At 38.2% G+C, this 69,219-nt stretch overlaps 14 protein-coding genes across 17 annotated transcripts; 9 read left to right on the forward strand and 5 right to left on the reverse strand.

The window, feature by feature from the left end:
- Positions 1–10,595: 10,595 nt before the first annotated feature.
- On the reverse strand, positions 10,596–12,045 carry LOC133993395 (gamma-crystallin B-like). Its single transcript, XM_062432323.1, has 3 exons — positions 12,025–12,045; positions 11,436–11,678; positions 10,596–10,868 (listed from the first exon to the last, which is right to left on the reverse strand). Exons 1-3 carry the CDS (start codon positions 12,040–12,042, stop codon positions 10,596–10,598), a joined length of 534 nt encoding a protein of 177 aa, XP_062288307.1. The 5' UTR covers positions 12,043–12,045.
- A 1,099-nt stretch (positions 12,046–13,144) lies between these two features.
- LOC133993346 (gamma-crystallin 2-like) lies at positions 13,145–13,994 on the reverse strand. The gene is made up of 3 exons (XM_062432261.1): positions 13,967–13,994; positions 13,512–13,786; positions 13,145–13,417 (listed from the first exon to the last, which is right to left on the reverse strand). Exons 1-3 carry the CDS (start codon positions 13,992–13,994, stop codon positions 13,145–13,147), a joined length of 576 nt encoding a protein of 191 aa, XP_062288245.1.
- Positions 13,995–16,400: 2,406 nt separating this feature from the next.
- On the reverse strand, positions 16,401–17,652 carry LOC133993391 (gamma-crystallin M2-like). Of its 2 annotated transcripts, none has more exons than XM_062432319.1 (3): positions 17,644–17,652; positions 17,208–17,450; positions 16,401–16,664 (listed from the first exon to the last, which is right to left on the reverse strand). In XM_062432319.1, exons 1-3 carry the CDS (start codon positions 17,650–17,652, stop codon positions 16,401–16,403), a joined length of 516 nt encoding a protein of 171 aa, XP_062288303.1. The 2 variants fall into 2 exon arrangements, with proteins under 2 accessions (XP_062288303.1, XP_062288302.1); XM_062432318.1 differs by having other exon boundaries at positions 16,401–16,676.
- Positions 17,653–19,577: 1,925 nt separating this feature from the next.
- Positions 19,578–20,570, forward strand: LOC133993393 (gamma-crystallin M3-like). Its single transcript, XM_062432320.1, has 3 exons — positions 19,578–19,586; positions 19,782–20,021; positions 20,295–20,570. The coding sequence occupies exons 1-3, from the start codon at positions 19,578–19,580 to the stop codon at positions 20,568–20,570; spliced, it is 525 nt and encodes a 174-aa protein (XP_062288304.1).
- A 4,544-nt stretch (positions 20,571–25,114) lies between these two features.
- On the forward strand, positions 25,115–25,914 carry LOC133993387 (gamma-crystallin M3-like). Its single transcript, XM_062432314.1, has 3 exons — positions 25,115–25,123; positions 25,240–25,488; positions 25,633–25,914. Exons 1-3 carry the CDS (start codon positions 25,115–25,117, stop codon positions 25,912–25,914), a joined length of 540 nt encoding a protein of 179 aa, XP_062288298.1.
- A 2,580-nt stretch (positions 25,915–28,494) lies between these two features.
- On the forward strand, positions 28,495–29,241 carry LOC133993388 (gamma-crystallin M3-like). Its single transcript, XM_062432315.1, has 3 exons — positions 28,495–28,509; positions 28,624–28,866; positions 28,963–29,241. Exons 1-3 carry the CDS (start codon positions 28,495–28,497, stop codon positions 29,239–29,241), a joined length of 537 nt encoding a protein of 178 aa, XP_062288299.1.
- Positions 29,242–32,292: 3,051 nt separating this feature from the next.
- LOC133993399 (gamma-crystallin M3-like) lies at positions 32,293–33,009 on the forward strand. The gene is made up of 3 exons (XM_062432327.1): positions 32,293–32,310; positions 32,402–32,644; positions 32,734–33,009. The coding sequence occupies exons 1-3, from the start codon at positions 32,302–32,304 to the stop codon at positions 33,007–33,009; spliced, it is 528 nt and encodes a 175-aa protein (XP_062288311.1). The 5' UTR covers positions 32,293–32,301.
- Positions 33,010–41,012: 8,003 nt separating this feature from the next.
- On the forward strand, positions 41,013–41,768 carry LOC133993400 (gamma-crystallin M3-like). The gene is made up of 3 exons (XM_062432328.1): positions 41,013–41,030; positions 41,136–41,378; positions 41,496–41,768. Exons 1-3 carry the CDS (start codon positions 41,016–41,018, stop codon positions 41,766–41,768), a joined length of 531 nt encoding a protein of 176 aa, XP_062288312.1. The 5' UTR covers positions 41,013–41,015.
- A 2,523-nt stretch (positions 41,769–44,291) lies between these two features.
- LOC133993396 (gamma-crystallin M3-like) lies at positions 44,292–45,076 on the forward strand. The gene is made up of 3 exons (XM_062432324.1): positions 44,292–44,330; positions 44,442–44,684; positions 44,801–45,076. The coding sequence occupies exons 1-3, from the start codon at positions 44,304–44,306 to the stop codon at positions 45,074–45,076; spliced, it is 546 nt and encodes a 181-aa protein (XP_062288308.1). The 5' UTR covers positions 44,292–44,303.
- Positions 45,077–49,091: 4,015 nt separating this feature from the next.
- LOC133993397 (gamma-crystallin M3-like) lies at positions 49,092–49,845 on the forward strand. The gene is made up of 3 exons (XM_062432325.1): positions 49,092–49,130; positions 49,232–49,474; positions 49,570–49,845. Exons 1-3 carry the CDS (start codon positions 49,101–49,103, stop codon positions 49,843–49,845), a joined length of 549 nt encoding a protein of 182 aa, XP_062288309.1. The 5' UTR covers positions 49,092–49,100.
- A 2,375-nt stretch (positions 49,846–52,220) lies between these two features.
- Positions 52,221–53,135, forward strand: LOC133993390 (gamma-crystallin M3-like). Its single transcript, XM_062432317.1, has 3 exons — positions 52,221–52,232; positions 52,499–52,741; positions 52,860–53,135. Exons 1-3 carry the CDS (start codon positions 52,221–52,223, stop codon positions 53,133–53,135), a joined length of 531 nt encoding a protein of 176 aa, XP_062288301.1.
- A 4,827-nt stretch (positions 53,136–57,962) lies between these two features.
- On the forward strand, positions 57,963–58,771 carry LOC133993398 (gamma-crystallin M3-like). Its single transcript, XM_062432326.1, has 3 exons — positions 57,963–57,989; positions 58,122–58,361; positions 58,493–58,771. The coding sequence occupies exons 1-3, from the start codon at positions 57,975–57,977 to the stop codon at positions 58,769–58,771; spliced, it is 534 nt and encodes a 177-aa protein (XP_062288310.1). The 5' UTR covers positions 57,963–57,974.
- Positions 58,772–62,883: 4,112 nt separating this feature from the next.
- On the reverse strand, positions 62,884–63,689 carry LOC133993389 (gamma-crystallin M1-like). The gene is made up of 3 exons (XM_062432316.1): positions 63,681–63,689; positions 63,275–63,526; positions 62,884–63,159 (listed from the first exon to the last, which is right to left on the reverse strand). Exons 1-3 carry the CDS (start codon positions 63,687–63,689, stop codon positions 62,884–62,886), a joined length of 537 nt encoding a protein of 178 aa, XP_062288300.1.
- Positions 63,690–66,205: 2,516 nt separating this feature from the next.
- LOC133992698 (gamma-crystallin M2-like) lies at positions 66,206–67,460 on the reverse strand. Of its 3 annotated transcripts, none has more exons than XM_062431397.1 (3): positions 67,446–67,460; positions 66,702–66,944; positions 66,206–66,478 (listed from the first exon to the last, which is right to left on the reverse strand). In XM_062431397.1, the coding sequence occupies exons 1-3, from the start codon at positions 67,458–67,460 to the stop codon at positions 66,206–66,208; spliced, it is 531 nt and encodes a 176-aa protein (XP_062287381.1). The 3 variants fall into 3 exon arrangements, with proteins under 3 accessions (XP_062287381.1, XP_062287383.1, XP_062287382.1); XM_062431399.1 differs by lacking the exon at positions 67,446–67,460 and adding an exon at positions 67,126–67,134; XM_062431398.1 differs by lacking the exon at positions 67,446–67,460 and adding an exon at positions 67,126–67,134 and having other exon boundaries at positions 66,696–66,944.
- Positions 67,461–69,219: the final 1,759 nt, after the last annotated feature.

The following is a 69,219-nucleotide window of genomic DNA, read 5'->3' on the forward strand; positions in this document are numbered from 1 at the left end:
CAGTCATAAACCAGTGTTTGGTTTGGCAAGCATGTGTCATTGAGCTGCTGTACAATTAAAGCCATCTGTGGGGTTTTTACTTGAACAAGTCTTGGGAACATTACTGCCTCACAGATTTGCTGCAAACACAGACATTCACCTTGCTAAATCAAAGCTGAACCCACATTCACATTATGAAAGTAAAAACTGCCGTTAGGTAAAAATCTGTATTATGCAAGCATGCCAACAGCCCGAATGTAATCTTCATTTAAGGAGACAGTCACCTTTATCACAGGGTTTGTTATTACGCTGCAGTGTGTCCTCTTTTTACACACTATAAGCAAACAGTGTTAAAGTCTGTGCACACATACAGCACGTACAAGGTGATCTCCTGCTAATCTCAGAGTAAATTAAGCAGTATCATAAAAATATGCTGTCATAAAACTGCATCACGTAATCTCCGTATAAAAGATGCTTTGATCTCATACATAAATGTCATTGAAAAGAATCATGACATCCAATTTATAAACTGGCATTAAACATGCAGCAAAGCTATAAATAGATATAAATGTCAGCCAGTTCATTCGGACTTTTCTCACAGTCCAGACACCGTAAGGGGAGAGACATTTCTCTTAGATACAAATTAAATAAGGAAGGCAACATCATCAATGCAAACCACCTTGAAGCCCCACATATCAACAAATCTATGTGACCGAGGATAGACAGCCTGGAGACAACGACAGAAGAACCCTTGGACAGCTTATAACAAACAAAACAAAAGAACACCTTCACCACATTAACCCCCAACAACTGGCTGAATGGAAAGTTTGTTTGTGCTGCATGCTGATTAGAGTTCAATACACCTCATCAATGAGAGCAATACACCTGAAGGTCTTGATGCATCACATGCACCAAATCAATTTAACACGACAACCCAGTTTGTCAGCCTGAACAAATGTTGTTATGCCCCACCCCCCTTAGTTACTGTTACTATGTCTGTTAAGCTCTCCATATTTGCAAGGAAAAATACAGCTTTTAATGATAATGGTGCCACGCGGTATTTTTAGTCATTTTTGAAACCATGGCTTCCTAATTTTAGACAGACGTACACAAAAGCTGGTATCCTCATATCCAACCAGTGACCATCTATTTATAGCTGAAATGACAGACATATCTCACGCATGTAGCTTGCTAATTAAGCTAACATTAGCTTAATGATTTGGTTAAAAACACAAAAATGGGTCTAGTGCTTTTGATATCTAGAAACAACCAGTTTGTGTGATTAGCTTACATACTTTTAACTGTTAAACATGGTCAATGCCCCAAACTTGACGTGAACATATGTAAAATGCTGCAGGTGCGTTGAGTGTTTTGTTTGCAATGTTAATTCTACTTCCTCCTCAAACTGACATCAGATTGCTCGCGCATGCCCACAAATGACCATCCATTTCATAGTCTGTTGCTAAGGTTTGCCATGTTGTCCACTCTCATATTTTGAATCAGATTCAGGCGCAAAGATGTACAGATGTATTTGAGAAATTTCCTTTTTTGTGTAAAGACCATGAAGAAGTGAAAACGTACTACTACTACTAATATCCATCCAGAGTCGTCCAGAGCCGCCACAATGTAGCTTCCATGCTTAATGATCTTACTCTTTGTCCTCACTAATTAAAGATATTTTGCAAAACATTTTGGCCTCTCATTCACATGCAAGTGGCATTTTAGATCACAAAACTGATATTTTCTAAAGTGCAGATTTAAAAAAAAATTCCAGTCTCTGTGTATCTGTGTGGACATGTAAAATGTAGGGTTTGGGGAACAATGACATCACATTTCAATTTGCATGTGCCATTTGTTTCTTTGTGTAATGAGGATGTGCCTGAAACACCGCCAAAGAAAAATAAGGCTGTATTCAGTTTCAGAATTTTAAAAGTGGAAGGAATCAATAGAGTTGTAAGTTTTCATTATTCACAAACTGTCAAAAAAATTCGATTTTAATGTTAGTTAATAACTTGGGGAATGGCACGAAAAGGCAGAACGATAAAGGTGGAACTCAACTGCGAGTGCAGTGCAGCACATCTACAGCACGAACATGCTAAAGTTGTGACCGTTTCGGCACTTTGCATTCTGGGACACAGTAGGTGAAGTAGAATGGTTGATGGTTGGTTTGATTGACATCTCTTAAAATAACAGTAAATCGCCAAAACAAGATTAGAAAATGTGTTGGTGTAGGTAGAGTCAGTAAGACACTTACTGAAACATATAATACCAACAAATGATCACATAACCTGTAAGAATTAAACAGCTTTTCAAAATATTGGTGATACCTTTAAGTTTATGTGATGCATCTATAAATAGGACTCATCAACAGTCTTTAAATAAGCAGTACAGGCTATTTATGGAGCAGTCTATCCTTATAAACACAAAGCTGATGTCCAAAAACATTTTAATATCCATCGAGTTGTTTTCTTTATGTTCATGCAGTAAAGTAGATGGATTGTCTCGCATTATGCAGCCTTCATGTTCTCACATCCAGGATGGATCAGAGATCATAGAAAAACAGAGGGAGATATGTTTCCATGGCAATACTGTTTCTTTTTCTTACTCCCCAGCTTGACGTCACATCTGGCTCCCCAGTAAACCTTTAGCACAAAGGTGTGTATGCACAGATGAGAGCAGAAGAGGGAATGAATACAAAAATGGGTGACAGACGGCAAAGATCCATATTCACTGTGTGGTGAAGGTGGTGTGAATCATTTATTGACTGGCGAGGCAGTTCCTCTCCTTTTTGTATATCAGTCCTGTTTGTCCTATATTTATCTCATCTCTCATGTGTTTTATATACAACTGCTACAACAAAATAATTACCTTAATCTCTGCCTTCTGTCGCATCCATTTTAATTCATGTGGAACAGCAAAATCCAATCCTTTAGTCTCCTTTAATGTTTAACAAAATTATCTGGTTGAATATCAGACCAGGCAGGAAAAATACTGACAGATGCTTTAAACTGATGCTGTCCCTTCAATGATCAGCTTGTAGATGTTATTTAGTTGTATATACTAAGCTTTAACCTGGTGCAGTGTCTACTCTGTGTACAATTCTGCCATCTAGTGGTTTCCAGTGACACTTTCACATGTGGATTTGTTGTGAATCTAACTGAGGCACAGATGACTTGAACAGAAAATAAACTTAATTTAAAAGCCCTGGTAAATGTTGTGATATTTAATCAGTGAATGCCTTTAGAAATGCAAAAATTACATATAACACTATATATATGTGTGTGTGTGTGAGTGTGTGTGCCCATGTGTGTGTCTGTAGTATTTTTAAATACATAATTATACTTATATTAATATATGAGAACAGGGAAAAAATCAAAATGTAAAATTAGATTAGCTCATTTTTAGGTATGACGTGATGGGGAGCCTTCCCTGCATAGATCTCAAGTCCAAATTAAGGTCTCAGCATGTCCGTATGTTTGCCAGATGCACGTTGCAAAAGTGTGAACGAAGGTGCATGTGTTTGCTTGAGTGGCAGACGTGTGAAGGAGACTGTGAGAATATTGGCTGACTGAGGGTGGCACAGGCAGGGAGCCACATCACAGGGACACGACCTCTCTGCAGTGGGTCCCCTCAGAGGACAAGGGGGTGACAAGAGACCGAAAGCAAATTTATCTACAGCACTGCTTCGCTCTGAATGAGGACAGACACAGGCTTTTAACTCTGAGTCATACTGTATATCCTGGATTTAATGTCGCTGCCCCTGACTCCAACTCTCAGTGTGATTTTGCTCGCACTGCTTCCCAGGTTTTAATTCCTAACAGGACTTTTTTTTCACAGAAGACACTTTGACCTGGTCTGAGGTGTAATTAATAACATTAACGATCGCTGGGTTATTCTTAGATGCTTCATGTAGGGTCACTGTCATGACTTACTGGGACACTTCAATAGCACAGAGCCATTGGCTACATTTACATGCTCCCAGCAGTGTGATTATGACCAACACTGGGATTAAGACATTAGTGTGATTATGCTGTTTACATGATTGTGACCTCTCCCTTTAATAATCCTGTTCCCATGTGTCATATATCTAGTTTAGTTAGTGATGTTGAGAAGCTTTGTTTACCTCCTGTTGTAATGTATTACTTTAAAGACAATAATAAACACACTAGTAGTAGTAGTTCTGAAATGAAGTAGTAATACTTTTATAAAATTGTAAATGATTGCTCATACACTCATGATAAAATCATGAAGATTTCTTCTACAATACTTTAATCAACACCTGTTAAGTAGAAGCTTGAGCTGAATAAAATAAAGACTATTTGCATTCTGAGAAAGTAGGCACGACCCTAGAGCATGTGGTATGTGGTTCCCCATGACCAAGGTAAAGCACCTGCTAGTAATATTACAGATCTTTTGACCGACAGTACCAGATTGTGCTGTGTGGGCCCTGTAGCAGGGTGTAATTCTACTGTTTGAGCACTTCTGCCAGGTTCCTCTGCCAGTTGAATGGTGGTGCCCAGTATCGACACGCTCCTCCAAAGCTCTCTCTGTTAAAATACAAAGTAGTTGCTTCTTAAAGATAACCTACACAATTTCTCAAAAGTGTCTTGAAAAAAAGAAAAAAAAGAATGTGTATGTGTTTGAACCAGGTATCAGATGTCGAGAAAGCCAATTAACCCATTGCTCAGAAAGAGTAGAGTAAGAAAGGTAGGGACAGTAACAAACATTAGCTGTAACTTAGTTTACCTTGATCATCATCAGACCCTTTGTGCAGCCATGCAAACCCAATGTCTAGCCTGCATTGATTGACAGTGACCAGGGATCTTTGACCAAAAAAATCATTGAGGAGGTTGAAGTGTGGGAATGTAAATGGGTGGGAGCCAGTCATTTAAGTTCTGTTTTTGTTTTGTTTTTTTGGCTTTCCAGCAGACACACATTTGTTCAGGTGTTCTGGCAAACTGTTCAGTTTGTCTAATACCAGTTAAAAAATATCACCATCATGATGCTTTCACTTGTCTAAAAAATGCAATATGAACTCCTCAAACTTCATCACCAGTTGTAAATGCACACCTTTATCAGAGTTTCAATAATTTGACTCAAGTGAATACGTGCTTTGACTAGCCCCAAATAATGCGAGTAATGAGATCAGAACAACCCACTTATCTTACTGATTATGCTTACTTTGACTATGAGCATAACCACATCAACATAACTGGAGAATGGTGTTTACATGGGTCCTACCTTACTTGCATTATTGCCTTAATCGCAATAAAATCAATTATTTGTGTGCATGTAAACGTAGCCTTAAAACGTATCTTAATGCTGTTAGTTATACCTGTGTTTTCTCTGCTATGAGAAGTCTAAATGTCTGCTGGGAAAAAGGCCTGTTCTGTTAATTCTCTTGTCCATCTTTTTTAATCTCCTCCTTTTGCATCTTAGCCTTCCTGCTTTCCATTTCTTCTGAAAACCAGTCTGGACATGATTTCAACCATGTAATATGCAAAGTTTAGTACGATATTATCAGAAATGTTCAAGAAGACAATATGTTCTTCATGTCTCTCCATATAGAATCATGTCGAGGTCATGTGCAATAACACAGAATTGTCACAAAACTGCCACTAAGGACAAAAGCCCTCAAATGCCTGTTTCTGTATTTTGAAAATATAAATCCAAAATGCCACCTAATTTTAAGCTTTGTAATAATGCTGCTTTGAGATCATCAATAATATAGTAAATAATTAGAGTGAGTGAGTGTGAGTGAGTGAGTGAGTGAGTGTAGGTACCTATCCTGGAGAGGTGATGAGCTGATGCATGACAGGTGTGTTGGCTTAGGAGATGATGTGCTGATTGCAGGCAGGTTTGTAGGTTCCAGGTAAGCAGCAGGAACACATACACACAGTGACAGACTGGGAGGCAGAGGGAAAACACTAAGAAGACACAAGGGCTATAGGCTGGGATTATGGCAGTGCCAGAGCAGGGTAGATGGGAGGACATACTTGGGAAATCAACCAGATGCCAGGACAGATGTTGCTTTGGAGATCGACCAGATAGCTGGTGTGCAGGGCTGGAAGCCAGCACCTGGGCTGCAGGGCCAGGGTCCCGAGGCTGGGGTGTAGGTTTGAGGTCTAGTGGCTGTGGTGCACGACCAGAGTCTGGGAGACAGGCAGATGAGCCAGTGAATCCAGGAAAGCAGGAGGCTGCTGCAGCACTGGAACAGTGGACCACTGCAGCCTACCAGGAACAGGGGACCACCACATTTCAGCAGGAAAATGAGACAATTGCAGCACAGCAGAGCCACTAGAGGCTGTCATGGCACATACACCAAGAATTGCTGCAGCACAGGAACAAGAGGCTGTTGCAGCACAAGAACAAGAGGCTGTTGCAGCACAAGAACAAGAGGCTGCTGCAGCACAGGAACAAGAGGACCATTGCAGCATAGGGACAGGAAGCTAGGTCTGCTGCAGCACAGGCTCAGGAGGCTGGGACAGCTGCAGGGGCTTGTAGCTAAGCTACTGGGACTGGTATGGAGTGCAGCTAGGCAACACAGGAGCGAGGAACTGGGGAGTTGTAGACCAAGTGGGAGCTATATGCTGACGCTGTCAACAAGGTTGGGGCGGTGGGCTGACGCAGTGCCCACCAGGTTGGCTGGGTCAGCACCAGCATGGTCAGAGCTGGTACTTGGGCTGACCTTGGTGGAACCGGCACCAGGGCCTGTGGTCAGAGACTGGAGACCAGGAGTTGGGGGGCACAGTGGCAGCACAGCCCAGAGGGGTACAGGGCAGTTCACCAACAGGCTTGAGAGTTCAGCTGGCAAATTTAGGCCCCCCAGCACCCGACGGGCTATCAGGAAAGGGTCTGTCTGGATCCCAGTGCAAAACAACTGGAGATGACAAGAGGAAGGGAGATGGCAAGGTGGCTTGCTTGACGGAGGTTGTAGGGAGAATGAATAAGGCGGATGGGTTGACAGACAGACAAGCAGACAGGCTAGCAGGGTTTCTGAAGCACAAGAGACCAGCAGGCGTCAAACTGTTGCAAACTTATTTGAAGAATATAAGAAATAGAAAATGGAGCAAGAGTATACAGTAGCTACCGCACTAGCAGAAGCAACTATCTGATGAGTTGGAGAAGAGCAGGGGTACACATCTTGGAGAGGTGATGAGCTGATGCATGACAGGTGTGTTGACTGAGGAGGTGATGTGCTGATTTCAGGCAAGTGTGTAGGATCCAGGTAAGCAGCAAGAATACACACAGCTCGGCTGGGCTTGTGATGCATAACCAACATATAATATAGCTACTGTATAGTGAGTCACATTTAGTGATTTCACCTACAGCCTTGCTTTAGTTTCTCAGACCACATGCTGCAACATTGGTGACAGCATGTCATTATAGCTCATATAAAAGACCTTTTTATGTGATGCTGTACTCAAGCTTCAGATGAAACTGCGTGCAGTCAGGGTGTCACATCACAACCTGTCATAAGCTGCTTGCGGTGCATCAGCAATCATCACTTATTGAACAATCTGAAAGGAGTAGTGCTGGGAGACATTTTCAGACTAACCGCTTTCATCACGCTGGGTATTGCTCTCATGAAAACTGCTGTCCAGCACTGCAGGATATGTGTACACTAAAGTGGCCCAGCAATTTTAGCTTTATCATGTGTGTTTGGTCATTATTTAAAACATGCTTTCTCTCTGCTCTATCTCTGCTATTTTTAACATTTTGTATAATGTATTTAAGTTGGTTTCTGCGTATCTCTCTTGTCTGTATGACTCCCTCTCGTCCTCTCACTACGTTAAATCCACCATCTCTCTTCTCCAATCTGTCCATTGTTGCCATACAAGGTAACACTTGCAGCCAGAAACCACATTCTTTCCCCAGGATTAACATAGTTCCTCTCAGCTGCAGAGAGAAATCATAGCTGCAGGAGTTATAAATAACTGAACTGGAGGAAATGTGGGGGAAGATGTAAAAGTTTTAGGACCAAACCTTTGCAAACATCAAAAGAGATTTTTGTTACTGCATATTACAAAACATCATAAAAAAGGTACATGATAAAAATGATATAGATTGAAAGTGTATACAGGGATGAATCTATACATCTGGTTTTAGTAAAAATTGTTTCAGGGCACATACAAGACTAGAGATCTGATCTCAAGTCTTGACCTGAACAAAACTGAACAAGTGCTGCAACAACAGGATATCCTGCCAAATCATATATATTGGGCCAAAATAGCTGATATATATATTTTCATCATAATTTTAATTGAAAAACAGTATATGTATTGAACACGTCAATATTCCAATATGTTGTTGCACATTCTGTAGCAACTCAGCATCAGTCACAGTGATTGAATTACTTATCGATTACACAGCGTTATCGATATTGACTTGCTCCTCCTCATTAAGCCCATTGCTGCTCGTTCTTTAATCATCTTAACACTGAATCTGAAGCCTTAGCTAATTACAGTAGGTGCTTCAAGAGAAGAAGCCTACAGATGACTGTCTGCAACTCTGGATGATTTTTCTCATCTTTCACATCTTTTCACATCATTTTTTAAAATTTCCTTTGAGCTCTTTATACTCTGCAATAATTTAAAAAATGTACCTGTATTAAAACAATTTTTCAAACATAGAAATTCCTCCCACACAGGATTTTCTCCCTCCATTTCCATTTTGCATGACATTGTGGGACGACAGTGTCAATCAATTTAGCAATAAGACTAAGGGGCTTGGCTAAACCATGGAAAACTGCTCCAGACCAAGAGCAAGTATGTTGACTGCAGCTCCAAACATACCCCACAAGAGGGTGCACACTGGCTCGATGTGATATGTAACTCCCCATAAAACCATAATCGCTCTCTCTTTCATTACCCATTAAAAGTGTCAGGGGCTGCAGTAAACAAAGAGGCTTTAGAGGTGAATAACCCCAGCTGGGTGAACGTTCTGGCTGGACTCCCTTTGTGTTTTTTGGGGTCACAGCCTCGTTCCAGCGAGCTGAGCGTCAGCACTAACAGCAGCTGGCATGCTCCAGGCTCTTACTGGCAAATCCCACTGAGTCATCAGCAAGCTGCACCTCTTTGTCCCCAGGTTTAGCTGAGCTCTGTGACCTCCCTCCTGTACTCCTGTCATCTCTGTGTCATAGGACTGTCCGCACTAACATTCGGGCACACTAGAGTGGGGTGCATACTCTACCACGGAGACCAGACAGCGACTTGCACACGCTCGAGAGCATACATATCAAGTCTGTGCATGCATCTTTAAAGATCAAATACCCCAGTAATCAATATTCACATGCAGCTCATGCGTTAGAACAAAGAATTGTTTTTATTTTTAATATGGTTGCTTGGTTGTTTTTGCAGACATAAAAAGGACTTCTGCTCCTTTTGAGCTTTAGTAATGAGTGTGACTATAATGGTGATCATGCAAGAATCCCAGAAGACCACAACACAAGCTCCCAGCTGCAGGCTTTTTTTTGTAAGCGGTTGTTAAACAGGATCAAAGATAATTCTGTAAAATGATGACAAATTTAATACACTACATAGATTAAGAAATCGTTAAAAAAAAAACGTAAAAGTGCATATTAGTCTAATTTTGTTGGTATCTCATTGTGTGTCATGGAATTATGCTTCTCTGTTTATATACAGTATGTCAAAAAAATACACTGATGTTAGAGTCCTTTGGTAGCTGAGTGCTTACAGCACATGCTGTGTAATCCTGAAGTCCCTGGTTCAACTCCAGCATGGGGCCAAAGTTGCATGTCATTCCCTCTCTGTCTGTTGCTGTTTCCTGTGTGCTTCTATACCAGCTACTTTCAAATAAATGCAAAACAACCTCAAACATAATATATATTAAGCAATAAAATCTATCTCAAATGAATCACTATGATTTATTATTATCTTGCAAAATGAGTCTTCATAAACCATATTCTGTATCATTATTAAAATATTTGTAGTTATACCAGATTTTTAGTAGGTTAGAGAAAAAAGACATCAGAGGGGAACTTTCTTGAGTCCAGAAAGTTTCTTAAAAGAGTTTTTTTTGTTGTTGCTGCTTTTATTGTGAATGTAAGAGCACTTAGGATTTTTGCATTATGTATAGACCATTTTAACATTCAAACACACCAAATGCTGATCAAGTAAAAGCCACTGTTTATTATTCAATTCTCAGTAAACATTTCATGGACACTGCATTCACAGTCGCCACTTGAGCCCAACCCAGTTAGGTCTGCTAAGCTTGTATTCTAATGTTTCTAATGTAACATGGAATATACCAATATGATAGATACACATTGTAAGAAACAGTTCTCTGTTCTCTTGAGCCATCAATCTTGTTTTTCATTTTGCGGACTTTGAGGAATCATTCAAAAATGTTGTGTCACACACAATACTCATGGGCAAGAACAGTCACAGAGTTTATTTTGGATCATTTTTATGACTTTTCACTGTGAGGGTCATTGGATATCACTACAGAAGTTGATTTGCTCTCTGTGTAACTTATACCTACTACTTGTAAACATGGGGAAATGGGAAAATTGAGCATATACACTGAGCACAATCATTTTTTAATTAAATGTGCAAAGAACAGTGATGTAAAACACACATTAAGAGAGACACAGTCTAAAAGTCATGGACGCGGCGGATTGACCCAACAGGGGGGTTCATGGCTGCCCACTCAATGAAGCGGCGGTACTCTCCCTTCTCCAGCAGGTATTGCTGTCCACGGTAGTTGGGGAGCTCGTAGAAGATCCAGGCACCTTCCGGCACACGTGCAGAGTGGACCTCCTGGAGGTGCCAGCGTTCGGGCAGGTTGCTCACATCTTCACTGAATTCCATCATCTGACCGCTGAAGTCAAGACACTCGTAGATACGAATCCTGAACACACCAGAAATCTGCAAAACATAGATCGTGAATTCAATTTATCTCTGTCAGGGGTGACCCAACAACCACCATATTTACAAACATGTTAGAAAATGTACTGATGGTATATAGTTTTTTCTATTTTTTTGTTTCATATTTTCCAATGTACAATATTATCATCAAATATCCAAATTATACCTTATCTTCATGTATACAACTTTGTATTTGTGTTCCCAAGGAGGTTTTGAAAGGAAATGTCATTTTTGCTTTGATTAGTTAACTCAGATGTAGAAAGAGCTACATTTATGTACCTCACACAACTCTTAAGGAGGTGGTCAGGGTACATGGTGGGTGTACAAAACATATGCAACAAGCACTTTGCTTAAATTTAAGGAAAAATCATGATTATGGTTAAATATTGAAGTAAACACATTGTTTAATATAATCACTAAGTTTAATGATGTGATAGTTGATATGATTGAGTAATGTTTAGCAAGTGCAAATGTTCTTCATTTGATATGTACATACTGTATGATACATTCAGCATAGTGTAAGCATAATGATAATCATATTGTATTGATCAAGAACATCATACTTACATTTCGTACAATATGACAAGATCTTATGTTGTCATTGTAGCCCATCCAGTGCTGGTAATCAGGGTACTCTCCTCTGGTCAGGATGTACTGATAGCCCAGGTAGTTGGGCTTCTCATACAGAACCCAGGCCCCACTCTCTACCCGGACTGAGTTGCAGCGGCTAAAGTGGATGTTAAGCTCAGGACAGTCACTGTTGCACTCATAATATCGACCTTGGAAGTTGTTTTCTTCATAAAAGATGATCTGTGCATGAAAAAATACATAGGGATGGAGGAGCTTGCATGTTCAGAGGGTTGTCTGAACTTAACCTGTCAAACCTGCAAATCTCATTGTATAACAGGACCAGTTAAAAGTTTGGACGCCTTCCAATTCTCTTGAATGAGAAAGTACTCCCAAACCTTTGACTGGTACTGTATGCCTAAGATGACAATGAATGGGCAAACAGCACAAACAAACAAACAAACAGGATCAAATAATGTTAATTGGATGTTAAATGGTTTAATAGCACAGTTGATGACAATGCAAACTCTGTAACAAATCAAATACAAATGGTGGCTCATGGGCATAATCTGCTTGCCTGTCTGCTTACCTTTCCTACACGGTCCATATTTTGGGCCTCACACCAACTATTGGTAACAAATTGTTTATCTCACTATTTACATAAACAATAATGTCTACAGGCCTCGTCCAGATTTATATATACAGTGTATGTGTGCACAGTGAAATGCACTCCGAGGGGCAGCATTGTTTTTGTAATGGCCTCAGCATTTACAGTATATCTCCACAATGGCTGATGCTGCAATTGTTTTAAAAATGCTCTGCTTTATACAGTGTTTACTCACTATTGCGATGGGTGACCTTTTGCTCTGTCAATGTACGATTCCAGAAAATCAAATGAAATAGTCTTCTGTGGAACTGGTACTGAGGCTCATACGGCAGTCCTGGCTTGTGGCCACGTGGCAGCGTGGTACAAGCTTAATGTCTGTTTTTGAGGTGATTACAGACTGTAATGCTCCATCCTCTGTCTACCTGCACATCCACACCTCAGTGCACAGTCAGCTGACCGCTCTCAGACATGCTCTGAAAGATGTGGTGGATGGGAGGCTCGTTATTATATTTATATTAGCAGCTGATTGTGTTTATAGCCAAAGAAGAGCATAGTCCATTACTGAAAGTAATAGACATTTTTCTTGGCGTTGTGGTCATTTGTTGCACTTTGACCAAATAATGGTAGAAAACAGTCTGGATTTAAATCTATGACCTTACAAGGACCTCTAATAACCAGTTTTATCAAAAAGTGATTATAACTTTCATGAAAGTGAGGCTTATTCTGGGGCTTTTGTAATAGACTGCATTCAATTTAGCAAGGTGAACCTAATAAACTGCCAATTGAGTGTTAATTTCAATCTAAGATTTAGCCAGGACAGTTTCTTTTACTGCTCATAACAGTTTTGAAATATGGTTGAGGTGATATGTTCAGGTAACTAAAATGATTATTCAATTATTATAATTCTATTCAAATATGATATTCTGTACAGTACAGGTAAAATATGTAATTCATTGCATTGTTTTATTATTATGTGTATATCTCTTTAAATTAAATTTCATCATTAGTGTCAATTTGAACAAAATTTTACAGGGACAAAAACAAAGATTTGCATTTAAGATATTTATTGGAAGTGGTATATTTCAAGAAACAGTTTCAAGAATTACAACTCCATGATTCTTCTGATGGAGCCCACAGTTGCTTTCAGAGCTCCCCACACTGAGGGGTGTCGGTATTCCCCCTTCTCCAGCAGGTACTGGCGACCACTGAAGTTGGGATGTTCAAAGAACACCCAGGACCCCTCTAGGACCTTGCAGGACTGGACTTCACGTCTGGGCCAATTCTCCTGGAAAGACTTCATGTTCTCTGTCATCTCCAGAGATTGCCCGTCAAAGTTTGGCCGGTCAAACAGCTTCAGCTTGCATGGGCCTTTGGCCTGAAACCAAATCAGTCATAAAATTATTACATGTGTGACAAATAAACAGTGCTCTTCTTCATGTTTCTTTTTATTATGGCACTTGGCGACTTACATTTTTGATGATCCTGCAGGATCTGACACAGTCATTGAAGCCCATCCAGTGGTGGAAGTCATTGTATTCCCCAGGACCTATAATGTACTGGTAGCCTGTGAAGTTGCTGCGCTCAAACATCACCCACCAGCCTCCCTCTATCTTGACTGAGTTACATCGGTGGATGTAGCTGTGCAGGTCGACTGAGTCCCCTTTGCATTCGTAGGACTTTCCCTGGAAGTCCTTGTCCTCGAAAAACACAATCTGGGAAGAAGAGAAACAGATCAGATTATACACTTAAATAAATCATCTCCATATGTATTTGCACCTTTTTAAAATTCTCACTGACAGTAAATCTGATTTAAGTGTAGAGTACAAAATCTGTCCCTGTAGTGATATACTGTACATATTCTCACCATCTCCATCTCTGTAGCTTCAAATACTGGGCATAGTAACTCACGCAGTACTCTTTATACCTGGCAGAGACAATACTGCCAAATGCATGGTTAGCAGTGCATGTAACAGTTATTACAATTCAAATATTCATCTAGACTCTGCCCTTTGTTCTTACTCACTGAATTGCTTCTCTACACACAATAGGTGTTTAGCAGTGCCAAGTATCCAAACCTCAGTCACTGCTCAATCCCCTCTGAACCAGTGCCATAAATGTTTGTTTAGTATAGAAGCTTTTTAAAAGCATAGTTTATGTGGCCCTCAGATTACTTTTTACATTAATTAAATATGATCTGGCAAAATATGTAATTACCCATAAAGAATAAATTATGAGAACAATCATGACAAATATAATAATAATAAAAAAATATAATAATGGTCCTCTAACTATTTTCAGTTTTGTCATTCCAAACTTATGAAAAATATTTTGTATAATATTGAAAACCCAATTGTTTTCTAGAGTGAAGGTTAAGGATAGAAAATAACCCCAAAACAATATCGTACATGTTTTTTTAGCCACACTGTAGATAGGGCAATGCTCATCTGTTAGACTATACACTACATTGATCCAGACCGAAATAACTCAACCATAAGACAGATTGAAGTTTTATACAGAGATTTATGGTTTCCAGATGATGAATTTTAATAACTTTTGGTGGATCCCTGACCTTGAATTTTCCTCTAGCGCCACCATGAGTTTGATATTTGTGGTTTTGAAACAGTCTCAACAACTATTAAATTCATGTTTCCCTCAGTTAGAGTTATAATAATTTGGTGATACCCTGACTTTTCAGCCAGCACCATCACCAGGTCTGAATTATAGCTGTTTTAATCTTATGTTTATGATATGGTGATATTGTATGTTACTTCTCCACCTGATCAGACATTTCTTATCATACTGTATGTATATGATAGTTTTGTGTTGACAGGATGATTGCTTAGACCCGTCTTATATATTTTAATTAGATTTTCAATTCAGTGAGAATTAGAAGAGTAGAAATATGATACTTTAAATTGACTACTGCTGCTATCCAAACAATCTACTTTGCAGTATTAATATACAGTGGTGTGACTTAATTAAACTTTAATTTACATAAGCACAATAAATATTACATAACTGATCTGCTTTTTGAAATATTCTAACAAAGCCTTAACTTGTAATGGCAATTTTAGAAAGAGATTAACCATGACATTAATGAGTACTGTAATAAGTGAAACTATAGTGTTATACTTGTTGTTGCCCCAAGACCAAAATATGTACAAATGTTACTGCTGTAGTTCTAAACATTTACTTACTAAAGAGCTCACTAGACCTAAAAGACCTTAAAAGACCTTTTTTTTGTCTGTTAGCCAAGATTTACTGGACCTAAGCACCAATGTGTGCACCACTAAGCAGTCACTAATAAAGGCTATTTTATATATTCTTATATCCTTTTCATTGGCAATGAAATGTAATAATTGATCATTTTATCACAAACAGAGGTATCTGCATCAAATGTACCTACGGGTTGTGATAAATAAACAATATGTTTAAGCACTGTGTCTAACTTTACATATTTCTACTGAGCCTCTATTTTTGCATAAATCTACAAAGACTATATTTCTTAGCTCATTTTTATTTTGCTAATTTGTTTAATTTGCAATAAGATATTTTAACTGGTAGAAGAAACACAGAATTTCAACTACTTTCACCATGTCTTCAGTATTGGCCTGAAATAATGATATTGTGAAGTTGTCATACATGCTAAAATAAAGCATCTATGCACACATGTGACTCACTGGTGATGTCGGTGTTCAAATGTTTCTGACTAAAAATGTGTAATGAGTGATCTTACACTTTTCAACATTTCTTTTTCTTATTATATAAAACCCATCCCTGTCAATGTTTGTTTTGTTTTAGTGTCCGTCTGTCTTGTGCTGAACACATGTATTTGTGGACACTTGATGACAAGACTAGATGGTGCCAACTAACAAAGAATGAGAAAGTACAGACGTCATTGTAATGGGTAGGAAATATTTTTATTCACTTGGGTGCAATAATTCGGGGAGAAGGACAGGTGTCCTGAAGGAAAAAAGCACTTTAGAAGTTGAGGTGTCTCGAATTGTGGAACTCTCAACCACCTGAAGGGTTGTAGAAATTAGGGTTGTGAAACGATTCCAGAAATTTGGTATCAGTACTCCAGAACTCAAAACTCAAACTTCACATAATTTGTAACTTTAGTTGTATTGGGGCTTTCAAACTTTATAGGGGTTCTACAACTCTGGAAGCCTCAGGATTATGTAACCCTGAGGTTGTGTCATCAGGAATCTGGAATTCAAAACATGTCAAATGATTTGTAACTTTGGTTGTATTGGGGCTTTGGAGGTTCTAGAACTCATGTGACCTCACACTTCTGGAGCTGGATCATCTTCAACTTTTGTGGCCTCTGGAATTCTACAAAGCTGGTCGTTGCTGTTCTAGAAATCTGTGACCCTTCGGAAGGATCCCGCAGCCGCGGAGGAGGCACCCCAGTCTGAATAGTTGTGGTAATCGCCACGTTCCAGGAAGTACTGCTGTCCATGATAGTCGGGCAGCTCGTAGAGGACCCAAGCACCGTCGACCACTACGCAGGAGTGGAACTCCCGAAACTTGAAGGTCTCGTAAACTGATGGGCAATCGTCAACACACTCTGCCACTTGACCTGCAAAGTCCTGCTTGTCGAAGAATCTGATTTTCCAGGACTTTCCATATACCTTGAAAGAGTCATACACGTCAAATAATTAGAGAGTGATATAAAATAAGACTAATATCTACTATGTGAATCTGTTAACTTGTCAGTGTTTCCTCAGTTACTTTGAGTTCACATCTACAAATGGGTTTCTTGGCTGTTTTCCTAGATTCCTTCAATAAATGATGGGCATGGTCATGGACATAAAGCACGCTGCTGCCAAATCATGAGCCTTTTATCTCTCCGTTTTGTCTGTTGGCCTTTGACTGATTATTGCCTGGTTGGTGCACTCTGTGGTATTTCACTGGAGTTGGAAACACTCCTGCACCAAATTAACCCAGAAATGTTACAAAAAGAAAAATACTACCAAATTTGACTTTTTTATAATGTTTCACCTTATCTATGTGGTGGTATGGTAAGCTTACACACATCCTAATTGACTGATACATTAACAATATCATTACATAAAGAAGGCAATCAATATTAGATGATTAATTTAAAAGCCTGATGATATACCTGACATTTATGTTGTAAAAAAAGTGTTTAGTGAGCTTACGTTCTTGATACAGCGACATGACTTGATGCTGTCATTGAATCCCATCCAGTTCTTGTGATCAGGGTATTCCCCGGGGCTCAGGATGTACTGGTAACCAGTGTAGTTAGGGCGCTCGTACAGCACCCAGCAGCCACTGTCCACTTTGATGGAGTTGCAGTGGCTGAAGTAAGAGCGCAGGTCAGGGCAGTCACTGCTGCACTCATGGCATTGGCCTTGGAAATTCTTATCCTCAAAGAACACAATCTGGATGGAAGGAAACCGAGGCAAATCCTGGTAAATCTATCAGTCCAACATTGTAATAAATAAAACAAAAACACATTGTTGTGCTTGACTACAATTAAAATGACAAAAAGATGATACAAAAGACAATTTGAACATGTCTTCATTCTGCCTGCAAGATCTTGAAAAGCTTTTTAAGATAACATTTGCTCCTTACCTTCCCCATTTTTACTGATGTTGCTTGCCTCCCACCCAGCTGCAGCTGTGTTGTGGTTTATATCGAAATGCAGAATGTGCAGACGAGGGAAAGCTATTGTCATCTAAATTAGCTGATTTGCATATCAGCAAAATGGTCAAGTTTGATTTCCCTTTGTCCACATGTGATGGCCTCATATCAAAGAATTGCCAGAACTGAGGTGTGAAACTTATTCTCCTTAATGATAACTGTGTGGCTGTTGAGTTCTGTGCTATCAAAGGAATATTACTTGTCTTTAATGCCCATATCTAATACTTAAGCATCTTGTTCCTGCTAACATCTAGTATCCAGTTTGTTGTTAGTTACAGATTGCAGATATACACAAAAAGCAAGGTAAAAAAGAGAGATGAGAGAAGTGCAACAAACAAATATGTTGAATGTTACTGTACTTTGTTTGGGGCTCTTTCATTTCTGTTTGGCATTGTTCTAGCAAGTGGAGCAGCTTGTCTGTCCACTAAACGAAAGGTTGGCAGTTCAATCCCCAGCTCCTTCGCTCTATGTGTAGAAGTGTCCTTGAGCAATTGTTCCCGAAGTATGGCTCACTAAATGTTTGTGTGGGAATGGATAAATAAGAGGTACTTTGCATAGAAGCGCATTTAAATTACTGTCCGTTTACCAAATTTAATACCATGACATATTGTGGAGGATTTCTTAATGAATTATGGAAACATACTCTAGTGGTTTAAATCCACAAATATCGGTTTCACTAAACTAAACATCCTTTTCAAAGCTAACAGTGCTTCTTCTCAACCAGAGAACGCAGCTTTTAATCCCAAACTGCAGCGCCACTTTCTCTGACATTCACAGTTGTAGGGAAAGCATGGGTGCAAATAATATTAGTGACAGACCCTGTTCCATAAATAGAATGCAGCCACAGTCAATGTTACTATAACGTCTTGAGAAAGGTTTATTTGACTTTATAATCGCTAAAACATGACAGTCAGTGAGTCAGTTACCTTATGGTGATTACTAAAGTTCAATATAAACTGGATCTTGCATAATGATGTAATCTTGCGGTCCTTTCCTGAAGACTATATTAAAAATCGTGTTTGAACATCTTTGTTTTATTTTTTATTCTGCTCACATGTAGCATTTTCTTAAATAAAGTCGTGTTTTATCACATTACCATAAATTAACTGACCCACAGAAAACCTGACAGACACGCACTATTCCGGTTTAGGGTCTCTCGTTGCAAATGGATAAAAGTACAATAAAACAGTCATCATAGTGTGTTGTGTGCACTACACTTGATAGGAACTTGGAGGCAACAGGGGTCTGATAGCAAATGTTTGCCCCTGGGCCCCTAAACAGGTCAATCCAGCCATGCCACCATTAATTCATTTCCACACCATCACTGACAGCATCAGCCAAAGACTGGCACCAACCCCACCTCAAGTTCCCTCAGGCTGGGCTTTTAAACTGAGTTATATTGGTAAAGCATATTCACCCTGAATATACTCTAAAGTCATGTAATTGTAAATCTTATTAAATGGACCTGTAGATATTTGGAAGGTGTTGGCCCAATTCTTAAGGCATCCATGATGTGAACTATAGAGACATGTTCAACGAAGCACCTATTCAATCAAATCAAACACACTATTCAAACATGATCTAACTCAGACTTTCCTTGTTACTTTACTCCAGTCTGAGAAATCTGAAAACTGTAGCTCAGTTTTTCTCCCTCCTCTCCTGCCTTGTGTCTTCCATCTATTTCCCCTCCCTTTGTTCTGGATCATGATGGCACACATGAAATTAACAGCGATCGAAGAGCTGCTTATTCATCAGCTTCCAGATAATTTGAATAACAAAACCCTGTTACAGCGCGTATAAAGTATAAAAGCCGCCTGGCAGCCACAGGTTGTTGGACAGATTCCCACAAACACAGATCATCAAACATGGGCAAGGTATGTAGAGACCAGAAATACGTTTCAGTTTAGGAAAGAACTCAGCTGGCACAAAAAAGTAAACATACAACTGGCTAAAAGTAAAAGAGATGGACTTGAAACAATCTGAATTTACAAAAAATAATTTTATAGAAGGGCAACTTAAAGCCATTTCCAAATTAGTTCATTCAGTTTTTTTGCTTTTCTCTTCTACAGATCATCTTCTACGAGGACAGAAACTTCCAGGGTCGCTCCTATGAGTGCATGAGCGACTGCTCTGATATGTCCACCTACCTGAGCAAGTGCAATTCCTGCAGGGTGGAGAGCGGCTGCTTCATGGTCTACGACCGCCCCAACTACATGGGGAACCAGTATTTCCTGAGGAGGGGAGAGTACTCTGACTACAATACTCTTGGCATGAGTGACTCTATCCGATCCTGCCGTTTAATTCCTCAGGTAAGGGGAGAATTATAGAAAGATGAACATTGTTGTAGTTGAGAATCTGTATAATCTTTAATTACACATAAATATTATTGAAAGCAGTTTAATCAGTTACTAATGCTGGTTTGAAAGTACACTTCCGAGAAATAACATGGCAAAATGAAACTGATGTTGGGTGATTATCCTTTGGAGGATGAATATATTTTATAGTTAGGTATCAGCAGCAAAATTGTACTTTAAAAACTGCAGTCCATGCTAAGCTCTCCTCTTCTTTGCATTCACCAACAGCACAGGGGATCCTACAGGATGAGGATCTATGAGAGGGAGAACTTCCAGGGCATGAGTCACGAGCTGATGGAGGACTGTGACAATATCCAGGACCGCTACCGTATGCCCGACTGCCAGTCCTGTAACGTGATGGACGGCCACTGGCTGATGTACGAGCAGCCCAACTTCAGAGGCAGGATGATGTACATGAGGCCCGGAGAGTACAGGAGCATGAGAGATATGGGATACAGCGGCATGAAGCTCAGCTCCGCCAGGCGTATAATGGATTCCTGTTAAATCAGAGCGAAACAATGTGTCATCAAATAAAATGAAAGATGAATAATATGCCAACCTGTCGACCTTGTCATTTTATCAAATAGAGGAAGTGCTTTTCAGTATCTCTCAGGGCTAAATCTACATTAATAGTCCTGTGCAAACACAACAGTGAGCCAGTGCATCACTTTCTTCCAGCTTAGTCACACATTGTATGACAGTATTACAACTTAAATGTATAAGGTCCAAATTACACATTATCTTCAGCAAGCCAGAGTGAGGTATATATATAAATACTGCAATAAATATTGTAGAAACATTTGAATGCACTATTCATACATACTCTGCATCAAACAGCCATAAATGTAACAGATGCCCTTTAACTCTACAGCAGCAGGTGTTCACCACAATATATCATATTCTGCACTTAATATATTCTCATTGAAATATCACATTGTATTTAATATTTGTGCCATTCAGTTAGATGGACCTGTAGTTATTAACGCACACATGTATGAAAGTTGAATGTATAAAAGATGATTTTTTAATGATCTCATTACACTGGTTACTGTACCAAACTGTTCATTCTGATGCAACGATGTTTCAAAATGAGAAACATTGAAACAGAACTCAACAGCATAATATTCCATTTACTTGCTATGGGAATGTACTACTTGGCCTGTACAAATAATTGACAGACAGTACTGTGAACATGTTTTAAGCACTAAAAATAAAGTGACGAGGCTTAAAAATATAATGCCAGTTTTTTAATTTATCAGTTAACTTCATACAAAGTTCAGTAAACAGAGGAAACCTAAATTAAATGAATGTTTGGTGTGAATACACCTCGCCTTCAAAACAGCAGCACTTCTCCTCGGTACATTTGGACACAGTTTTGTGAGGTACTTGGCATTTAAGAAATTATTTAAAACCAAAACATTAGAAAGTTATGTTAGAAGTGAATATGGGGATTTGTGAATTGTAGAAATCAAGTATCTGGATATTTATGCTTTTAGTTTGTTATGAGAACTTAAATTGTTAATTTATTTTACTTTGTCATGTTTAAAATTCACACCTTTTTTCGGTCAAAGAAAGCAAAAGAGAATAAAAGAGAGATTAATTCATTTGTAAGAGAAACATATAGGGATGAGGAAAGAATGATGATATATTAAAGGTAGAGTTGGTAATTTACCAGTCGATCTTCGTTCCTACCCTCACCTATGTTTATGAGCTTTGGGTAGTGACCGAAAGAACGAGATCGCGGGTACAAGCGGCCGAAATGAGCTTCCTCCGTAGGGTGGCTGGGCTCTCCCTTAGAGATAGGGTGAGAAGCTCGGCCATCCGGGAGGAGCTCGGAGTAGACCCGCTGCTCCTCCGCGTTGAGAAGAGCCAGATGAGGTGGCTCGGGCATCTAGTTAGGATGCCTCCCGGACGCCTCCTGGGTGAGGTGTTCAGGGCACGTCCCACCGGTAGGAGACCCCGGGGAAGACCCAGGACACGCTGGAGAGACTATGTCTCTCGGCTGGCCTGGGAACGCCTCGGGATCCCCCGGGAAGAGCTGGACGAAGTGGCTGGGGAGAGGGAAGTCTGGGTTTCCCTGCTTAGGCTGCTGCCCCCGCGACCCGACCCCGGATAAGCGGAAAGAAGATGGATGGATGGATGGATGGGTTGGTAATCCTATTCAGAAGCACTTTTTGTTATACTGGGTGAAATGGTCCTTCTATTATCATAGGTATCAATACATTATGTCTTTAGAAAAAGGAACGGACCTCTGTGACAGCCACAGGACTGAAACTCCGACCAATCCATGCTCTTCGCACCGAAAAGCAAAAACCAATCCGGCTGTTAAGTCACGATGCCACAGTGTTGTGTCCCGTGTTGTCTCAACAGATCTGAATCAAAAAACGACATCAAGTTGTCGTTTTTGCAAATTCCTGATTCTCAACGCGTATCTGCACTTTAAAAAATCCATCCTCAAACTGCTGTCAATCTATCTATCTGTTCTTACTTTAGCTGAGTGGCTAGCTGCTTATACTATTACGGCTGTGAGCAACCATATAATTCGTGAGTGGTCTTGAATGAATCAGGGCAATCTAAGCTTTCTAACAATGTATGGCATTAATATATATATTTAAGGGTTGGTGTTTAAAACATTCAGAAGAACTTTCGCTACCTCACAACTTCCGACCTGTCCCGTTGGCAGAACAGCGTGTTTTAAACGGTTAAACCTGAAGAGTATGGTCCTTTTATATACAGTCTATGGTATGATCTAGACCTACTCTATATGTTAAGTGCCTTGAGATGACTTGTGATTTGGTGCTATATAAATAAAGATTGATTGATTGATTGATTGATTGATTGATTGATTGATTGATTGATTGATTGATTGATTGATTGAACGTGCAAACTAACCGCTAACTCACCTCAACTTTGTACACTTTCTTTTTGATTGATGCCTGGACAGTGCCCTTAATTAAACCATCAGGAAGAACAGTTACACCCTGTACTCTATTGGAATTATACGAATTCAGTCCCTTTTTCACTCTCACAGACATGTCACTACAATAAGAGGTGATCGTAAAAAGGTTCACGGGTTCCGCCATTGTTGTTGATTACTAATCGATGCCTTTGGACCCGGAAATAGAATTTTCGTCATGCGTGACGTCAGACTTAACAGCCGGATATGGTGCCTTCATGTCTAGTTCTGCATCCGCTCCCATCTTTCCCTACCTACTTTGCGCGTGCACAGTCTTCACCTGTCGCTGTTGCCGGTTTGTGGGGGCGTGGCTTGGACGGACTCACTGACGGGAGGGGGAGCAGCGGGGTGGAACATAGAGGAGGCAGGAGGAGGTGCCATTTTCAAATCTTGCTAGCTCTCTTGCTCGCTTTCCAACATTACCAACCCTACCTTTAAGTGTTTTGTTTATGTATCTTATCTTTTTTTCTCTTATCTTTGTTATAGTCTATTTTGTTTTGTTTGCATGAACATTGGTTCAAGAAAATTATTCATGGAAATTATTGTTAATTTATGTTGTAAATTATCGGAAAAATAAAACTTACCTAACCTAACCTAACTTGGCAGATCGGTTGCATCTTGGAGAAGTTGCCACAGTTGAGTGGATTTCGGCGTCCCTGTTGCTTTTGTCTCTTCATGTAATACAAGACTGACTCAATAATCATGTTGAAATCAGGGCCCTCTGGGGGCCACAACATCTGTTGCAGGACTCCTTGTTCTTCTTGTTGCTGAAGATAGTTCTTTATGGCTGGCTGAATATTTGGGGACATTGTCATGCTGCAGAATACATTGAGGACCAAGCAGACGCCTCATTGATGGCATCACATAATGGATAATAGTGTAGACATCAAAAGTGCATTAAAGATTTGCAGCAATACTGCACATAAGGAACTAAAATATCCCTTTTTAAGAGGGGTGCAGTAGTTTCATTATCTGTCAATGTACACACTGTAGTTACTAATCATATAGAGGATTTAATACAACTTATTTGTGTCTTTGCATGCTTTGTTTTCTGTGTAGTAGGTGATTATAATGTATGTAGTAGTCTGACTTGCAGTTGCTTGACTTTATTTGCTTATCTGTTCTTGTACATATGCTGAGATCAATAAAGTGTTTCTTTTCATTTCTTTGTCCTTCTGGTCATATTCATATTTTTTCAGAGAAGGATTCTCCCAACAAACTGGCCCAGTGTTGATCAGTCTCTGGGCTTTAAATAACCACCACATCACATCACATCACAGGTTGCATCACATTTATGTCAACTACTTACAAGAAAAATTGCACAAGTGTTATAAGAACATACAGTATATAATACATGCTAATCCACAGTAAAATATGTTGTGTATTTTCACATATTCAAGAAAAATAGGAAATAGAGTTTTGGCAGTGTTTTTGCATTTTCCAAATCAATTTAAGGCAGTTTTGTGAAGATGTCTCAGTTCATGGAGTATGTTGTCCTCATACTCATTTACAAACACAAAACTGTAGATTACTTTGTTTTCATCTGACGGCGACGACTTGTGGTAAAGTGTATAAGGCCTAATTTTACTAGTGTATCTGGTGTACTTAAATCACAATAGACACCAACAATAGACACATTTTTAAACCTGAGTTTCTCACCTAGCCATTTATTTGAGATTAAATAGTAGGGGGTGGCTTTCCAATGTCTTCTGTGACATGAAGTCATTCAATACAAGACAAAGATATTATTTTATGTACCCAGGTGATGGACTGTGTGTGTGAAAGTGCTTGTCACCACAGGCCAAACCATGGCAGAACAATGAGTCCCAGCTGATACGTGTGTTACTGTCACCCACCTGTACCCCATAGGAGAGCCACTGAAGTTGGCACTGCACCAGATGCATACAGTCTGGAATAATAACCATTTACAGACCGATTTAACAAACATTATAGCCCTGTATGCTATGCTGCTGAGTAAGATATTTAAAAACAATGGCACCATAGGTCATTTAGCTATCATGAAGAGTATAAAAGTGACACACAGTTTGTCTAGGCAAAGTACAGCACAATCAGGGGTAGAATAACCATCAACATGGGCAGAGTAAGAGATCATTTTACTGTTTTACTGTAATTCAGTTTGACAAATATAACATTTCAGATCATATACTATCTATTATCATAGAGAAATGCTTTAAAAAATGCATGTTTCATTTTCAGATCATCTTCTACGAGGACAGGAACTTCCAGGGTCGTTCCTATGAGACTAGCAATGACTGTGCTGAGCTGACCTCCTACCTGAGCCGCTGCAACTCCTGCAGGGTTGAGAGCGGCTGCTTCATGGTCTACGAACGTCCAAACTACATGGGTCACCAGATGATGGTGAGGAGGGGAGAGTACCCTGACAACCAGCGTCTGATGGGAATGACCATGAGTGACTGCATCCGTTCCTGCCGTAATATCCCCACGGTAAGAAGATTTGCTAGTTCTTCATCGTTAGCCTTTAAGTGTGAATATACTAACTGAAACCTCAATTAAAGTCTATCCAACACACCGTAGGAACATTTTGTGATAATAAAGTAATCCTTTATGTCTTCTCATGTCATTTTACAGCACAGAGGCCAGTTCAGGATGAAGATCTACGAGAGGGAGAACTACGGAGGTCAGATGAATGAGGTGAATGAGGACTGCGATTCCATCCAGGAGCGTTACCGTATGTCCGACTGCCAGTCTGCTAACGTGATGGACGGCCACTGGCTGATGTACGAGCAGCCCCACTACAGAGGCAGGATGCTCTACCTGAGGCCCGGGGAGTACAGGAGCATGAGAGACATGGGAACAGGCCCCATGGATATGAGGATCGGATCCATGAAACGCATTACGGAATCCTGTTAAATAGTAAAGACTTGAAAATGTATAAATAAATATGAATAAATGGTTAATATCTACAGAAAAACTTTCATTTCATCATTCACATCAAGTTTTAAACCTCAAGCTATTACAGACAGTTTGGATGCTGCTATTTTAATTACTGTATCCCATTTCAAGGTCAAAAACTTTGTTCTGCCTCTGAAATGTGTTATGTCAGATGATGCACGTGACATTAAAATTGAAAAATGTGAAAGGAAGGAAACAGAAGCTGTGAGAATGTGGGTGATTTAATACACTCTAATATAATAATAACATGGCATATTTTAATGTTGGAATATGGGTTGAGGAAGAATGCCAGTGTGTTACTACTTACAGCATGCATTTAGAAGGGACATAGTCTTAAAGGGTCAAAATGGCAGCAACACTTGTATAAAGAATAACTTTACAGACCATTTTAAAAGCACATATTGTTTTAGTCAGAAAGCCAATGACCCCTAATACTATCATTTCAATTTAATAACACAGCATGACCATTATTAACTACTCCTAAGTTTTTCCTGTTAGGACCAATCAGCTTGTTCCACTGTGGAAAATGCCTATCGTCTAACCATTTCTGCTTGGCACTTCGTCTTGGTGATCATACCAGACGAAGAAAACATATTCAAAACAAAAATACTGACTTTTCTCATTGAATTCAACTAAGAGGGAAGCACAGTTTGTTTCTAGATGTCCATCACACCTCAATTTTTAGAGAGCTTTCATACATTCAAAAACATTTAATTTGTTTATACATTTTTTTAATCAATTTTAATATTAATTAAAATGTTTATTTACACTAATTGAAGAAATATAATAATTAATAATAAATATAATGATAAATAATAAAACTTTTTGACCGAAATGAATAAGTAAGAATAGAATGGATCATATTTTTTCTCAGTCAATTAAGGCTCTGCTGAAAGATATAGGAAGAAAAGTATAATGGGAATGTTAATAATAAATTAATTTTAAATATTTGCTGAGCAAAGAAAATCCCTTGATAAAAGTGCTGAAACAACACCAAGTATTTTTAATTAAAGTTAGTTTCAGAAAAAACACATACACAAAATTCAGGCACAGCAATGAACAGTTGTTTTTGATTGTAGTTATCTATGTGCATCCAAATGAACGAGAAAAAAATAATGATGTGTTTATGGGTTATGAATTTGTTTCAATTAAGACAAATCACAAATTACTTTTATCAATACTCCATTGCAGGTGACATTTGTTTTATAAAATATGTGGTTAGGTTAGGTTCCAAAAAAAGGGCAGAGGTCAAATAAGGTGACATGTTCATTTGTTTCAATACCACTGTACACATATGGACTTATGGAACTTATCCAAACATTTGAAACATATACTATAAATGTTATGTCCATCACTGTTCCACAATAAAACAAAGCCTGGTGCATGAGTGACCAACATCTCTCCATAAGCCTCACCTCACCAGCATTTATGATCACAGCTCATAAATGCTGTACTTTAACATGAAGACACCAAATATGTTACATATTAAAAGTGTATTCAAACTCTGGAACATTTAACATTTATCATGGTATGCAACAAATGACCACAATGATAATGCAGGCTGGGCATGGATATTTTTTATATGTATTATATATATTATTTTTATTTCTTTATTTTAAACCCAGAAACACAAAGTTCTACAGATGACAGAAAATAGATGTTATGTTCCATCGGACAGCGCGTAGCTCCTCATACTTAGAAAGCTAAAGAGAACAAAATAAATAAAGGGCAAGTATTACCATTCTAACCAACCTCAACCCTTTCAATACTAATACACAATAATAATAAGAGTAATACAGTATAATTAATCACATTTAATTACATGAAGTATACATTTTAAGTTTATAAAATATGTAGTTGCTGGGACTGATACTCAAAGAACAACCGGCATATGATCATACTGTGATAAGTCCTATAAGTCTCTATAAATTACAACTTTAGTGGTGTGTTATCATACATGAAGCACTGATGTGGAGACAGGAAATGGTTATTACTGTTTAACAGAAAAATATATAAGACTTAATAAAAAAATCTATTTTCATTCAAGCCTTCTCAGTTTTTATCCATCTGTATGTATCTATACAAATATTGGAAATAAAATCCCTATCAGCCAGGTAATTATGTAACATTCACTGTGCTTTTATTATCTGATATGTTTAAATAAATTGGTATTGAATCATAATCTAAGAAAATATGTTTAATCATTTACAGTATTATGTGAATCATCCCATACACTATGAAAGATAGAGGTGGCTTTTTACATTACCGTTAGAAGCTTCTCTTTATTTTCTTTATGCTGGACAACAATGCTGCATGTATACTATACATGCATTTCCACCAGATTGTATAGTGCTAAATAATAACCCTTTAATGCCCTGACTGCTCAGTAGGCTTCTATGGCATGTTGTTGCTGGGTCAGGGTTTTGCACAATAGAAGCGTTACATGCTTTTTTCACATTGAGCAAGTATAAAACCAGTTACCACCACCAGGAATACACAGCAGTCACAACTCAGTCCTGAGAAACAACCAAAATCACCATGACCATGGGAAAGGTTGGTATTAAGTATAACAAAACATTTATTTAATTTCAGTTTCGTGATACTCACTAGATAGTCATTAGTTAGTTCATTAAAAATTGTTCTGATGAACCATCTTTGTCTTTTCAGATCATCTTCTACGAGGACAGGAACTTCCAGGGTCGTCACTATGAGACCAGCAGCGACTGCCCTGAACTGACCTCCTACCTGAGCAGGTGTCACTCCTGCAGGGTTGAGAGCGGCTGCTTCATGGTCTACGACCGCCCCAACTACATGGGAAACCAGTACTTCATGAGGAGGGGCGAGTATGCTGACTACATGAGCATGATGGGAATGAGAGAATGCATCAGGTCTTGCCGTACCATCCCCATGGTAGGACGTTCAATCTTTAGAAATCATTGTCATCTTGGAGAGGTTGTCTAGATTTCTGAAAACTGATTTAGATTTGTCCGATGTTTAAATTTACAGCACAGAGGCCAGTTCAGGATGAAGATCTTCGAGAGGGAGAACTTCGGTGGTCAGAGTCACGAGCTGAACGAGGACTGTGACAATATCCAGGACCGTTTCCGCATGAATGACTGCATGTCCTGCCACGTGATGGACGGCCACTGGCTGATGTACGAGCAGCCCCACTACAGAGGCAAGATGATGTACATGAGGCCCGGAGAGTACAAGAGCTTCAGGGACATGGGCATGAGCGGCACAAGGTTCATGAGCATGAGGCGCATCATGGATTCTTGCAACTAAATGTTCAATAAATACTACTGAATAAAGTAGCCTACATTATTATTCTGGCTTTTTGCTTCATTGGTTCTTTTGAGGCCTTAACAGTACAACAAAGAGATGTAAGTGGGGATGAGAAGGGTATCAGTGGGTGTAAATAAGCATTAGGTACATCCCTATGTGGTGGTTGATGCATTTAAAAAATGCAAAATCTTTTTTAAACATAACCATGTCTTCGCAATGTGATGGTATATCATTCACATGTATTTCCTCTTGGTTTCACAACAGAATTTTAAAAACTCAAACATATTAATAGTTTCTTCTGCTCACAATTCATCTTCTTGCAGACATACAGTATATGAAGACAATTGCTTCATGACTCCTTCAAATGGTTGAATATCCATAAAATATTTCTGTTAAAGAAAGTTTTGCCACTGTTACATGTGGTTTGAGTTAATTAAGTGCACTGATGAAGTTATAAGGATCACATCAGTGTATGACTTTGTAGAAATCACATTAAGTCCCAAACAGGTTTTATTTAACTGCTTTAAATTTACTCTCAGTGACTGTCACAAATATTCATAAACTGTGTGGTAATAAGAAGTATGAATACATTTTGCAGAAGCTGGAGGATGTACAAACTATGTATTTTAATTGCCTTTATCAATTTATTAAGTCTGATAAAAAAAAAAAGATGTAATCCGGGCTTATCTCAGTTTGGGCTTCGAGACAACAACATATAAAGGGAAAGCCTGTGTTGAGTTCATGGAGTTTGAAAGACATGGGTATTTACAAGACAAGAAGCAACTGATGTAAAAGACGCTATAAGAAAAAAATGGCTTTTTCCCCAGCTACAAGCAGCAATGCAAGTCAAATATGGTTGAGTTGTCTATTTCTGTCTTTTAAATCAAAGTCAGTGTCAGTGCTTTGAAAACTGCAAATGTGTGCACAGAGAAAGACTGAGTGACACTGAATTTCTAGTCCTTGAGAGGAAATTAATGAGAGTCAACAGGTAAACGCTGGAGCGGAGGTGCAAATTCTTTTAAAAATGTATTTTAAGGCCTAGGCCTCTACTAGTTAAGACCAGCAACAGCAGAGAGATGACAAGAAAAAGGGGAGCGAGATGGAGAATGACATAATGGCTAGGGGTCAATAAACTGGATACTGTGTATACCTGTGTATACCTGTTTGTGACTGTTGCCAACTGTTCATATTGTTTGTTGATATTTTATTTATTGTTCTAACAATGTTTTTATACTGACCTCTTGATGATCAGCAATGATGATGATGAAATGATACTGAGTAGAGTGGCCGTAGCTGCTAAGATCGAGCAAGATAGAGTACAGAATATATACACTGACTGTCAACAATAGTTGACAACAAAAAGGCTAAAAAAAGACAGAATATTGATTTAGATGTGTACAGCAATCCTGCAATGAAGTCAATGTGTACAGTATATAGGCCTTGGTCCAATGAACCTATTTTGCATATTGGGTGTTCTAATGAAAGTTGCACTTGTCATGTGGCTATATTTATATAGTCAACTATCTATATAGTCAATAATATTGACTATATAGATAGTATATGGGTGTCATGAAAGCTCCCCAAAAGTGAAGCCAAAACACTCTTGATCGCCCCCTGATGGTTGGCTGCAATATGGGTCATAAATTGTGCCTCCTCCATGTTAGCTGATGGGACATGAGCTAAACTAAACAATCAAAGTGAACATTAAATGCATTTTTCCCAAATATGGTTTCATGTCATTTTAGGTAGTTCTTATCACACTGTTTGTCCAAGTTTTCATTTTTCTGATAAGTTTGATTTTTAATTACTTATTTGACATTATAAAAGCAGTGTGGCGTCGTGATTGACAGCTGTGACAGCTGCTCTCATACCTCCATCAGGCAATCCAACTCTACTGTGCAGACATGGGCTCCAACTTACACAATTTTTTTGTTAAAGTTCAAAAATCCTATCACTGACCTGTCAGCTGATCTACCCTGTCAGCCTGACCTGATTGCATTCTTCATATATTATTAATTATATATAATGTATATACCCTTTTTCTTATGGAGACTTATGGAAATTTGTGGTTTGTGATATTGGGCTATACATAAAAATGGATTTGACTCGCTGACCTGAGTGTGATGAATGGAAAGTAAACATTTTAGCTTTAAATACACCACCTTATTACCAAGGATGTGTTGGGTATTTAATGTAAATATGTAAAGGTTTGAAGGTTCACTCTAATAGCTTTAAAAAGCTCCCTCAGAAACATAAATGTGACTATTATAGGACCTCAGTATTTTTTAACCAAGACCAATACTAACTTTTTTTTTTTAAATAGGGTAAAAAATCCTTTAAAAAATTAAGAAACAAATGATTGATTGATATATTATTGATTTATCAAGCAGTCAACATCATCTAGGCTGTAACAGATCAGATATGTGCATGTAATGTACCTGATCTATCCTGCAAATCATTTTGTTAAACTGTTTTCATATACAAAGAAATCCTAGAGTGATAGTAATCCTAAACCCATAATCATAATCAGGACTTCCATTTGAAAAAGAATTCTACTAGCGATACTACCAGCCTTTGTTCCAATGTCAATTTAATCCATTTCAGAAGACATACAATGTATGTGCTAAATCACAAATGACTACAAATGGCTATTCTTTGTTTGAGAACCCTGTTATCCCCTGAATATTTTGCTTTGGTAATGTATTAGCTCATTTGCTCCTATTGTTTCAATGGTAAACAAAAAAGAAAGCAGAATAAATCATTCATATATTGTACATTTAATACTCACCAATTACATCCCTAAACCATTTTAAAAAAAAAGCTGAGCTCTATTCATGTTAAAGGAAAATTCTGTTTGTAGGTTATGACCCTGTTGGTATATGGGTAAGCAACTCAAAAACTCTATAGGCTTCTATACTACGTTGCTGGGTCAGGGCTTTTAACAATAGAGGGGCAAACAGTCTTTGTCTATGGCCAGGTATAAATGTGACTTGTTCAGACAGGCAGAGTATCAGTTCAAAAACAGTTCTCTCAGGGACCTGGAAAACCACCACCATCAACATGGGCAAGGTAGGTCCAAATGATTAAACATTCATTTGCCATATGTATTGGAGCTGTATAATTATGACTTTGGTCTCTAAACCCTTCAATATTTTTTCAGATCATCTTCTACGAGGACAGGAACTTCCAGGGTCGTTCCTATGAGTGCATGAGCGACTGCGCTGATATGTCCACCTACCTGAGCAGGTGTCACTCCTGCAGGGTGGAGAGCGGCTGCTTCATGGTCTACGACCGCCCCAACTACATGGGAAACCAGTACTTCATGAGGAGGGGCGAGTATGCTGACTACATGAGCATGATGGGAATGAGTGGTGGTATCAGGTCTTGCCGTATGATCCCCATGGTAAGTATAAAGCAACATTTCATACTGTTTTACAAAGGTGCAACCTCCACAACATTAGACATTAATTATTTTTTATTGCCTCCAAACAGCACAGAGGCCAGTTCAGGATGAAGATCTTCGAGAGGGAGAACTTCGGTGGTCAGAGTCACGAGCTGATGGAGGACTGTGACAACATCATGGAGCGTTACCGCATGAACGACTGCCAGTCCTGCCACGTGATGGACGGCCACTGGCTGATGTACGAGCAGCCCAACTTCAGAGGCAGGATGATGTACGTGAGGCCCGGCGAGTACAGGAGCTTCAGGGACATGGGCATGAGCGGCACAAGGTTCATGAGCATGAGGCGTATCATGGACATGTGCTAAATGTACAATTTGACTCAAATAAATGATATAACTTTCTAAATTCTGGTATTGTGGTATATTGTGGAATTAATTTGATCAGTAACACACATCTATCAGGAGTATTTAACAGGTCAACTCTTCCTCATCATGTACTAGCCTCGCACCCATTCAGTTTAAGGTTTTATGTTACATTTTTATATTATTTATTATTTTTAGTAAATCCAGGCTAGCTGAGATTTAACCAGGCTTAGATCCATGGTATACTTTGACATTCCTGATGATTACACCAATATGTTTTGGTCATGCTCTGCACTTATATTATTGTCTTTGGTTTCTAACACCCTTTGAGATGTCTTAAGGGTCTCTGTTCGAGCAAGTCCACAAATTGCCATCTTTGAAGTATAACATCTATGAAGGAAGGATAGTGCCATATATCTAAAGGAGATCAGACTATGATTTGCACTTGTAAAACTGTAATTCACAACTGAAAGCGCATCTTTGAGTTTGCACTTCCAACTTCTGGTCTGCAAAATTGCAGCAAAGGATTTGCATTTGAATCTGCCTATTTGCGCGCTCAGTCGCGTCATCCTTTTCGTGTGAATTTTGGCACGATTCTCTCAGGTGGAGTGTGCCAAAACAATTGACCTATGGCTAAGCCACGCCCCCCTCCACTCACTCGGACAAACAATCAACATTCAGTGACAGGCGCTATGGCAGGTGTCACAGTAGGAGACATTTCGCAGGAGGCCATTGATGATTTTTGGAGACAGAAAGATCAGATATCATCTGGAAGTCACCAAAACGCATTGGAGGGATATATTAATCATTTTATTGTTGAGAAGGTCGATAAAAAGCTTCAGTTACAAGACAAAATTTACAGGTCCCAGTGCAAACGTGATAAACATTGCATCTCGTTTCCATCACCATCTCAGACAACAAGATAGATGATCAGTTAGTTTTAGGTTTTCAATTAGTTTGGTGCTACAGTATTTACATTGAATCATTCAGCATAACATTTGCCAACCTTTGTTATCTCGGCTATTACAGATAAGTTAATGAAGCTAAGCTCCAGAAGTTAACGTTAGTTTAACGAAAGCCCTTTGGACAACAGCTAACAATGATGTACGATGACCAAAGTACAAAAACTAGAACAAAAAAGGGGCCAATGAACTCCCAGCAAACAAAGTGACATGATGAACAATGCAGCTAGGAGCTAAGGTTAGGATATATTTAGCTAACGTTAGAGATCTTAAAGATAACTTTATATTTCTTTCCAGCAAAGTGACAATATGTTGCCTCAAATACGATGTTGACTTACATTAGAACAGATGTAGACATCCATGTTAATTTTATTCACGTTGAGTTGATGTTGTGGTCTACCGCACAACTTTATCCAAAGAAGACACTTTTCTCGGTTGAGATGTGGCTTAAGAAAGGGTAAAAAAATACACCTCGTTGCCCAGCCTCTCAGGATACCTTGTGTCGGAGTTGCATGTGCCCCATGAACACCGTTTGACCACTTTTAAACTTCAAATCTCAGGAAAACGTAATAAAACCGAACAAAAACTGACTTTCTGCAATGCATTTCAATGGACGTCCGGGCAGAGAATGTCCAAGTGTATGGGAATGGGTATACGAACTGTGATTGGCTCATCGCGTTTGAGGGCGGGACTTAGCCATAGGTAAATTTGCATTCAAGAGACCGTAAGGAGTGCCTGTTCTACCACATTTATCCAATAGGTGGCAATGTGTCTATAGAAATTTTTCCAACCCACTTTAAATTAAACCACACCTACTTCCGCATGACGCAACTTTCAACGTAACCAACCGTCCCAAAATACATTGGGTCCTTTCAGACTACACTGTAACGGAGATCAGAGCGGAGATGAGCTCAACCAAAAACAGTCGCAATTTTCACAATGGGACTTTTAATAAATCACTTTATTAACATTTTTTATTTTTTCAGACAAGAAAGTAACTACTGTGAAAACCGGTGTATAAGTCGCACCTTTAACGCAATATTTTTTCATTTAAATGTGGGGTGTGTCTTATACAACGGTGGGTATTCAGTAAAATACAGCGAGAGGTTGGATCTCAATATTATAGATATGTAAAAGGCCGTCCACACTAAGAACGACAACTATAACAATAACTAATTTTTAACATAATAATGTTGACATTTATGAACTATAATTTCCTATAAACAGCGGTGTCAAGCACATGCACGCTCCAGCTGTTTCAGCAGCTTATGAAAATAGAATAATTGAAACTGGACAGAACAGCGCTGCCTCTATGCTCTGTACAGATATGACCAGCTTTACATAAATATAAATGTATTCTTTTATTAAGCGTCCTCCCGCTGTCAGGGAAAATGTTCGGGGTGCCATATGCAGTGATTTTCTCTTTTACCTGCAATGTGCTTATTGAAATAGGCTATATAATATAGCCTGGGATAAGTTACAAGTTTTATATTAGAGAGTGGGCTTGTTGTATTTTAGCATTGTGAGGCAAAATTGGTCCGTTTTGAACGGAAGACGTGCAGCAGCAGTAAATAAATCAATGCGCATATTTTTTTTAAACTGACGCGGTAATACAAACTAGCATGGGCACAGCCCATTTTTAATAACTTCCTTAAACAAATGAATGTATTATGGTGTATGCATGCATTCTGGCCTTTATATTTGTTATCATCTTTTCCTCCTTCGATTAGGGCCGGTCACCGGGTGGGAATCCCTCCTGATGACCTGTTACTCCAGGGGTAATCCCGGACCTCAACTTGTGTTAACACACTAGTCAGTTTGTGTAAAATAATGATAATTCATCTGAAGCACTAATTTAGAGGTTTCAGGATTTGAGCAGTAGGTAGCCAGACCTGGCTGGTGCAGAAATATCGAATTTATGAAGTAAACCTTCTGGTTGAGCTTGTCTCCGCTCTGATCTCCACTACAGCGCAGTCTGAACGGACCAAATTCATTTTGGGGCAGTCGGTTATGTTGGAGGTTGCGTAATGCGTACGTATGTGTGGTTTAATTTAAACTAGGCTGGAAAAAATCAAGAGACACACTGCCACCAGGCGGGGAGTTCCAGTCCTCTGAAATGAGGCGAACGCAGAAGTAACTTAAAACTGCATTCTATCAAAAGGCCATCAGGGGGCGACTGTTTTGGTGTCAAAAGGACTTCCGTCTCTATACAAGTCAATGGAGAATTCACCAACTTCTCACTTGATTTCTAACCTCAGTAAACGTTTTCAAAATGTGTTTATGGTCTCAATCGCTAGTTTAAAGCCTTCTTCAATGCAGTATGATGTTCATTTGTGAAATATTGGCCTCCCTGATTTTATATTTGACGATAAAGCAGAGTATGCATTAGGGCGTGGCTACGTCGTGATTGACAGGTTGATTGGTTCACAGGTCCAGGAGGGCGCCTCATGCCCCTCCTGATGCCCATATAAGTAGTATCCATGTTTTTATTTTTCCCAGCATGCACCTGAAATTTTCAAGATGGCGCTGCTCAGATCCGATACTATTGGCCTCCAAGCAGCAGTCCACAAACCAATGGGTGACGTCACGGATGTTACGTCCATTTCTTATATATAGTCTATGACTGCCACCTATTGATACGTGTGGTAGAACAGGCACTCCTTACGATCTCTTGAATGCAAATTGTTTTGTCACACTCCACCTGCGAGAATTGTGCCAAAAATCATGTGAGAAGGATAGAATAGATAAAATATATATTTATTGTCATTGCAAGTATACAACAAAACTCAGTTAGAGCAGTCCAATGCAGCATAAAAAATGTTTTAAAAAAAAGATATAAGAGACATAACACTAATACACACACGCACGAATCAAGCACATCTCGCCCATCCCCATGAACACATACACATTCATACCCATACACATAAAACTCTAAAATATAAATAAATAAACAAGGGGCAATGAGACACGACAGTATTCACAGTTCATTATTGCACAGTGTGTGTGTGTGTGTGTGTGATCTCTGCAGTCTGTCCACTGCTCTGGGGAAAAAACTATTCCGCACCCTATTTGTGCGTGTGATGGGGTTTCTCAGTGTGCCTGAGGGGAGGGTGGTAAAGACGGGGTTTCCAGGGTGTGAGGGGTACCTGTTTGAGGTGACCTGGACCTGCTCCCTGTAGGCAGTTTCAATGTTGTTGGTTATGAGTCCCACTATGGTTGTCATGGTTGTGACTCTGTGTCAGCCACAGGACAGATTTTTTTCAATTATATTGATGATATCTGCACACCTGCTTTTTCAAGTCAACCTTCTCATACATGAATGCAATAAAGACCAACGAGAGGAACCGATTGACACATAAAAACCTTGTAAACTGCCTGTGGATTAAAGTGGCCTCCTTATTACAAGACATTCAAAATCGTGACTGATGGGAGATGCCAGTTTTCACGTTAGGTGAGTATCCTACTAAGCCTGTCATTTTTTTATTTAATAACAAAATTGTGTTTTGAATATAGTTACTGAATGTCATCTAATTTGAATTCCCTAATGTAGCCTACTGTTTGCTCTGTCATTTCAGGAGCATAGGCCTATGCACCACCACCCATACCAAGCCATTTTCAAGCAGATTCTGCTTTTTGTTGTTCATAAACTGTTTTTCATAAAATGAAACAAAACTGTTTTGTATTATTGTTACTGTTCACATGTGTTGCTCTGTAGCTCACAGACACAACATTTTAAAAAGAAGACGTAAAAAATAACATTGAATGAATTACTGCTGTATTTTCTTTTCTACGTTGGCTGTTTCAGCACCAGGCGCTGTCCACCTTTTTTCATACCACACACCGCGTTTCAGCAAGGCACTGTCCACTACCTGTGGCCCACGGCCTGATTCGTGAATTAAATGTTTTAAATGAAATGTCTGTGTCTGTCATTCACTCTCAATATGAATAAAAGTATAATTAGCATTCTTCAGGTGGGGGTAGATTCTCTATTTGGACATTATAGCCTGTACGTGGGACTGTCAGTCCGATATTGTCAAATTAAACAAAAAAAAACAGTTCTGAAATCTGAAATGATCCAGCAGGCCAAATTTTTTTGCTGGCAGGCCAGCTAACATGTTTTCCACCTACTCACCTCCCAGACTTCTAAACCCAGTCTTGGAGGTAACTATTCCAGGTACATTAGACCTTTACTGCTAAGCAGTTCTCTGATGCATTTTCCTCTGCTATCATTAATGCTCCCCCTGCTGTTCTGGGCACTGAAGAACTAGTCACATTATTCAACTACAATTGCGCAACTACTTTCAACTCTATTGCTCCCTACAAAGTTAGAAAGCCAAAAATCAAACCTCAGCCCTGGTTAAACTCCTTAACTCATGCAGTTAGGCAGGAACACATGGAGAGCTGACTGAAAACAGAAAAAAGTCAAACTCCAAGTGTCTTACCAGCATCCGAAACTTTCTGACCAAATATCAAAGGTGTGTCAAAGCATAGAACAGATCTACAATATAATAATCATAAGGTCAGGTGTCCGGCAACTTGTAGGCTAGCTCCATTCATAAAAATGGCACCCAAAATTATGAAAAAGGACTTAATGAGCGCTGAGATTGAGGTCCTCCTCTCAGATATATAAGAACAGAAACACACACTATTTAGTAGCGTAAGTAGTGGAATCAAAAGTCCGGAGTGATGGGAGTAACAGTTGGGATAACCCAGGAGAAAAACAAGAGGACACCTGAAGTATAAGTACGAAACCAGGAATGTATTAATAACTGAGAAAATAATATCAAACTAATAAAAAAACATGATAGTTAGACAGGAGTACTATCTCAAAATGAGCATAAAAACACACAACAGCCACAATGCTGCCAGCTGGCAGCAGTTCTAGCTCTACTTGGAGCTTTGATGGCAAACAGGGCACAGCTGCAGCAATCAGTGGAGGAGGGGTAGGGCAGTACCTTGTAAAAGGGGAAAAAACCACGCCTGGTTGCTAGCACAGCTTCAACCTGTCCGTGGCCAGCCTGCTTCCCCAGGTAAGTAACGGTAGCCTTACCAATCTCACACATCAGCAAGCCGCTGGAAAACATCTCTCAAGCTGGAAATATGACTTTTCCAATCAATCGAGTAGACCACCACATCATCAAGGTAAATACTCCAGTGGCACATCCCGCAACGCATGCTGCACTATATGCGCTTGAAGGTGGTGGGGGCATTTCTCATGCCAAACCATAACTGTATAATGCATGAATGTCAAGGGTAAGAAACGTTGAAATATCAGAAGCTTGTGGGGTTAAAGGGACCTGCCAGTAATCTTTAATCAGATCTAACTTTGTGCTACACACTGCAGGACCAACACTGTCAATACAATCTTCCATGTGGGGCAAAGGGAATGAATCTGGCACCATAACTGCGTTAACTTTGAGAAAATCTGTACAGGAGCAAGGGATTCCATCAGACTTAGGGGCTAGTAAACATGGAGAACTTCAAAGACTACAGCTGGGCTTAGCAAGACTGTTTTTTACCTTAAAGTTAACCTCTTCTTTAAATGTTCTCTCTCTTTCTAGTAGATAGTGGCAAGCATACTGCTTAATGGTGGTGGCATTACCAACATCAATATCATACTATAACACATTAGTCTAAAACAGGGTCAGCACATCCTGTCGCTAAACTAGAGAGAGATATGACAGATGTTGATTTACACTACACAAAAACTATACACAATACAAACTATTACTTACTATATTAAAAGCCACCTAGAACAAAATTGAGTGCTTTACTTGCACATTACATACATATAGGGTGACCAGAATTGGAAACAGTACCAAATTATAAGCAGTTGTCCCGAATCCCAAATTCTGTCCTGTTTGTCCCAAAAATGAACTGTTAAGATAATAGTAACAGATCATATTAACAAGCTACATCAAAGCTGTCTGTATGCTGCCTTCGAGACTTGACTTGATTTGTGATTTGAAAGCCTAAAGACTCTATGTGACTTGAGACTTGAAGGCAAAAATGCTGAGGAGACCTGACTTGGTGGCAGTAAGACTGCAGTGATTGTTTTGGTTCTTTTGGAACACTAATAATTAATAACATAAGCACAACAAGCTATTGCTGTCAACCAAAAGAAAATGTAGAAGACACTAAATTCAAATAAGAGAACCCTTTCATTAAATTATTAATTAACCTGCTCTACATGAATTAATAGCTTAACAATTTTTTGTTGTTGTTAATGGACATATCATTTTGATTTACTGTGCCTCATGTACATCATTGGATAGTTACAAGAATGGCATTTTCTTAAATCATTTTTATCATTTTAATCTTTAAGCATTTTAACAATTTTTTTCATAATTTTCAGTAGCTTTGGAAACTGGGATCTTCACTGAAATAAAAATACAAATTAATTTGGTATTGAAAAATGTGTGGCTACTTATTATGATTTGTAATATATGTGATTAACTCAATTTTGACCGAAGAAAAATTAAAGACAAACATATTATTTTAAGTGAGGAGAATCAAGTGACACAACAACCTAACGTATCAAATCAACTGCTGGTTGTACATTGTGTTAACACTTTCCAGTTATTTTTTATCATATACATATACAAACAGCTGGATAAACAAGTTTTGTTTGCACAGATGTGCATTATAAACAGGCATGTCAGACTATTGTGGTCACACAAAAGGATACTCATGTCCATAAATTGTCCACTTACCAAACATACAGTGTGTGTGCCATACAGTGTGTTTTGTAATGTATAAAAGAGACTATTGTCTGTTACTCTGTATTGTAACTTCATTGCTCATTGTATTGACTTCCCTATGGAAAAATCCATTCTAAAGTCTTCTAGGGGATCCAGTCACATGGATATGTGACAAATGCCCCTGAGCAGTCTATAGGCCTCTATACCATGTTGCTGGGTCAGGGTTTTACACAATGGGAGCCACATATTCTTTGGGTTTGGTCAGGTATAAAAGTAACGGTTATAACAGGACCATCATTAGTGTAGCAGCAACGCAGTCCTCTGAGGAACTACCAACACAGCAACAATGAACATGGGCAAGGTAAGCATACTCACACCAACTATTTTTGATCTATTGGTAATTTGAAAACATATTGATGGGTTTTATTTTTTGGCTTAATCCCCCTTTGTGATTTACTTTGTTCAGATCATCTTCTACGAGGACAGGAACTTCCAGGGTCGTTCCTATGAGTGCATGAGCGACTGCTCTGATATGTCCTCCTACCTGAGCAGGTGCCACTCCTGCAGGGTTGAGAGCGGCTGCTTCATGGTTTACGACCGCCCCAACTACATGGGAAACCAGTACTTCATGAGGAGGGGCGAGTATGCTGACTACATGAGCATGATGGGAATGAGAGACTGCATCAGGTCTTGCCGTATGATCCCCATGGTAAGTGAAATATCATTGTGATTTGTTGTGTATACCATCTAATATAATACAAACCTGACATCTTTCTGACACTAGGCTGGTGTAAACTCTTAACTTAAACTGATTTTCATTTTACAGCACAGAGGCCAGTTCAGGATGAAGATCTACGAGAAGGAGAACTTCGGTGGTCAGAGCCACGAGCTGATGGATGACTGTGACAATATCCAGGACCGTTACCGCATGAATGACTGCCAGTCCTGCCACGTGATGGACGGCCACTGGCTGATGTACGAGCAGCCCAACTACAGAGGCAAGATGATGTACATGAGGCCCGGAGAGTACAGGAGCTTCAGGGACATGGGCATGAGCGGCATGAGGTTCATGAGCATGAAGCGTATCATGGACATGTAAAAATACTTGTTTAGAATATGTCTTTAAGCCAAAAATAAATAAAAACTTTTTTTTGAAAAAAATCTTTCCAGCTGTTGAGTCATTTCATATGAACTTAGTACATAATTAGGAAACTATGCCTTTTTTTATATGATCTGAGTTGCAAATTTCCCCATTGTGGGACTAATAAAGGAATAAAAGGAATATCTTAGGTATTACAGTTGGTATTAAGCCATTCCTTCTTTTTATTCTATCAGTATTTTTGGTTGTGAACACAGAAGACATTTTTATCAATAGGAATGTGGTCCTAGTCTAGACTAAAAAAATACATTTTGAGGTTTGGCCTGTAACCTAACTCGGATTAAAGTCATTATTTTAAAACATGCATATGATATCATCATAGAAGACACATGATAATGCTTTTAAGGATTACAGCAGCTAGCAAGACACCTGAGTGACTACTGTGGAATTGACATTAGATCGGGAAGTAACATCCATAGAGCATTCATAAATGCATAAAGGATTAGTTTAATCATTTTGCTGACCCTTTGACCTTTACTCTGGTGCCATCATCAGTTCAAAATTGCATCTCACATGTAACGTTGTTTATGTTGCTCAAAGGATAAATTTTTAAATGCTTTTGTCAACCAAATTTGAATTCAAGTTATAATAATTAATAGACCTATGAAATTTGCTGTGCACATTTATGACCCACCCATCAGGGAAATATTTATGCAATTTCATTTAAATTTGTTTTACAAACATTGCCCAACGTTACCAAATACCTTTAATAGGTATTGAATTAGTTTCAGACAGGGTGACTAAGAATATATATTATTTCATCCATGTTAAAATCAACATGTGCAGTTTGATTTATGTATTTGATTGTCTTGTAGTGTTTTGTGTTGGCAATGCATTTCTAGATTCCATGGATGAATATGCATTGTCAAATTGCTGATAATAAATTAGCTTTTGTTGCTTCAATTTGCTTGTGTATTCTTAAGGTGGAATGTGTTGGGCTTTTGGGTTCATTGCACCATTGTCAAGTCAGCTAAACTTCATTTATATAGCCCACAAACATTGCTTCACAGTCTTTACAATGAACAACACCCTGTACTCACACCCTGGATTCAAATGAGGAATATCTCACCAAAAAAAAAAGTTCTGAGTGGACACAAAGGAAGAAAACTCATGAAGAGCAAGAGAGACGGAATCCCTTTTCCTGGATGCAGATATACAATCAATGTCATATGTACAGAACAGCCAGAAATAATAATAACAATATGGAGAAACATCATTAAAATATTAGGTTAATAAAATGCATCACCTATGAAAAATTGTTGTGTTTGTCTTTCTTGCCCACTGTGGCTATAGCTGACTGCTCTCTGGCTCATTTGGTTTTATCCATGACATGACTAAAACAGATTGAAATAAAACTACAAAACAAATCAAAACAATAAATTACGTATTTATCTGTATCTTAAACAACATGCACAATAATTTATGTATGTCTTTCATATGTATTTTTTTACAGTCTGTTGCCACCAATGACATCAAGTCAAATCAAATTAATAACTTTGTACTTGGTGCATCTTTGTTGTTTTATTATCAGCATTCATCAACCTGGTAATACACAATCAGAACATTTCTCTGTGAGCTAGTTTCTTCGATGTGGCCATTGTGCTGAAATGTTTTTTACTGCCTCTGAATGTTTCAATAAAAAGAAAAAGATGTTTTGTCTGGGGAACCTACATCCATTTTCAACTCATCCTTTTATAAGTCACATTTCACTTTAAACCCTCTGTGTAGCAATCACAAGTAATATATAAACAATTAAACAAACGGTTTATAACACACTATAATGTAGTTATAAGCAGATATAAGTGTTGTGCATTTGGCAACGACTATAATTCATCCTGTGGGTACCCATAAGTGGTTGCTGGTTTATAAACAGATAATGAATGACAATATAGTAAAACACAGTTGTAATAACTAAAATATGTCTTTATAAAGGAGGAGTTCCAATTGCTAACAAATACTGTACATTAATAAACATTTGACCAGCTTACAATTAAATTATAGTGTAAGAAACATTCATTAAAGGTTTATATACTGCTTTTAAATGCTAAATAGGCAATATTATGAATCTGGTGTGTCGATATACATATAGAACAAGCTCACTAGTTCTTAATAATGCATATTTATAACATTGAATACAATAATCTCAAATCTAATAACCAAATACCGAAAAGTGATGCACCATACAGGTCATACGCAGTTCTTGTCAGTCACATGAGCTAACCTATTTACACCTAACAAGCCCTGTTAAAAATGCTTTATGTACTGAGAGAAAAGGCCTTTCTAAAAACTGTACCCAGTCCCAGTGAAAATGTGGAAATAACCTCAGCATACTCTAGGCCTCTATAGCAAGTTGCTGAGCAAGGGGTTCTCTGAGGGGGGCCACTGATTCTTTACGTTCTGTGAGGTATAAAAGGAAAGGGTTAAACCATAGGAAGGCAGTTCAGTAGCAACAGCAACAACTCATCTACAGCCAACATGAGCAACATGAACATGAGGGGCAAGGTACTTTAAAAAAAAAAAGTTGTATTAAGCTGGAATTACTATTTATAGAATTATGTCACCATATTCAACTTGTTGCTTTTTCCTAACCATTACGATTCACTCTTTTGGCAGATCATCTTCTACGAGGACAGGAACTTCCAGGGTCGTTCCTATGAGTGCATGAGCGACTGCTCTGATATGACCTCCTACCTGAGCAAGTGCCACTCCTGCAGGGTTGAGAGCGGTTGCTTCATGGTCTACGACCGCCCCAACTACATGGGAAACCAGTACTTCATGAGGAGGGGCGAGTATGCTGACTACATGAGCATGATGGGAATGAGAGACTGCATCAGGTCTTGCCGTATGATCCCCATGGTAAGTGTAATATCATTGTGATTTGTTGTGTATACCATCTGATATAATACAAACCTACATCTTTCTGACACTGAGCTGGTGTAAACTCTTAACTTAAACTGATTTTCATATTACAGCACAGAGGCCAGTTCAGGATGAAGATCTTCGAGAGGGAGAACTTCGGTGGTCAGAGTCACGAGCTGATGGAGGACTGTGACAACATCATGGACCGTTACCGCATGAACGACTGCCAGTCCTGCCACGTGATGGACGGCCACTGGCTGATGTACGAGCAGCCCAACTTCAGAGGCAAGATGATGTACATGAGGCCCGGAGAGTACAGGAGCTTCAGGGACATGGGCATGAGTGGCATGAGGTTCATGAGCATGAGGCGTATCATGGATTCTTGCTAAATGTTTACTGAATGTATCAAATGCCACTAAATAAAGTGTTTCCTGCACTGTTTTAAACTGTTGTCCAACTGTCACAATTATTAATAATTATATAAATATAAATATATAATAGTATGAACAAAAGTATATAATGGGTGTTTTTCATTTTGAAATGTCTTACATCTGGTGAGATATTTAGCTCTACATTTTACTGCAATACCACAGACAAACAAGGCCTATCTCACCATTTATTTTGACAGGAATTCATATTAACTATTAAATAAAACATTTAAAGATGAAATTGAATGAAATCAAAAGGCTTTGACTTCACAAATTCAAGTAACAATTATTACATATTCCAGTCTTTACACACAAGGAATCATGTCATGTTGTCATACAGTGTAAAAGGTAACTGGGCTGTCAAGCATAATTCATAAAGTGCGGTAATGCTTAAGTTACCATACAAATAAACAAAATTTATATATTTAAAATTTATTACATATATATCAGTGGTGGATTGCAACTGTTGCTGATAAATTTGAGTCCCTCCATTATTACTCGAGTGGCAGAAAAAGTATTTCAAGCTTTCCCATTTGTCTTTGCTGGGAATGCTTCATGACATTATGTCCATGACTGGCAGTCAGTTTCAAATCCTGAGTGAACATCACAATATGAAACATGGGAGGTGCTTTGGACATCAGTGCTAATGCAGAGGTATATTTGTGGCCAATACGTGATGTTGCTAATGGTAGCCAGTTATGCTATATAATGGTTGTTTATGCAACACTTTAGAATTTTAGACCTCAACCATTACTCACTGTGCCTTGTCTTGCTGTTCGTTTGTCATTGTATATTGTACAGGTTAAAATACAGCTACCAGGGTTGAGCCGAATATTCGGACGAAACAAATATCCAAGCTTGTGATAGGCCAGGCAGACACACACAGAGCTCCTCCCCTTTACAGAGCCTATACAAAGCTAATTTGCTGCTGCGCCACACAACACAATCTCACCAGTGTCAAAGCCACTTTGTCCACAGGGGTTAACAGCTTGCGACTCTCACGGCTTCTACATTGGTTTCTTTGGCATTTTATTTCATACTAATGTAGCGGCCAGTTGTCAAAATTACATCACCGCCCACCCGTCAAGATTTCATTCATGTTTCCCACAGTTAACACCCACCACCTTCCAATACTCCAATCACAACCCCACAAAAAAAACTCCACAGCGTGAAACCAACTTCAGGGAAGTCTATTAGTGTGTCTCAGAGCAGATCACAAAAAGTCTGTTTCATTGTAGCCAACTGCGGAGCCAGTTGGAGTTAAAATGTAAAACTGGTAAAAGTTGTAAACTGGATGGAACTGTATGGTTTGGGGATTGTAGGGAAACAAAACAGACAATTTTACTGGATTGAAGGATTAAGACTATGGGACGAGTCTTTCACATAAACACTAACACATATATTGCTTTGCTTGCTTGATTTAACACACCATTTGAAACTGAATGGAGTTGTGGTCTATTTGTTTTTGCTGGTTTTTGGTGATGTACATTTCGTTGCTGTTTGCTTTATTGATTTGTATGGTTTGACGGAGCTGTTTCCTTTCTATTTTATAATTATTATTAATTATTTTTCAGAGGATGCACTGACTGGCACCCCTCCGTCAAACCCACTGTCAAACCCACTACACCTCTTAATACAGCATGTGATGCTTTAATTGGTTCACTGAAGTTTATTCATTCTAGATTATAAAAAAAAACTTGAACTGTATAGTTATCTTACTCGTGATCAAAAACTTGATCACATTGATCTAAAGCTCAATTCTGAGGCTACTGTGTGAATAATTTTCTTATAAAAAATAAATGTAGCAACTTCTGATCAACCCATAGCCATTTCAGGCTTAAAATACCATCATCGATACCAAATTATGGTTAGACCACGCTGAAGACTTGCCCACTTGGAATGGGCTGGACAGCTTTGGTGTGCCATCCCCACCACCTACAACCGCCCAGTGCTCCCCCTGTTGGTTATTTTCTGTCTCTACTATCCTACTTATCTGCAACAACAGGGTGTACTGTCCCGGGAGGCCTTGGTGTGGAATTAAAACCTACAACCTACATCAGCTGTGCACCTGCCCCTATGCTGGCAGATCTGAGTAATACATCAAAATAAATTAACCATCGGAATACGAGGTCACTTTTTAATGAATCATTCATATTTAATGATCTGATTATCTCCAATAGCTTGGACTGTCTTATGGTAACTGAGTGCGACCCCATATCTACCTCAGTGATGTCTAGGTCATAGTCGTTGGTCCCACAGATTCTACCAGTTGCTTCACAGTAAGTTTGGTTTCTTGACCAAAAACATTCAATCCACCACAAATCTTTGAGTTATTTTTGAAGCATCTCTCTTCTTCATCTCTGTTTTGGTGCCCAAGTGAAATATTTAGTCAAGTCATACATTTTTCAACTCCAAAAATGTTCAAATCAGATAATTCCTGTCTCCTACTGATTTACCTAAGATTATGTATGCATTTACTTTCTCCTGCCTCAACTACCTAATGTAATGCACTTTACGCCAGCATTAGCATCAGCATCAGAGCTCCCTTCACTGGTTCCAACTGGAACAGAAGGCTGCTGCCCTGGCACTAAAAGAGGACCCACAGGACAGACTCCAGATGTCCCAACAAGTGTCCTGCGGAAAGAACAAGTGCCAAGCATGAAACTTTAAGTGGGAAACCTGGGGGCTGCACAGGGGTGGAGCAAAAAGCCTAAGGTGGTAGGCCTGGGGCTTGGACAGGGGAAAAGCAGGAGAACTCAGGCTGGAAGGTTGGACAGATGGGCGATATCATTCATGAGGCCACCTCATGAAAACTGTCAAAAGATCAGTCATGCATGCCTACAAAGGGCCATTCTGTTCCGTTATCTTTGTCACTAAGGTTGTTCCATGGATTGTTCATGTTTTCACTTTTTTCAGATCGGACTGTAGCTTGAATATGTACAGGTGTATTTGAGAAGTTGATATTTTGAATAAAGAATGAGAAAAACAAGTCCTACCACAACTGTTTCTGTACATAGTCTCCAGAGCCAACAGAAGTCTTCTTCCAGAAACTAACCAATCAGAACAGAGTGGGCTCATCAAGAGTGGGGCCTTAAAAAACAGCCTGTTTCAGACTCTGGCTGAACTGAGGAGCAGTTTTTTTAAAGCATAAATTATGCAAACATATTCCAGTAAATACCCAGAACAAAAAATATAGACCCGAAAATGTGCATGATATGTCCCCTTTAAAAAAATGATGATGAAATGAAGAAAAGATCTTGTCACCACTGTGACAACACATATATCACATTTAGAAAATAAATGGGCAAATAAATACAACAAATTGAGAAACACATTCACAACATATTCATGGCATAAAAAATGCACTGCAAATACATAAAATACAAGAAAATACAAAACACAACATAAACTGATTTTCAACACTGATAATCACACTAGGAAGAAGTAAAATGCTATAGGTGTACAGCTAATATGTCCACTAATATTAGAATCATGCAGTGTTAAAAATAAAATAAACACCACTACTACCACTACCACAACTACACAACACAAAATATCTTTGTGTTATTACTAGTAATAAAATGAATTGAAATAAATATTTATTTTTTGACTCCAAATAATTAATCAATAATAAATTGAGAAATTAAATAGTGTTCACTGAATGGCTCTTTCGTTTTTGAATTCTTGTTTAAACTTCTTTATTCCGATATCAAATCCACCTCAGATTCATAGTGATGCAATGAACGGTTTGAACTCCAGCTGTAAATTATGGTGCACAATGAAATACAGCACCTATTATTATTGTTATTCTGTGACTATACGATAGGGCCTCCACAGTGCTCCATACCATGTTGCTTCGTCAGGGGTTTACACAATGGGGCCCACTGACTCTGTAGGATTCGTTCAGGTATAAAAGCAAGGGTTAAACCAAACAGGACAGCAGTGCAGCAGTAGCAACAGCAACAGCAGCAGCTCACCTACAAGAATGTCCACCACTGACATGAGCATGGGCAAGGTAAGATTCAGAATATATTTTTAAAGAAATTATGTCATGAATATGATTTGCTAGATTAAATTGTGTTCCTCCCTCTAAATAAATACATCAACATTTTTCAGATCATCTTCTACGAGGACAGGAACTTCCAGGGTCGTTCCTATGAGTGCATGAGCGATTGCGCTGATATGTCCTCCTACCTGAGCAGGTGTCACTCCTGCAGGGTTGAGAGCGGCTGCTTCATGGTCTACGACCGCCCCAACTACATGGGAAACCAGTACTTCATGAGGAGGGGCGAGTACGCTGACTACATGAGCATGATGGGAATGAGTGGTGGTATCAGGTCTTGCCGCATGATCCCCATGGTAAGTATAAAGCAGCATGTCATACTGTAGTTTTACAAATGTCCTCCACAACATTAGATTCAAGACATTAATTATTTTTTATCCTCTCCAAACAGCACAGAGGCCAGTTCAGGATGAAGATCTTCGAGAGGGAGAACTTCGGTGGTCAGAGTCACGAGCTGATGGAGGACTGTGACAACATCATGGACCGTTACCGCATGAACGACTGCCAGTCCTGTCACGTGATGGACGGCCACTGGCTGATGTACGAGCAGCCCAACTTCAGAGGCAAGATGATGTACATGAGGCCCGGAGAGCACAGGAGCTTCAGGGACATGGGCATGAGCGGCACAAGGTTCATGAGCATGAGGCGCATCATGGATATGTGCTAGACCTATTCATTTTGAAATAAAAAATGAAAGATAATTCAAATATTCAGACTGTGGCTTTTTTTCCAGTTTTACATGATCAATGGTTTTGGGCAATACACTGAAAGAACAAAGAGATTACACGGTCAAATTATATTGTGATACAAAGAGGTGACCAAACAAGTTCACATCTAAAAAAATCCAACGTCTTTCAATTTCTTTTAACTTTTCTTTCATATAGTCATATGACATCACAGGCACAACACCCTGTACAAACATACATTATCACATAGACATTGAAGAGTAAACACATGAATTAAATATCCTATTAAAAAAAGGAACCTTAGCATTACATGAAACATAATGCACCAAAAGTACTTCATCACGTTAGAAATCTGATATTTTTAACCAATGTGGCTATTACATTTATAAGTTTACACAAATCAAAATCAAGCAAATCAGAATTAAATCATACAGTCATCAGAAACCTCATACAGAATTATTAATTGTGTTACAGGTTATGAAGCTTTTAAGAAATACATTCACAACTCAAATACACCATATGAACTCTATTGTTCACAATGCAATACATTTGTGACATCCACACTGATTTCAGGACATCTTTCCAAAGGACTGCAGCGGAGACTCATCTCGCTGGCAGACACTGACATATGTACAGAAATGCAGATTCATTTGTGTTATCCTTATAAATCAATCAAGACCAGGTACTTATGAACCACCATGTCTTGAGATGTATTAACTCACCTAAAGCAGTAGCTGTCAACCCTGTGTTACTATTTTTCATTTGCTATCTAAATGTTGTTATATTGTTGTCTGACCCTCAATATAAAGACAATACAGCTACTACTACTACTACACACTTTATAAAATCATACAATTTATTTTTCAAGACAGACCTGGCCAAGATGTCACCATAAACTATAATAAATACAATAGTGAAAAAGTACAATAACAGGTTTCATAGATTTAAGATGCATAAACGTGTTTTCAAAGCTATTTAAAAGGTAAAAACAATACATTTAGATAGACAGTGTACTATTTACTGTGTCTGCTTTTTTGTGATGACGTTTTGATCTCCATGGGAAACTATTGTACTCTCACCCTCTCCCTATAGAGCTGCTGATGCTGTGAACTCACTGCTTTGCAGACAGCTGTATTGGACTCCTATTTTCAACACAGTTGAGCCCTTTGGCCTTAATGAAGAGCTGAATTTGTCATGCTTCCTCTAATTTGCAATGGCTGTTTACTGCAGCATATGTACCTCTTGTGCTTGGTTACATGTAACTAAGAGATATATGTATATTCTTGTTTTTATTTATTGTTATCAGTGTATGGGTGTGGCACCCGGACATTCCCTTTAGCAATTCCTGCCTTTGTATTCAATAAATTCTTGTTCCACCGTCAACTCAATGACAACTGTACTCCTATACTAGGTTGACTGTATATGTCTATATGTATACAGTATATGCCTCTTTTACTCAGATGAAAACATAGTAGTGTTGAAACTATTAAAGGACTCAAATCAATCAATGTGCAATGGTTTTTTTCTCTCTGAATCATTATAGCCCATATGCTGCACACACACAGACAAAATCATTTATTTGTTTTTTTTCCAACTTGTAAAATTAGAGTCAGTAAAAATAAAACGTGTGGTGAGGTAGAAACCCACTATGGGCTTATTTTAAAGTCTCACCTATAAGGGATACAACACAATAACAATGCAAAGTAAAATATGAAAATAAACATAAATATCATCAACCTTATTAATATGACATACAAAAAATAAAGCAGAAGTTAAATAATAACACAAATACACAGTGTAATGTAAAAAGGATGTTGAATTGTATTGCAAATGTAGACTAACATCAATCATCAAACAAAGTTGACTCTAACACACTGTACTTATGCAAACACCTGATTGCCTCATGTACATATTAGGTTTCTGCAGAAGAATATATATAACACAAGCAGATAATATGTGATAAAACAAATACTGAAGCATGCTGCAACTTAAACAGGTAATTGCTTCTGCCTGCACATAATTATACCACCCCTCCTTTAAATAACTGAAACACCTTTATGAGAAATAATAAGATAATGTATGGTTATGGTGACCATGGTTAAATAAGTTTTATAATATTAAAAGTAATCAGAAGTGTAAATGACGGAGGTCATTTGATCTAGAATGATAGAGCCTGTGAGAGGATGCATAATAGCTTTCCCATCAGCATTCACAAACAGAGGGACTAACCTTGCATGCTGCTGACTCATGGCTTTCATACAATAGTGCCATTGATTGTTTGGATGTCACGTTAGGTATAAAATAGGCTTAAATCCAGGATAGGATTGCTATTGCATCACCCAATATATCAGTCACCATGCACGGCAAGGTAGGAGTTGGAGATGTTTTGCTTTCATTATATTTGCTACATTTTGACTGATTGTTGTTTCTTTTATAATCTTTGTACTCTTCTTGTTCATTGCTTCATTATATTTATTTGCTGTATTATGCTAAATTTAAGCATATGTATGCATTCTTTTGGCACTAGATCACTTAGATGATAAATCAGTAATGATAATGATAATTTACATTGAGATTGGTTATCATCCATCATTATGAATGATGCTGAAATAAGGTTGCTCTGTTGGTTTCCAGATCATCTTCTACGAGGACAAGAACTTCCAGGGTCGCTCCTATGAGACCGGCAGCGACTGTGCTGATATGTCCTCCCATCTGAGCAGGTGCCATTCCTGCAAGGTGGAGAGCGGCTGCTTCATGATCTATGACCGTCCCAACTACATGGGTCAGCAGTATTTCCTGAGGAGAGGAGAGTACTCTGACTACCAGCGTATGATGGGTTTTGGTGACTGCATCAGGTCCTGTCGTATGATCCCAATGGTATGACACTTTTACTATATATCTCATATATCGAACATGCTCAGAGGTGCTAAATGTCATGGTACAGTCACAGAGCCCATCAAAATGACAAGTTTATATTTACATTTTCTCTAAACAGCACAAAGGATCCTATAGAATTAGGCTCTACGAGATGGAGAACTTTGGAGGTCAGATGCAGGAGCTGATGGACGACTGTGACAACATCCAGGACCGCTACCGCATGTCCGATTGCCAGTCTTGCAATGTGATGGATGGCCACTGGCTGATGTACGAGCAGCCCCACTACAAAGGCAAAATGATGTACCTGAGGCCCGGAGAGTACAGGAGCTTCAGGGACATGGGATACGATGGAATGAGATTCAGCTCTATCAGACACATCAATGATTCCTGTTAAAAAAGAAAAAAAAAGAATCAGGCCTCAGAAATAAAACAATTTCCATATTTGACATGGCATATGGTTTTTCATCTTGGTAATATATTGATTTGATCGCACTGTGGTTGTATATGTCTAATCTGAATGCATGATAGAGATGTGGATCTAAACGATTGTTGTTGCTAATTGATTGGTTCAGATGTACATAAGAGGAAGAGCCTCATAAATTATTCATTCATAAATGATTGCCTCATTTTAAATTACCCTAACCGTCTTTCAGTATTGATATGATTATGAAATATAAATAACTTTATGTTTTAATTTTAATGTTTATCACTTGACAGAAGTTGGCATATGAGAAAAGTAGCTTTTTTCGTCTTCTGTAGATTCAAGTAAATGTATGGTTAGCAAAATGCATTGATGATGGAAAAAAGAGTGGTAGCTCTACTCTACTATAATAATAATAATAATAATAATAATAATAATAATAATAATAATAATAATACAAATAATAATAATAATAATAATAATAATAATATGTATACATTATAGAATAAAACGGGTAAGTGACCATCATGAAGTGAATTAAACTAGAATGAAGTAAAAATAGGGAAGGTGGTGCGATCAAAGTATGTTTTGAGTTTATATTTTAAAAGAAACCTGAGTCAGCCTGCCTGGCTTATTGTCAATTTTAAAAAATACATGTAAATATATTGCTGTGACTGTTGAGTGTAAAACCAAACAGATAGAGTTAAATTAGAGATGAGCAATTTCTTCTTCACATAAAATACATTATATTGTATTGTCTTATAAATAATGAAACAATTGTAAGCTATGTGAATCACAGCTTTCATTCTCTAATACATTTGCAACAGTATTACTCAGGGAGGAGTAAATGAGTTAAGGCACAGTTGTTATGAGGCATTTTAACATACAGCTGATTCAACTGTTGAAGGCAAAACAGAGGTGCACAGTCTACCCAAGCAACCACAGCTTGAAATTGAAGCCACTGTGGAAGTCCCTTAAATTGCAATTCCAGTCGCTGTCAGTGGCTTCACAAAAATCTGTGGTTCCAATAGACTCCCATTCAAAAATCCTAATTTTCTGTCATGAAATGTGAGTCAATACATTTTTTTCAATATGGTCCCAATCTTCTCTCGCCCTCTAATAAGTGAGCTGGTGGTCATTTTGGAAATTATTGCTCTGTTATACTACTTTAAGATGAATAATAGCTTTGATGTCTGCTGTGTGTGCGTTGATTGACAGCTGGGATCAACAGTTAGGGGAAGTGCGCACGTCAGATTATTATTGCAATATTTCGGAAAGTTTAATGTTACTTGAGTCTGTACAGCTCCATGTTGGCAGTATATTAGCGTTAGCTTGGGTGTACTGTAGCATGGCATGTTTAAAGAGTGTGAAAGGCAACACCCCACACTCCTTATTTGGAAGGTCTTGGCTCCAAATGGAAAAGATGGTGGTGAATGTAAGCAGCAACTCCAGGCTTCAAACTGGTGGCAGTCCAAACCGCAATAATTTGCTCATGAGGGACTTTCACTCGTAGCCTCACAGAGGTACCAGGACACCCCACATGTCTGTGGGATGGAGGGCTGTGGGAACATAGGGTCTAAATTTTAATAACCTCTTGGAAATGTGGGAACATAAAGCTGTGGGAACATAGGACTGTGGGAACATAGGTGCTGTGGGAACATAGGGCTGTGGGAACATAGAGCTGTGGGAACATAGACACGCTCCCATGCAAACCAACGGGTGATGTCACTACTTACTATGTCTATCTTTAGATCATGATAAAGACGACGAGCATGTGGTGCTGTACACATGAATTGAGTTTTAACATGAAGGCAATATTTACGAAACCTACACAGCACTATTCAGTGACTTCTCACCACATATTAATATCATTATTATTAGTATTATTGGCATTAGCACATTTGGGAATAACAATAGAATACTCTTCTAGAAATCCATTGATGTAGAGTTTGCTCAGTCACTAATCTAATTTAGTAACCGATTTAATTAAATAATATTACACTTAACCCTGATTATCCACCTCCATTAGCCAGACCATTAGCCTCATTGAATCTGTCTCGGTTTTGTCCACATTATATGCGAATCTGAGTGGGTCCTCCAGACCATAATGTAGTGGGAATGCACCTAAAGCTTATTGCTAAGCACAAAAAATACCAGGAGAAGAAAAGAAGATGTAAACATAGCCTCACATGTGGGGATAACCTGCTTAAGCAGCTAATCAACTTATAAGAAACTATAATCAAAAGGTATGTATATAGTAAACAGTGTCCACGAAACATGAAGTGAGGAAGCATGCAAGCGTAAAGTTGGTATCAGACATTGACTGTATATAAGAAATGGACGTAACATCCGTGACGTCACCCATTGGTTTGTGGACTGCTGCTCGGAAGCCAATAGTATCGGATCTGAGCAGCGCCATCTTGAAAATTGCAGGTGCACGCTGGGAAAAATAAAAACACAGATTCCACTTATATGGGCATCAGGAGGGACATGAGGCGCCCTCCTGAACCTGTGAACCAATCAACCTGTCAATCATGACGTAGCCATGCCCTAATGCATACCCTGCTTTATCGTCAAATATAAAATCAGGGAGGGCAAAATTTCATAAATGAACACCATACTGCATTGAAGAAGGCTTTAAACTAGCGATTGAGACCATAAACACACTTTGAAAATGTTTACTGAGGTTAGAAATCAAGTGAGAAGTTGGTGAATTCTTCATTGACTTGTATAGAGACGGAAGTCCTTTTGACACCAAAACGGTCGCCCCCTGGTGGCCTTTTGATAGAATGCAGTTTTAAGTTACTTCTGCGTTGGCATCATTTCAGAGGACCGGAGCTACCCGCCTGGTATCAGATAGGCAAAAATATTCACTAGCCACATGATCTAAATGTTACGTTAAAGCTGCATTCAGTGATTTTTGACTACAGGCACACAGACAAAAAAAACTTAACGGAAACACAGCCAGGCATACGTTACTTAAAATGATGATATAGCTGACAAGTTGATTCTGTCTACATAGCTAGACCGGCACCATGTTTTTAAGCTCGAGATATGACTAAGTTAATCAGCCATACTATGTTTATTTGACAGTATAGGAATGTATATTAATGCACTTGCTGTATATTGTTACGAGTGCCATACATGTTACCAACAGGCTTTTAAGAACAGTTGAACATCCCACAGTCACTCACACGTCTTGCAGTTTATAGTTTCATGGTTAAATCATCATGAAGGCTTCTTTCTGATGAGTAACCTGATTTAATTACCAAACAAAGCATTGCATCATGATATTATGTCACTACGAGCTACACTCAAGTACCAGTCCACACCATACACACTAATAGAGTTTGTATTTATGCAAGGCATTACAATAGAGCAGGAAAAACAACACCCAACCTCCTCAAAGCATTAAACACAGATCTCAGATGCATTTGTTTCACTTTTGCTTTCATAACTAAACGCCAGTCAAGAGAGGGTTGTTCTGGGGTCTTAGTTATAAATTTCATTTCAACTTTAATTTACTTCATCGTAAGAAAAGCAGAATTAAGTAGTTACATAATTAAATGAATTACTTAATTAGTTGGTTGTTTAGAAAGGATAAATTAATTGGTATATATTTAAGGTATGAGTACTATGAATATATATTGAAAACTATTTTCAATTAATAACAGATTGTTTAGATAAATTGCATGCCAGATTTTAAAAGAGCAATAAAACCTTTTTTCTACCCTTTTTTCTGCTGCTTTTTGGCTCCAAGATTTTGTTGGATATTTGTGCTGTTTTGATTAATTTGATGATATTTTTATATATATATATATATATATATATATATATATATATATATATATATATATATATATATATATATATATATATATTTGATATTATTATTTTATATATTATTTGATATTATTATTTTATATATTATTTAATATTATTACTCCCTATTCTCCATATATTGTTCAAGTTAACAGGTGTTTAAGATACAGATAGGTTGCATAAAGCCAGCTTACACTACTTTTTTTTATAACCACTTGTGTGAATAAAATGTAAGCAAACAGTGCCAAGTGACTCAGCAGTCACTAGGCATAGATACTTTTTTTTTTTTTTTTTTTTGCATTATACTATTATTATACTGTTATTCTGTAGATGAAGATAAATAGCCTCATTTGGAGGTATTAGAGACAACATATTTTCTGAAGTATGAGTCAGTCATTTAGTTTCATCTCAGAAATCAAACATTCATGTGACCCTATTCTTTTACTAATGTATTGAGTACATTAATTTTATTTCATACAATCAGCAATGTCTGATGCAAGATAGTTTTTAGGCTCATACAGTCAATTTAGTTTATTCTGCTTCAGAGAGACGTGTATTTGTTCACTACTATCAATACAGAATTGTCCCGAATGTACAATTTTAGAAAGCAAATTGCAGCAATTCACTTTTTTCTTGCAAAAATATTCCTTCTGGTTTATTGTTTTAGCTATGAAAATATTAAATTTGATATATATTTAATTATCCCTGCAAATAAAGGTTTGTTTGTGGAAAACACGTTCTCTGTTATTCAACTATAAAGACAATACAAAGCGAGGCCTCTCTTCACAATTGCAACCCCCGCAAATCATGATCTGTTGAAGGTCACTTTGAATTGAACTATACACAGGGGCCTCTGCTCCATGTTGCTCTGTCAGGAATTTGAACAATGAGGTCATGCATCCTTTCGTTGCGAGGTCAGGTATAAAAGCAACAGGAGTACACTGAGAAAATTGTGCAGTCCTTCGAGCATATACACTTACAACTGTAACCATGACCATGGGCAAGGTGTGTACAGCTTATGTCTTGCAGTTCTAAAATTTTAATATGATTGGATGCTAATGATGTGAAAGTTGTTCATGCAATCTGTGGTATATTGCAGGTTTATCATTATGGTTTCTTCATGGTTGCTTCTTTCAGATCATCTTCTACGAGGACAGGAACTTCCAGGGTCGTTCCTATGAGACCAGCAGCGACTGCGCTGATGTGTCCTCCTACCTGAGCAGGTGCCACTCCTGCAGGGTGGAGAGCGGTTGCTTCATGGTGTACGACCGCAATAACTACATGGGAAACCAGTACTTCGCCAGGAGGGGAGAGTACTCTGACTACCAGCGCATGGGCATGAGCGATTGCATCAGGTCTTGCCGCATGATCCCCATGGTAATTATTTCCTTTTAATTTAAAATAATCCCTTTACTATATGAAATAAAACATTAAGCTACTGAAAACAAATTAATCTTATATTTGGAGGAGGATTTCAGTGACTCAAGTTCTCTCGTTTCAATTTACAGCACAGAGGCCAGTTCAGGATGAGGATCTACGAGAAGGAGAACTTCGGTGGTCAGATGCACGAGCTGATGGAGGACTGTGACAACATGATGGACCGCTACCGCATGAACGACTGCCAGTCCTGCCACGTGATGGACGGACACTGGCTGATGTACGAGCAGCCCAACTACAGAGGCAGGATGATGTACATGAGGCCCGGAGAGCACAGGAGCTTCAGGGACATGGGCATGAGCGGCATGAAGTTCATGAGCATGAGGCGCATCATGGACTCTTGTTATTAGAGCACCTGTGAATAAAAGCAAGATTTTAAATAAAATGTAGTAATTCTCTTTTAAATGAATTCCTTTTATACTTATTACTGACTTTTTTGGAAAGAATCTCATTTAATACCCATGAACTCATATAACAAAGTACAACTGAAATGGTAAATAATTAAGGGAAAATTATACACTAAAAATGTAATTATGTCAAAACTTAATGTCCTATAAACAAAATTAATTTTGGGTCCCTACATTGCACACCATCAGATGGCAGCACCATCCCATTTAGTTTTACTAATCTCTTACAGTGCTTTGTCAAATTGAGCAAAACCATGTTAAAATAATATAATAATTAGCCCATATTGGGATATATTGAATATAATTGAACATATGTAACATAGATTACAAAAAAGTTTAATTTTTGCCTTTTTAGTGCAAAGAGTTTATTTATTTAGATACTGGTGGCACTGGCGTTGATGTTCTGGGTCATCATTTATTTCTAATGTTAAAAGCAGACTTATAAGTTGATATAGAAAATAGATCAAATCATAGATTATTTGATTTCTAATAGTACATCAGGTTACATCATTGACCCTCCTTGATACATGATGTCCTTCCTATATGCTAAATGTAAATTCAGTAAGTAACCATTACACAATACTTAAAAAGATTTAAAAAATGTTTTAAAATATAGCTATAGGTGACAAAACATACATGTAGTTTTTAAAAACTAAAATATAGGATTCAAATTGTACAGGAAACATGTTTTGTTACATTTGTCATGCAAGTGATTCTAAACAAATGTTACTGGTGGACAAACATCTAGCTGATCTGGTTACACTGTTAATTGTTTTACTTGCCTCACTGTAAAACAGTTCAATTACCTAAATTAGCTAGCTATGATGCTATTACACATCACTGCAAATATATATCATGTTTTTAATGTGCAAAATGTATTTCCTTCATCATGCTGTAGGTATTTACTATACACTAATAATTATTGTTGAAATACTCATATATGTGTTGTGAAAAGGGAATATACTGTATATTCAGCCTTAATGTGGCCTTTTAACAACAAAAGGAAGAATTTCTTATCAAGTCTATCACAATACTGACATAAAAACACAAAAATCTTTTGTAATTTGAAAGCTGTACCGGCTATTCAAAAAGGCTGACATTCAAAAACACTGATTAACATTACAATGTTTGTATTCTAAGAGTATATAAAAGAGCCATGCTCACCCACCAGAATTGAATTGTGACACACAATGGGAAAGGTAGGGGCATTTAGTTTTGCTAGAAGTCTTTTGTCCTCCAGAGTTTAGTAAATAGAACAATGGTCAATTTGTGGGATCCACAAGAGTTTTCCAAACCATTTTATTTAACAAAAATTGGCCTGTGCTATTGTAGTTTTATAATCAGACGTCATTGTCTTTAAATATGGAAAATTCAAGTGTACATTGGTTTCTGGATGACCTTTCAGTACCCCAAATTCATGTTAGAGCAATGGATTAAGATTATTAACAATAGATGAGCTTCTTGTCTTGTCACGAGTGAAATCTATGTTATGAATCTTTGAAATACAAGATATCATCAACTGTGAATGTTTGTTAAAATGGTTGATACAGATACAATACAGATGTTCAGACTTTGGTAGCCCAATGAAGCAGTTTTCCAGTGCATGTGACACAATAGTCAGTAAAGCATGTCTACAAATAATGTACAGATGGAATCAAATTAGGGGAGACAATATGCTCATTATGGTTATACTCAGTTTATTATGTCATCCATTTTAGCAACCTTTATTTGGTAACATACAATTATTATTAAGCTCTATGAGTTTGCACATTAACAAGAACAGTAAGACTCTGCCGATGGGTCCAATTAACAAAGAAACAGACAACATGAAGGTAGTGAGAAATTAGCTGTATTCATCCCAAGACATCAAAGAGCAGTGCATGTAAAAGCACCCCCCTAACACAAATAATGTAAGGTTATAAATGTAATGTTAGCATACACTATATGTGTGCCAGATGTGTTGTGATGGTGCAAAACACAAAAAGTGACATGTTTCTTTTTTTTCTGATGAGTGATGGATTGTCCACCTCTCTCTCCTGTCATCAAGTCCAACAGTGAAAAAAATCAAAATTATATCTGAAGTTTTCAGTGTCTGACAAATATTAACAACAAATACTAGCTAACATTGCAATTGCAAACTGTCTTACCTTAAAACAGGTGTTTCTTCCTCCTCAGTTCCCGTACAAAATGCATCACCCTATTACAATCCATGGCTCTGACCAAATTGTTACAAGCTAAGTTAATATGATCCACAAAACTAAATTTGCCATTCATGACTACTCTTGGTTATTGATGTGTACTCATGTACAGCTCATTCTAATGAGCTAGACCCACGTACTCACAAACCAGCAGCCTCTGAGCTTTAGCAACGACAACTCCATTCTTACCTTACTCCCTTTTCAGCTAAAAGGAGCCATCTAGTGGTTAATTCCATCCAAGCAGTTGACTGAGGAGTTTTAGGGATGAAGGTCAGCAGAGGATAGTGAGATGAGAAGCTTTGTATCCTTGGCATAACTATGGTGACTAATGTTGTGTTTGCTGATAATGTAGCGGTAATGTGAGTGGTCCAAGGATAGAGCCCTGAGGGACCCCACATACTGAGTCATATTTGGATGAGCGCAAGTCTCCAAGCGTTACAAATGAAATGGATTCATGGTATGATTCAAACCACTGGCGAACTATGTCAGACACACCCGAAAGGTTTCTCAAGTCTGTCCAACAAGATCCCATGATCCACTGTGTCAAATTAAAGGTTCACTTAGCCAGAGAAAGAGCTCAAAAGTTGCCTGATTGGGGTTTGAGTTGTTTGCTCTCTTACTGGTAGTTTATAGGGCTGATATTAATTTGGTCTCTGTGTTTGGTGGCCAGCCTGTTTGGTACATGCTAGCTTGATGTGGGGAGTAGAAATGAAACTCCAGGTGACCCCAAAGTTGTCTTATTTGCATGCTGTGTCTTTTTAGCTAGCTTGCTAACATTAGTCACTGGTAACATTGTGTCTTTTTTGCTGGCTTGCTAATGTTAGCCACTGGTAAGATTACATTCAGGAATCAAGGACTGGTTTTCAGAGTCAGAGGGTGTGAAAACAATACAGCTTCACTGAGATGACAGTACTTTATGCAGTCACTGGGGCCAATGTTATACTTGCAGTTCAGGGTCAGTAATTATCTCCCAAGTGTTGACTGCTTGCTAAACCAAGTTTCTTTTTCTTTCCCTACACGTGTTAAACACAGAATATGTAACATGGGCATGAAGGCTTTGAAGTTAAAAGGCACCTTCATGAAGCTGATGACTGAGTAATAAAAGTAAAGCAACAGATAACGGAACTAATTACTTTAACTTTTGTTAAGTATTGTGATCACTTTTTAAGGAATAAATCATTTCAAGTAATTTGTCCAATGCTGGTACTGACAAGGTGTTCTTAATGTTACATTACAATCTGTATTTTTTCACCATGTAAATTGTAGATATATTCATGTTCTGTATATAATTAACAGAGTTTATCACAACTTATTTTTGAAGGATTGGCCATCAGTTCTACAAGTTATTAAAACATTGCATTCATGTAAGTGCACCCTGCTAACTTACTGGGTTAGACACATTACAGCAAAGTCTTCTGTTCGATCACAGATATTTGTTGCATGTCACTCCCTGTCTCTCTGTTCCCATTGCTTTCTGTCATTTATAAACTGTCACTGTCTAACCCAAAAATATATTTTTAAAAATTTAAAAAAAGATCTTGTAAGTATGCCCACTTTTCATGTCCAAAAGCAGTAAATAATCTGGTTTAGCTGTTGGCTTGTTTAATATTTATCTGATTATCCCTCATGTTTTTTGCCCAGTTAAGTATATGCAATATAAGTTATTGCCAAAGCTACAAAAATAAGACATCCTTTAAATAAACATATTGTGTATAATACGTGATTGTCTTTCAGACTATTTTCCAAATTAGTTAGCTATTTGGTTATTTTCATAGTTAAAGAAACCACATAAGGAAAGTAAGTGATTGACAACCATGATTATGAATTACAGATCATTTTTATTTGTCAGTAAGATTTCTAGCACATATCAGTGATACGCCTCATGCTCATGAACCTTGTGCCGCTCATGCCCATGTCCCTGAAGCTCCTGTACTCGCCGGGCTTCAAGTACATCATCTTGCCTCTGTAGTGGGGCTGCTCGTACATCAGCCAGTGGCCGTCCATCACGTGGCAGGACATGCAGTCATTCATGCGGTAACGCTCCATGATGCTGTCACAGTCCTCCATCAGCTCATTCATCTGACCACCGAAGTTCTCCTTCTCGTAGATCCTCATCCTGAACTGGCCTCTGTGCTGTAATTCAATACATGGAAAATGTAAATATGACAAACAAAAAAAGCCAAAAATGCAAGCAACTTTAAATGAATATATTAAATGAATGCTGTGAGAGTTAGGTGAGGTCTCTTACGAAGGGGATCATTCTGCAGGATCTGATGTTGTCGAACATCATTCCCATGCTCATCATGCGCTGCATGTCGGAGTACTCGCCCCTCCTCATGAAGAACTGCTGACCCATGTAGTTGGGACGCTCGTAAACCATGAAGCAGCCGCTCTCCACCCTGCAGGACTGGCACCTGCTCAGGTAGGAGGACATGTCAGTGCAGTCGCTCATGCACTCATAAGAGCGACCCTGGAAGTTCCTCTCCTCGTAAAAGATGATCTGAAACAGAACAGAGGGAAGATCTTAATTTTAGAATCTAATAGTGTTCATGTCAGTGCATTTAAATTTTGACTTATTTTACTGTGTAGAAACTGTAAAGGATTATTAGTTGAAGTTTTAAATATTTGAAAAAATAAGTAATAAGTCCCATTACCTTGCCCATGATGGTGGTTTAGGTTGTTCCCAGTGGATGGTTCAACTTGCTCTGCTATCTCCATGACTCCAGGGCCTTTTTATACTGAAACCCAGGGGCCATGATGTGTTGTTATTCAAATGTGCAAATCTGATGAATTAGCAGTATGACTTTTGCTGAACGGGGCCTACAAATCTGTAACAATGGTTCTCCATCCATACATTTCTGGCAGCAGTCATCTGTATTGTCTATTATAAGCATTAGCTTTGTGTGTGTTCCATTCTCAGTCAGAAGGTTCTCCACATATGGTCAGATTATCACTGATGGAAGGAACGTGGCATCAGGTCACACATCTGACAAACATATGATAGACCGAGAACTTGTTCAAATATTGAATTAGTATAAAGAATTAAACACAATGAGGTATGCTTTTTATTTTTACATTCAAGTCCTGTTTTGTGAATTACAAGATTTTTTTCTCATACAGTCCAAAGTAAATTGTTTGGTTGTATTTTTGGTTTGTTTGTTTACTGATATACTGCAGTACTGATTTACTACGCAATAATATTAAGTTGCCATGAAACTGTGCTAGGTGGTCAGGCATGACAGGAGCTGCAGGAGATATAAATGAGTAACATTAAAGTCTGAAAGAGTTTGCTTGTTTAAAAAAAAAGAAGTTTATTTAAAAGTTGATATACTGTGTTGATGTGAATGCCATAAATGTATTTCATCTCTTGGTGATTGCTGTTCAGTTTATGCAGGTTATGCAGGTTATGCACAGTATAGGGTATTGAAGTGTAAAGATTAGTAAGTCACATAAAGGCTTATTGCTTATTTAAAACAAGTTCCCTGGTTTAATAGGTAGCCCTGATTTTTAATACAGCTTTAATATGCCTTGCCCACTAAAGAATTGAATTTAACACATGGGCTATCCAGATTGTCTTTATGAGGGAGGGGTGAAATAAAGTCATTAAAAACTGAGTTCATTAATGTAATAATAATATATTAAATAGTACAACTGAATTGATAAAAACCAGTTATGATAAGAACATGAAAGATGAGTCGATAAAGGGAAAACTACTAATAATTTTGCCTCTGTGTGGGTAGTAACCATATAATTAGTCAGTGGATTAACATATTGGCTTGTGCAGGGTAGCCTAAATGATAAAACACCCCAATGCAAACATTGAATAAAGGGGATATTCATGAAAGCTATGAAATAGTATTCAGAAAGAAGCCTTCATATGAGATAACCTTTAATAGTGCATGCGATAAATAAAGTTGTTAAAGTTTGTCCATTTGACACAACTGAACATACTATATTAGGCAGTATTTTAATTATACTGCTACTTGTGAAGACATTCCAACAAATACAGTTTTTAGCAAGTGGAAGCTCAGTCGGGGATTGTCACTTTGTAGCTGTAGTAATAACTCCAGTTGGGACTTTAGGGAAAAATGGTTATGGAGGCCCCACATGTGTTTCTGCGTGCCTCCCCAACACAATAGAGCAGAGCCCCCAGCTTTCATTGTACGTCTTTGTTTGGACAGGTACTCATAGCTGAGCATTGTGATTTTGACCTGTTGACATTTTGCATTAGAAAGAATAACTACCTTTTCCTCTCACTCATTCTGTGTGCCCCTCTCTGTTAACAATATGTACCTTGTGTGTGTGTGTGTGTGTGTGTGTGTGTGTGTGTGTGTGTGTGTGTGTGTGTGTGTGTGTGTGTGTGTGTGTGTGTGTGTGTGTGTGTGTGTGTGTGTGTGTGCGTGTGCGTAAGAGACACAGAGAGAGCTGTGAGAATGACTAGTTATTCGTACTGAGTTCTGCTTTTAAAGATTCAGTGCCAGAGACTATAACAGGCTAGCAGAGAGTAAATAATGACTTTAATCAAGTTCACTTTTGTTAAATTTAATTTTAAATACAGTTACCATAATTTATAATTGTATGTTTAAAACAATTAAATGACATTTGTTGAAGAGCACATAATGTCTGGGACTTGAAAAGCAAAATTATGAACTGGGGGACTGTGGGACTTAAATGCCGAGACATGACATTCACTTATTTGGGATTATTTCTCACCTATGCTTAGTGATACAAGAAAAAATTAAGTGTATTATGTAAGATTATGATCTCTACAGATTTAATAAGTAGTTTTTAATTAGCAATAAATTACAGAGCATCATATCTGACAGCCTGAAGAAAAAGTGGTGCTAATCTTGTAATAGTATTTATAATCTATGGAGTTCAGCAGTGAAAATAAGTGAGTCAAAACAAGTAATGTAACAGGTGTTGCCCACTTGATGGGTAGTTTATTTGCTTACAAGTGTATGCCATTTGGATTGGCTGCAGTGCAATTATGCTGTTTACCCCTATTGTCTCCTATAGTAATGGAATAAATACAATGAAACAAGAGTGCTCAAGTACAAGATATACAAACCACACAATAAAAGTGTGTCAATGAGAACACATTCACAAAGGAGGTTAAAAATTCAACATCTTTAATAAACAAAGTGTTTGATATTTACAGCAAGGTTTTGCTTGATGGCTAAAATTCAGTGACCCTTCTGAAAGAGCCAACGATGGCGCAGGTGGCGCACCAGTCGCGGTACCTCCTGTACTCCCCAGTTCTCAGGAAGTACTGTCTGCCTCGGTAGTTGGGGTACTCATAGAAGATCCAGTAGCCATTCATAACATTACAGGAGTAGACATGGCGGTGATGGAAACGGTCAGACACACAGGGACAGTCATCCATGAACTCCATCATGTGACCGCTGAAATCGGGCTTCTCATAGATGCGCAATCTGTATGAGCCTCGGTACTGTGGGATCAAATGGAGAAGGAGCAATCAACTGATGTTATGTCTTGTGGAAAGACAAGATTAAGATTAATTTAATTTAATAATAGACACTGTTAACACAAAAACATGTTCAAATCCTGAATATATGTCAAGTCATCGTCACTTCATGAACTGAACACAGACTCTATCGATGCTAAAAATGATTCTTGCATTGTCTTCTCAGACTTTCCAAATAAACACTTACCATTGGAATCATCCGGCAAGAGCGGATACAACTACTGAAGCCCATCCATCTCTGGTAGTCGGGATACTCTCCCCTCCTCATGAAGTACTGGTGGCCCATGAAGTTGGGTCGTTCATAGATCATGAAGCAGCCACTCTCCACCCTGATGGAGTTGCAGCGGCTGAAGTACGAGTGAAGGTCCGTGCAGTCATTGCTGCACTCATAGCTCCGACCTTGGAAGTTCTTGTCCTCGTAAAAGATAATCTAGTGGAAAATAGAGGTTCAAGTGTCACGAGCTGTAGATGAACTTCGCCTAATTACAGGTTTCAGCAAAAGGAGAATAAGAATTTAGCCATTTGTTCAACATAAAATATAATGAAAGCAAATTGACAAGCTTTGTAGCAAATTACATTTAATCTGAGCAGAGAGGAAAAACAGTACTTACCTTGCCCATGGTCTCCGTTGGAGAGATTCCCCATGTTTTCAGGGCTTTTTATACTACCTCTTGACAAACAAAGTATTGTTATTCAAATTCTCTCGTAGTTATAATTGAAGGCTACTGGCACATGTTTACCTTTTTGTTGGAGCACAACATTGGGTCAGAAATATGGATTTGTATTTGAAAAAAAGGATAAATAATTAACTGGTTTGGTGTTTTGACATGCATGGACAAAGGAAAAGACTAGTATGGTATCCACACATCCAGTGGACAATGGCTGCAGAACAATATGGAACAGCCCTTTCGCATTAAATATGTTGCGTAACAGAGCAGGAAGCCATTCACTCTCCCTACTGCTCTAACTGAGCAGGCCCACTGTATGCAAATAAGTAAGTCTGTACTGGGCTGTTGGTCTGTATGCCGCACTGGACGTAAAGAGTTTATTATGATTTGTACAGTATCGAATACACTGTTACAATGTGCTGTGTGTTACCAGTGTGTGTGTGTGTGTGTGTGTGTGTGTATGTGTGTGTGTGTGTGTGTGTGTGTGTGTGTGTGTGTGTGTGTGTGTGTGTGTGTGTGTGTGTGTGTGTGTGTGTGTGTGTGTGTGTGTGTGTGTGTGATGTTTATGTCAACTTTTATTTAGTTTACTGACAATTCAGTCACGACTTCAGGTGTAGTACAGCATTTTTGTTCAACTGTCGGACAGTTTTGACTTAATGGACTACAATTCCCTTGATGTCTCACAGCCATATTTGACTCTTTGAAGCCTTCCCCTGTAAGAGTACACTGCGAACATTTGTATGTTGCCTCCATTTTTGGTCCAGATTTAGCAAAAAATGAGTTTCATTTTCTGGCATTGTTTAAATTGTTAGTTTATTTACATATATTTATTCATTTGCTTCTGTGCTGTACCATTGATGGAGCTTTATACAACCACATTACAACCTGGTGACTGAGGTTTATCTGTTTATAACAAGGACAATGAACAATAATCATTTTATTTGAGTAATAACTACAGGGACATGTTGTAGGCCTAATCTTTCATGTTTCAACTTTCATCCTGTATGTGAACACATGTAATGTAGAATTATTAGTTATGTCCCTTTTAGTATGTACACCTTTATTAATAATGTTTGATATATTTTATAATGTGATATAACCATTACTATAGTCTTTGTAGTGCAAATGATCTAAACTAAAAACAAAACATTTTACACAACACATTTAATTAAATTCTCTGGTAGATAAATTATTATTATTATTATTATTATTATTATTATTATTATTATTATTATTATTATTATTATTATTATTATTATTATTATGTAGGATTTAATGTTGGCCAGACACAACATTTTAATCTTTGTCACAAATATCTTCTTTTTTCGCTCTATTTTACAAAAATATTAAGACAACCAGAAATAGAATATGTGAAATTCTCATAATTTGATAGTGTTTTGTAAAATAGATAATAAAAGGAAATGAGGTACATGTTTGTCATAACAATCAGATTTTACATTCATCATCTCAGGTGAATTAAATGTAATGTTTTTTATTTGGATTTGAAATTTAAAAAGAGTGCGTTAAAAAGTGCCAAGTATGAAATACTATATTTATTTGATATATATATATATATATATATATATATATATATATATATATATATATATATATATATATATATATATATATATATATATATATATATATAAATATAGAGGGAGAGGGAGAGATAAATATGCTTTATTAGATCCATCCTGATCTTTATTATTTCTATAATTCACTACCAGGTCTGTTCAGAATCATTGCATTTGCATTTGTGATATTCAACTCAGTTCACCATGTCAGTTTCCTGTCTCACAGTATGTACTACTGCACTCTATATGGTGTTTTTTGTGTTTCAAACTAATTGTAGGAATTAACAAACTGTTTGGTATGGTATTACAAAGCATAGAGGCGATTAAACAGTGTTCAAGGTAACGAAAAGCTATATTCAATGCCTTCTTTAGCCCACTGATGCCAGTCAAAGTAAAATCGTCCAGAGCAAGAATGAGCAAACCTGCACTGCACAATAGTTGAGATAATTCACAAAATGCT

Source organism: Scomber scombrus, chromosome 13, assembly GCF_963691925.1.
Source record: "Scomber scombrus chromosome 13, fScoSco1.1, whole genome shotgun sequence".
NCBI lineage: Eukaryota > Metazoa > Chordata > Actinopteri > Scombriformes > Scombridae > Scomber > Scomber scombrus.

Coding starts and splice junctions, on each gene's coding strand:
- LOC133993395 (XM_062432323.1), bottom strand. Junction 10,869..11,435: donor CTTGTCATATTGTACGAAAT/GTAAGTATGATG, acceptor TATGTTTTGCAG/ATTTCTGGTGTGTTCAGGAT.
- LOC133993346 (XM_062432261.1), bottom strand. CDS start 13,994: ATGCATTTGGCAGTATTGTCTCTGCCAG. Junction 13,787..13,966: donor GGCAGTATTGTCTCTGCCAG/GTATAAAGAGTA, acceptor GATTTATTTAAG/TGTATAATCTGATCTGTTTC. Junction 13,418..13,511: donor CCTGCAGGATCATCAAAAAT/GTAAGTCGCCAA, acceptor ATTTGGTTTCAG/GCCAAAGGCCCATGCAAGCT.
- LOC133993391 (XM_062432318.1), bottom strand. Junction 16,677..17,207: donor CATGTCGCTGTATCAAGAAC/GTAAGCTCACTA, acceptor GACTCTTTCAAG/GTATATGGAAAGTCCTGGAA.
- LOC133993393 (XM_062432320.1), top strand. Junction 20,022..20,294: donor CCTGCCGTTTAATTCCTCAG/GTAAGGGGAGAA, acceptor ATTCACCAACAG/CACAGGGGATCCTACAGGAT.
- LOC133993387 (XM_062432314.1), top strand. Junction 25,489..25,632: donor CCTGCCGTAATATCCCCACG/GTAAGAAGATTT, acceptor GTCATTTTACAG/CACAGAGGCCAGTTCAGGAT.
- LOC133993388 (XM_062432315.1), top strand. Junction 28,867..28,962: donor CTTGCCGTACCATCCCCATG/GTAGGACGTTCA, acceptor TTAAATTTACAG/CACAGAGGCCAGTTCAGGAT.
- LOC133993399 (XM_062432327.1), top strand. Junction 32,645..32,733: donor CTTGCCGTATGATCCCCATG/GTAAGTATAAAG, acceptor GCCTCCAAACAG/CACAGAGGCCAGTTCAGGAT.
- LOC133993400 (XM_062432328.1), top strand. Junction 41,379..41,495: donor CTTGCCGTATGATCCCCATG/GTAAGTGAAATA, acceptor TTCATTTTACAG/CACAGAGGCCAGTTCAGGAT.
- LOC133993396 (XM_062432324.1), top strand. CDS start 44,304: ATGAGCAACATGAACATGAGGGGCAAG. Junction 44,331..44,441: donor ACATGAACATGAGGGGCAAG/GTACTTTAAAAA, acceptor CTCTTTTGGCAG/ATCATCTTCTACGAGGACAG. Junction 44,685..44,800: donor CTTGCCGTATGATCCCCATG/GTAAGTGTAATA, acceptor TTCATATTACAG/CACAGAGGCCAGTTCAGGAT.
- LOC133993397 (XM_062432325.1), top strand. CDS start 49,101: ATGTCCACCACTGACATGAGCATGGGCAAG. Junction 49,131..49,231: donor CTGACATGAGCATGGGCAAG/GTAAGATTCAGA, acceptor AACATTTTTCAG/ATCATCTTCTACGAGGACAG. Junction 49,475..49,569: donor CTTGCCGCATGATCCCCATG/GTAAGTATAAAG, acceptor CTCTCCAAACAG/CACAGAGGCCAGTTCAGGAT.
- LOC133993390 (XM_062432317.1), top strand. Junction 52,742..52,859: donor CCTGTCGTATGATCCCAATG/GTATGACACTTT, acceptor TTCTCTAAACAG/CACAAAGGATCCTATAGAAT.
- LOC133993398 (XM_062432326.1), top strand. Junction 58,362..58,492: donor CTTGCCGCATGATCCCCATG/GTAATTATTTCC, acceptor TTCAATTTACAG/CACAGAGGCCAGTTCAGGAT.
- LOC133993389 (XM_062432316.1), bottom strand. Junction 63,160..63,274: donor CCTGCAGAATGATCCCCTTC/GTAAGAGACCTC, acceptor ATTGAATTACAG/CACAGAGGCCAGTTCAGGAT.
- LOC133992698 (XM_062431397.1), bottom strand. Junction 66,479..66,701: donor CTTGCCGGATGATTCCAATG/GTAAGTGTTTAT, acceptor TTGATCCCACAG/TACCGAGGCTCATACAGATT.